We start from the raw sequence: 62,807 nt of genomic DNA, 5'->3' as shown, positions 1-62,807 counted from the left end.
GTGTGATATGATGTGGGCACCGTTCTCTTTGCAGAGCACAAAGAGGAGCTCGGCAGCACAGTGCTTGATGTCCGTGTCCACGTCCCCTCACTGTGGCCCCCTGCTCCGGCCTCGGTGCCACGTCCCTCAGAGGGGGGAGGATCTGTAGCGGTGGACAGGCAGAGGCAACTGTTACTGCTGGGTGGGAGCAAAGACCTGCTCAACCAGTTAGCTGCTATCCAGAACTCATGTAGGGAGGGGACAGACAGAGGCCCCAATATCACAAGTTGAAGCAGGCTTCTCCAACAATGTGAACTGAACATCAGACTAACATTATCATTCTGTATTAGAACCACAATAATCAGTTGGAGTTTCAGCCCAACGGGAGAGAACAGTACCTGTTGTCTGAGGTAGTGACATGTCTCACGGTGCGCACGGCAGCTCTCAGTCAACTGATTCAGGACTGAAGTCAGTTTCTCCTTCAACTTCTGACCCTTGATAATAAATTCATAGGAGATTTTGTCAACTTATGACCCTTTATACACACCCAGTATGCTTCCATAGCTATTCTCTATTGAGATGCAACCCTCCACTGCACACCATGGGGGGTTATAGGTTAAAGGTCAAGGGTTAAAGGTCAGGGATCAGAGGTAAGGAGACATGGGGAAAACCTGAAATGGCACCCATTTCGAAATGATTCAGAACATATCTTTTCCACTTTGCCACAAAAAAAGGAAACATTTAGACAACACCTAGAATGGCCACCATTACTTTCAAAAGAAAGAAGCAAATACAAATACATGGATAGACAACAGAAGAGGAGACAGCAGAAGCCCTCGTACATACCCCTGTAACTAACTCCTCAGTGAGTTCTTATCCATCACTGGTCAGCAGCAGGCAGTGTCGTAGCACTGCAGCCAGGCGGCGATAGAGAGCTGGATCCTCCTGAGAGGGACATAAAGAGAAGAGATGTTAAAAAGGCCTCCTGACCACAGATCTAGGATCAGTTTAAACTAACCCCCATTCTTAGCTTTAAAAATACTGGCGACAGCACCTAGCTACCTATACAAACTAAAAGCCAGCGATGCCCCATAGAAGGCGGACAAGGTACAGATTCAATAATTCAATGGAACTCTCCTCCACCCACCTCATCTGGCTTCTGTCTGTTGAAGCTGTATGTGATGTTGAACAGGGTCTTGAGGATCTCCACAGCCCTCAGTGACACCTCCTTAGAGACAGTTGGCGCACTGTGGTCGCTCAGCACCTCGTACTCTTCCCCCCACTGCACAGACAGACACAGCATTGACACCCCTCGCTCCTGACAAAGGGAGACAGGGGGATATGGAGAGAGAGAGAAAAGAAAGAGAAATGTAGAGATGGCAGGAGAGAGGGGCATACAGTAGGCCTACCCATCCCAAATCATACGCCTAACCATTATCAGGGAAACCACAACTCCATCCTCCTCTAGGCTGTTACCTGCTGCAGTTGCACCCTGAGCTCTGGCCTCAGAGCCGTCAGCAGGAAGAGCAGCCATTGTTCATAAAACTGACCACTTGGAAGAGCTTTGGCACTGATCCCCTGCTTCAGCCTGTCTGATAGACCAGAGAGCAGTCAGAGAGAGAGAGAGAGAGATGAGGGAAGTGATGCCATACTATAAATAGTTTTTGCTGTACTCCAACAGTTGCTCTCTCTCACCTCAGAGCGCTGACCCTCTCTTGCGCCCTCTGACTGTTTTAGATTATATTACAAAGGGCTTTCAGGGCCTCCCTCCTCCCCAACTGGTCATCTTCCTCTTTCTCTTCTTTGTCCTCCTCTTCATCCCTCTCTACCCAGACATCCCTCTTTCCGTGCACCAGCGCTCCATGACCCAGAGAGCAGTGGTGCTTGGCATTGCAGGTTTCCGTGGAGACAGAGAGCAGGTTGCCATGGCAGGGTTCGGTGCTGAGGGTGCCGCAGTGGTCCCTGGTCACCGATGGCAATGCCGTTGCTCCACCTTGGCTGTTGTTGGCCGTAACCAGGGCTGGACAGGTCTGAGTGGAAGCCTGGGACAAGGGGTGCTGGGTCGGGCTATCACCGACAACGTTAGCATCCACGTTGCTAACCACTAACAAGCTAGCATTAGCGCCCCTACTGCACCCACTGACCTCCGTGTCGCTCTGTTTACAGGCATCCGAACTGACATCAGAGGACACAATTAGCTTTGGAGTACACACACACACACTTACGTAGGCCACACATACGCACACACACATGGGCACGCACTTACACACACATGCACACACCCACTAATGAAACACTGCGCTGAATGGAGATTGGTGTAATGTAGTGTAAGGACCTGTCAGCTCAACTCTCACCCTCCCCCTCTCTCCTTCCCTCTCTGTCTCTCTTCCTTTTTCTCTCTATTCCTTTCTCTCTGTATCTCTATCTCTCTCTCTTTCTCCTTCTCTTTCTGACGGTGTAATGAGTTTATCTTTTTACCTCATCCAGCTCTTTTTGCTGCAGTCATTTGCACAGCCATTATAGGTGGAAGAAAGAAGACAGAAATAGTGAATAATGACGTCATTAACATTATGAAGAGATACGACAGAGAGAGAAGAGAGGAAGTGAAGGGGGTGACAGAAGAGAGGGAGAAGAGGGGATGAGAGGGAGAAGGTCACTGTAGGGGAGGGAGGTGGAAAAGAACCATCCCACTGGACATTGTTCCTACGTCATTTCAGCAACAAAAAGTATATGCGATAACGTTGAATCAACTTGGAAAACTGATTGGATTTGCAAGAAGTCATCAATATAAGGGAATTTTGTATTTTCTTTTACCCAACTTTTAACCTAAATTCAATGACATGGTAACCTTTTTTGTTGATGTCACATTCAATTCACGTTATTTGAGGGGGGAGGAAATAGAAATTAAGGGATGACAGAAGAATGAAAAAGAGAGGCAAAGGAGAAACGATGCAAAGGAATGACAGAAATAAAGAATAGTTCAAGTCTTTTCTTCGTCCTCAACTTGCTTCTTTCCCTCTCCTCAATATTGAAGAAGCAGCATTCAGCATACTGTGGAGAAGATGGGGGGATATGTGGGAGGGAGGGATAAAGATAATTGGAAAGAGAAAGAGGAGGAGAGGGTATAACAATACAGTCAAGGATACATGGTGCAGTCATGGAGTATTGTAGTTATGGAAACAGACAACCCCATGGTATGGTAGTCATGGTTACGGACAGTTGTTTACAGTAGTGTGGTAGTCATAGTAACACAGGCAGTGTAGTACCTGAGTGTTGTAGTGGTCCAGGTGTATCTGGACACTGTCCTGGTCTCCTTGTTTGATGCACTGGAATGATCCTCTCCAAATCCATATGCATGATTACACACACACACACACCACACACACACACACACACACAAACACACACACACACACACACACACACAACCACAACACACACACCCACACACACACACACACACACACACACACACACACACACACACACACACACACACACACAGCACAATTACACATGCCTGACAACCAGAACAGCAGTGTGATCAAGCATTACTTTATTTTTATCCTAGCGTACAAGACTCAATACTATCATCTTAAGTCATGCAATAGCAGCACACATTCTACCTACATCTACAACCAACAAACCAGGTGTCCCTTCAATGGCAGGATACAGGTAGCAACCTTGGTCTTGTCTCTTTGTCTCTCTGCGTTTCTCTGTGCAGTTTCTCTCTCCTAAACCCTGTATGTAGTCTAATCTAATCTCCCTCACCTCTTTCTCTCTCTCCCTCTTTTCACAGTACAATAGGCCATGGATTATATTGTGAACTTTGACTAGTAAATGGACAGAGACAGACAGCAAAATAAGGAATGTTTCACAGATTAGAAATTGGAACAATACAGAGAAGATAGCCTGGTAGTGAGACATGTGTCCCTCAGTCTTCTCCTCTTGGCCATTCGGCACAGAGTAATATTGCGCCTCTTCGACAAAAAAGCCAAAGCTTGGCTTCTTCTCTTGGCCTTTCGGCCCCTATTTCCCCACAGGATGAAGTCGACCCTCTCCCCCCGCTTGGCACGGAACGCCTTGACAAACTCGTGAAAAACTTCCCCACCTTTGACCCCGTTCCAGGTCAGCCAAACAATACTGACACGTTCCTAGAGGATAGAGGATGCTTTGGATAGCTACCCAAACACTACGGGTTCTGACAGGTTTAACCTGTTGAAGCTAACGTCGAATAGACACACGTATACAGCAGCAACACATGCAAAACGACTACGCTGAACTTGCCACAGCGTTGAAAGTAGAATTCAAAGCTGTTTGGGAAAGTTTTTTAAACTTTCCCAAACAAATGCCGTTTTGACCCCTTTCCCAACATTTTACAGAAAAAAATGTCTGCTATATGAAATCTTCCCCTACTTGTCTGCTTTTCAAGTACGAAGTCGGATTTCAAATCGGGGCTACCAATCTGTAAATAGAGCTATTTTCGTAACCCATTGCATGTCTTTCTGGCTTCGGTAAAACATGTAAGAAGTTAGCAGATTCATTCAATTCAAAACAACTATTATTTTGACCACTAAACCAAAGAGTTTGACAAAAATATATTGGATTAAAACTTCCTCTACTTCTCTGCTTGTCAAATGCGGAGAAGGTTTGTTCAGTATGCAACTTACGTTACAGCAGTTTTACTAAATGAACTACCATGTGTTTTTTAGAACTTAGCAGATTCATTCATGGGGCGGCAGGGTAGCCTAGTGGTTAGAGCGTTGGACTAGTAACCGAAAGGTTGCAAGTTCAAATCCCCGAGCAGACAAGGTACAAATCTGTCGTTCTGCCCCTGAACAGGCAGTTAACCCACTGTTCCTAGGCCGTCATTGAAAATAAGAATTTGTTCTTAACTGACTTGCCTAGTTAAATAAAGGTAAAATAAAAATGCAATACCATGTGTTTTTTAAACTTTCCCAAACAAATGCCGTTTTGACCCCTTTCCCAACATTTTACAGAAAAAACCCATTGCATATCTTTCTGGCTTCGGTAAAACACGTAAGAAGTTAGCAGATTCATTCAATTCAAAACAACTATTATTTTGACCACTAAACCAAAGAGTTTGACAAAAATATATTGGATTAAAACTTCCTCAGAGAAGGTTAATTCAGCGTATAGGAGGTCTCCTCCTTGGGTTTTTTGTCTGCCGAAACGTACAAGTGTGACAGACTGACATGGCGGGTATGGGCACATGGTAATCAACTGAGACACCGGATCCTCATACGTTACGAGACTCGAGGAGTTTGCCTGATCCTAACCCACTATGTATCTACAAGGACGCTGGACGGAACTCCAAGGGCGGATGCATGACAACCGTAGAGGGCTTGCCTTCTGGGTTGGGAGCTAGGATCCTGGAAGGGAATAACTCTTAATTATACTCATGATTGAAAACATCCAGGACAAAAAGACAGACGGACACGGAAGTAAATACATAGACAACATGGAGCCAAAAAAGAAGGATACGATGGGGAGTAACTCCTAGGTTGAACTATGCTTTCAACTTCCGTTTACAAACAGACCTTGAAAAACCTACCTAAACCTAACTCTAATCCTAACCTTAACCCTAACATTAACCATTCTAACCCTAACCTCAACCATCCCTTAACCCTACGGACGGACGGTTTTAAGCCCAACCAACCAGGGCATTTCTACAAGTGGGCAACCATGGGGTCTACAACTTTGGCCGGGTGCGCCCGGACCCCCGTGGCCCGCGCGTCAATGCTGTGGAGTGCACCCATTCCCCTACTTCGGCTTCCAAGTGTCAGAGATGGAAGTGGTTAAAGAGGGGCTACTGAAACTACTATGACCTGGAAAACTACTGCAATACTTAGGAACGCTGTTGCTGTACTAGTTTGAAGCCCAAAGGCCAACAAGCAAGGAGAACCACAGAACACTTTGAGACACATTTAGCATGGGTTTACACCAGTGCAAAGTATATACAGTAAAATGATATGGGGGTCAAAAATGTTTGAAAGTCAATTCACATGTGAACAATAAAATAGTGTGTAGTCCTAATTATTTGTTAAACATAAATGCATGATATTCAATCATCGAAACGGGAAAAATTATAATCTTCAGGAATAAATACACATGTAGATTTATTGTCGGGAAAAGTATTTATTTTGAGCAGGATCTTTCAAATAGCATTTGGAAGGTTGTCATCCCCAAAAGGTTGTTACTTCCTGGCTTTGCTAGTGGGAGATTTCCGAGGAAGTGGACTGGTGTGAATTGTATTGGAAGGTTGGAAGGCCCAGCTGCGTTGTTGTAGGCACGTTATTGGGGACATGAGCAGAACTCGACAAGGGAAAATGGAGTCCTTAGAGAAAGCAAGTACAAGATGGGTGTCAGGGATGGAGCGGCCGTATTATCATAAGGAGACGTGTACTTGGAAAACGGAGAAGGAATGGAGGGAAAAAGAGAGGGAGAAAATATCTAAGAGAGTGAGGGAAGAAGAGGGTGAGCTTGAGTCGGATAAAAATAGTGGGAAAAAGGGAGATGGTTTGTCAAAGAAGAATGGTAGAAAGTGTAAGCAGAGGAAGCTGAAGACAGGAGGAGAAATGGAAGTGAATGAGGGTGAAGTATCGGAGGTGGTAGGTGCGGTAAAGTTATCAGAGACTGAGGTATGCACCGAGGATAAGGATGAAGAAGAGTCTGTGACAGTAGGAGTGAAGTTTATAGAAAAAGTGGACTCTTGCCTTTTGGCTGATCCATTTGTGGTTTCACGGTGGGTGAAAAAAAGAGTTGGGTCATGTGGAATCGGTGAGGGTAACTAGAAGTCATCTAGTGATAATTGTTTGTGTCTGTTGGGCAGAGGAAGAATGCGCTCGAAGTAAAACGAATGGGCGCAAGAAAAGTGAATTGTTTCGTTCTCAAGAAAAGGGCACGAATGAAAGGCGTGATAACTGGGGTAGCAGTAGATATAAATGTTTGGGGGCAAAGATTCCCGGTGTATGTGATGCTTGTCATTTGATGCGACACAGATAGGGTGCCGAGAGTGGGGAAACAGAAGAGTCATTGTCTGTTATTTTGAGTTTTGAAGTTGAGTCTTTGCCTGACAAAGTGAAGTTAGAATATTTTTTATTTTAATTTTATTTTACCGTTATTTTACCAGGTAAGTTGACTGAGAACACGTTCTCATTTGCAGCAACGACCTGGGGAATAGTTACAGGGGAGAGGAGGGGGATGAATGAGCCAATTGTAAACTGGGGATTATTAGGTGACCGTGATGGTTGAGGGCCAGATTGGGAATTTAGCCAGGACACCGGGGTTAACACCCCTACTCTTACGATAAGTGCCATGGGATCTTTAATGACCTCAGAGAGTCAGGACACCCGTTTAACGTCCCATCCGAAAGACTGCACCTTACACAGAGCAGTGTCCCCAATCACTGCCCTGGGGCATTGGAATCTTTGTTTAGACTAGAGGAAAGAGTGCCTCCTACTGGCCCTCCAACACCACTTCCAGCAGCATCTGGTCTCCCATCCAGGGACTGACCAGGTCCAACCCTGCTTAGCTTCAGAAGCAGGCCAGCAGTGGTATGCAGGGTGGTATATATAAGTTATCCTGTACGAGCGTATGTGCCGAATACATTAAGATGTTACAGGTGTCAAGCTTATGGGCATGTGGCAGCAGTGTGTAGAAGGAAGGGTCCAAGGTGTGAAAAATGTGCAGAAGGGCATGAGACAAAGGAATGTGTAGTATTGGGGAAAGTAGTGGAATGTGTTAATTGTCAGTAAGATTGGATTTTTAGCATTTATAGCAATGGTTATTAATTGTACTGCAGGGATGGATCAGAAGTGTCAGAAAATTGAGGTTGTGGTGGCAGCTGCAGAGAGGTATTTCGGTGTGCGAGACTTGACAGCAGAAGAGTTACAGGATGTGTTAAGTGGTGATGTCCCATCCTTTCAGTGTGATGACATGAGGTAGGAATAAATACATTCAATTAGTGGAGTAGGAGGGGTGTTAATTTGATTTAATATAATTTTGAAATTTGTGAGTATAGTGTTAGATGGTAGGGTACTTATTTAGTACATTTTTCTTTTTCAAGTAAAGTATAAGGGAGTTGTACTCCAGTCTAGTAGGTGGCGGTAATGAAACAAATTGGATGCCAACCGCCGTTAAACCTCATAGAAGAAGAAGAAGAAGTCATCCCCAAAATTAACCCGATCAACGAAAAACGTCAATTCCCATCGGCCCTTGTTTCAAGTGAAGGGAAGTAAAATGTCGGCGATGGATGGGATGGGCCTCTTATTGTGCTTTTAACAATATCTCAACCTTTAATAGTGTATTTTAAACGTACATTTCACGTTTTAGAAAATAAAGGTTATTTGAAGATTGTGGATTTAAACGGACAAAACATATAACTGGATCTAAGGTATGTATTTGACTGGTGTAGCTAGGAGGAGAGCTAACGTTATCAAACCTGGCTAGCTAGCTAACGTTACTGCTATTTCTGGCAGGTCTCGCTAGCTAGCGACGAATCTGATTCCAGTGAAAACGTGACGATTATAACTAGTTTTCAGTGATCAAGTGTATTTGCTAGTTAAGTTAGTTTATGTAGTTTACCAGCCAGGTCAACTGGTGTTGCAAGCAACAGACGAGAGTGCGGCATGATCCAGGTATTTTGCAACAGCTAACGTTAGCTTGCCTCTGCCAGTTAATGCAATGGCTAATTAGATAGCTAGCTAACATCGCAATACACGACACTGCAAGATTCTTCAAAATTTGATTTGACTTAAGTTATGTATCATCAGACAAAGACTCCAGAGAAGGATGAAGAAAGGAGTAGGACGAGGTTGACGTGTTACCAAGGTGATAGGGAGAACCCAGATGACGAGCCTAGCGAACTGGTGAGTGTTATAGTGTGTGTGTGTGTGTGTGTGTGTGTGTTTTTTTTTAAAGCTCTTCCATTGACTGTAGCAGCTATTAATGTGTGTGTTTGTTTGTCTGTCTGTCCCCTTCATATAGGGAGCTGGCATTACTGCAACCCCCGCCGAAACAACGAAGTGGCAGAGACGGGGGTCACACACTATAAAATTCTTCCCTTGGTCGTGAGGATTCGCGATACCACACTGTCTCTCGAAAAAGATGTAATTAGATTAGCTAGAACGAACTGTTGCTCAAAGCCGCCTCATAAACGTTTTCAGTCAGACATTCACGCTTGCCATACAGAGTTGAAATGTCAAGCCAATACATTTTGAATTGAGTAACATTGCTTGTCAACTTCAGAGCTGTAATGATTTGACGCTTTGGTTAAAGGCAAGTACAAATGCATGCTAGTAGTAGTCATCGCTCTTGTACACATTCTAGCTGATGCGAAATGTCATCACTGGTAGGATCTCATTGGCTATTGCTGATCACCGTTCTCAACTTGTCTTTAAACATCTCACTCTACAAGAGCAGTGCAGATTTTATGACAATAAAATCCAAAATTTTAGAACATATCGGGATGTCTCAAAGACGGATCGGTAGCCCTCAGATTTATTTTCTGACTCGCTCACATTAAACGAGCATCGGTGACAGCTGCGAGCTTCGAGTAGGCAACACCATGGGTATTTTGTCTCCGATTTCAAACTTGTCTGGGACAGCTAAATTGGGGTCAAAATCACATGCCTGGCTAAAGAGAGGATGTCAGAGTGAAAAGTAAGCTGAAATGTATGGAGAGTGAGACACCCTATATAATGAATTACATAACGGAATTTAGATGTGCCAGTTCCACTGTGCGTGGTTTCATGAGTGATGTATTTGTATTCCAGTTCTGACCTTGTAGTGGAGTTGACAGCTGAGGTGAGAGTGGAAGGCTCGTCACTGCTCAGTCTCCTGTCCACTGTCACCCCTGGTATAGGCAGCAGGAAGACAGGTAAATACTTTGTACCAACTCTAATACACACATACAGTACTCTACTTCCCCCAAACACACACACACACTTGACAGATTGTGGGCCCCAGGTAGTTGATAAAGGCCTAACATTTCTTGTCTCATCTTTCAGGGTTACTCTTTGATCCCCGGCCCTCAGTATCCCTCCTCCACCCACAACCCCAGGCTCCAGGGAGTTCTGGATTACAGCTTACCCCAGGACCAGCTCCCATCCTGGCCATGGACTTAACTCAAATCCCAGGCCTTAAAGGGATGCCTGCTGTCCCTCCTCCTCACGGGATCACAGAGACTGCCAAGAGCCCCCTGCCCTCCTCCACATCTTCCTCCTCTCCCGCCTCCCCACCTTCCTCTTCATCCTCCTCTCCTGGTGCCGTGGCAACCAGCTACCACAACGATATCCAGGAGGGAAGGGCCAACAGCATGATGATGGGTGACGTGGTGTCTTCCACTTCCGCCTCCCTGGCTCCCCCCTCCTCTCACTCTGATCCCTCTTTCTCCTCCTCAGATCCCTTGTTATGCCTCTCACCCCTTGTGGGCACCGACGGACAAAAAGAGCTCGAGACGGAGATCTACGACCCATTTCACCCCACGGAAGGAGAGAGGGAGGAAGGAGCGGCGGAGGAGGAAGGGGAAAAGTACGACCCCTTTGATCCGACCGGCTCTCCCCCCTCAGAGAGAGAGGAAGAGGAGCGAGAGACGGGGGGAGGGAGGGAGAGAGGGAACAGCGTGAGCAGCAAGGGGAGCGATGCCAGAGGGAAGAGAAGGAAGGCAGAGATGGGGAGGACAGGAGGAGAGGAGAAAGACAATGCTCCTCCAGACTCCACGGACGCTTTCTCTGTTCCCCCGCTCTCACCACGCTCCCTCCCTCTCCCCCTTCGGAGGAGGCTGGACCGAACCAAAGAGCCCCGGGTGAAAGTACGGGACAGGAGAGAGAAGGCGAACCACTCGGACCACTCTGAGATTGAGGAGGGTGAGATCGTTGGGGCCACCGAGAGGGATGGAGGAAAGAGGGAGGAGAGAGGCCGGGAAGGAGTTCTTCCTCTCGTCCTCCCCATCTCCTCTGGCAGTCCTTTCCTCCACAGGGGAGCCAAGCCGGAGAGGATCCTGAGGGTGTTGGACGGGGATAGCTTTGTGTCGGTGCGGGCTGAGGGGGACTGGGCGGGGCCGGTGATGCCTGGCAGGGAGGATGGGGAGCCCATGGAGGAGGAGGAGGAGGAAGAAGAAGAAGAAGAGGTGGTGGTGGTCGGGGCGGGAGATCTGAGGAGGAAGCTGGTCAGCCGGCGTAAGGCGAGATACCGCTCCTCCTTCCCCTCTTCCCTCTCGCCTCAGCACCTCCCACCGTCTCCTCACACCGTCCCTCTGGCCCCCTCCCCGCTCACTGCCGAGAAGGACAAGAGCCGCAAGTCCTCCAAGAGCTCCAAGGAGAGGGAGCGGCGCAAGCGAAAGGAGTGCAAGGTAGAGGAGGAGGAGGAGAGGAGGAGGAAGAAAAGGAAAGAAAAGGATGGTGGTGGTGGTGAGAGGAAGGAAAGACACAGGGAGAGGGGGCGGCGGAGTGAGAAAGCGAAGAAAACAAAAGTGGAGGAGGAGAGAGGGAGGAGCAGCAGAAGCGACAGCAGGAAGAGGAAGAAGAGACGACGGAGCACCCCGGAATCTTCAGCACGCCCCCGCTCACAAAACACCTCAGTGCAGCAGGCCCATGGTGGCCGCTCCTGGTCAAACACTTCAGAGGACCGACACAGAGAGAGAGACAGGGACAGAGACAGAGAGAATAACAGAGACCGGTACAGACACAGAGATGGGGAACGAGACGGCGATCGAGACGGCGATCGAGACAAGGACAGAAAGAAAGACGACACCCGGAGAAGGGAGAGGGATGGACACTCTAGCCGGATAAAGAGGGAAAGAGAGCGAGACGGCGTCCGCAAATCGACCAGCCGAGAAAGAGGCAGCTCCAAGAGGTCCAAAGGAAGCATAGAACCAAGGCACCGGGAAAGGGACAGGCACCAGGACAGAGAAAGGCACAGTGAAAGGCACCAGGACAGAGAAAGGGACAGGGAGAGACGTCGAGATGGTCGACCCGTGGTGCCGCCATCCATCCAGGATCTCAATGGCTCTGACCTGTTCGCAATCAAGCGCACCATCACGGTCACCACCACCACCACCACCACTCTCCCCGGATCCCCCCCACTGGCTCCATCCTCCCCCCGCAGCCCCTCCCAGGGCTCCGAAAAGCCCCACAAGAGGAAGAAGAAGAGCCGTCGGCGCTCGGACGAAGAGTTAGACGACAGGATTGGCCGGCGTGGGAGCCTTTCCCTCTCGCCGCCGTCACATTACCATGGCTATGACTCGGACCACTTCTCAGACAAACTGGAGATAGACATGCGCTCTCTGGACGGGGAGGCTCTGGATTCAGACTACCCTTCTATAGAAGACTCCCCTCCCCAGCTTCTGGAACCCGCTGCCCTCAGCGCCAAACCCAAGACCGCTACCAAACCTGGACGCCACCACTTCAAGAAGAAATCACGAACGGGCAAGAAAGCTGGTCAGTCCAAGTCGTCCTCTTCCTCCTCGGTTCGACCCAAAGGCAAGGGGCTCTCCACCTCCTCACTATCCCCAACCCAGGCCACCCCCGGCCTGGCCTCCGCCCCAGCCACCCTCCCCTCGGCCAAACGAGGGCGGAAGATAGGGAAGGAGAAAGAGCGTGGGGAAAAAGGAGGGAAGAAAGAGTCTGGTCGCTCTGGCAGGTCCAAGAAATTAAGTGGGGGTGGGAGGAAAGCCAAGCTGCAGTCAAAAGTGTCAGTGCTGGTGCGCGAGGGCGTGAGCAGCACCACGGGGGGCCCGGTGGGCTCGGGGAAGGTGGGCATGGAGCTCCTCGGTGTGGGCGGGCCAGTAGGGGGCTCTGGGTTGCCAGTGGTGGGAGGCTCCATTGCCGTGGTCTTTAGGAGGGACAATGAGAGCAGGTCTCCGTTCCTCAAGCCCTGCTCTGAGCCTCTATTGCTAAGTGGACGCAACAAGGACCTGGGGAAGGTGGGCAAAAGCAGTTCCCTGGCCGTTCCACCTTCCTCCTTGCTGGCTAATCCCACGGTGGCAGCGCTGAAGTCCAAGAAGGCCAAGCCCAGCTCTACCACCTCCACATCCTCCTCGGCGTCTTCGCCCTCATTGTCCCTAGCAAACAAGCGTAGGAGGCGGCTGGCGAAGAAGACGCGGGGAGAGAAAGGCTTAGCCAGCGGTTTGACGGACGTGGATGGCGCTATGGCCAACTGTAGCTCTGAGGGCGGCGGCTGGGGTGGGTCTTCCTCCGACATCCAATTAGGAGTGGGGGCTAAACCCTCCAGTCCGCACTCTGGTCCAGCTGGTCCAACCCCTTCCTCATCCTCTTCATCATCCTCTTCCACCAGTGTCCTCCCCCCGTCCTCCTCACCCCCCCACACCCCTCCGCCCTCCCTCACCGCCTCACGTGATGTTCGGGAGTCGTCTCCCGACTCTCAGACAGTGGACAGCAGCTGTAAGACCCCTGAGCCCTCTTTCCTACCCGAGGACTGCCCCGCTCAGACCCAGAGCACCCTCAACCTGTCCCCACCCAGTCCCTCGTCCCTACCCTCCTCCCAGGGGGGAGGCCTCTCACAGTACGGCCCCTCCAACATGAAGCCCCTCCCTCTAGACGAAGGCCCCAAATCCCTGGCCTCACCCCCTTGTTCCTCCTCATCTGGCTCTGCCCTCGCCTCGCTTTCCCTTCCTCCTTTCTCCACAGACCCCTCCTCCTCTTCCTCCTCTTCTGTTTCTTCCTCCTCGGCCAACAAGCTGCCACCGCCGCCTCCTCCCCCTCCTGCTGCCCCTACCCTCCCCTGGAGTCTGCAGACAGGAGTGGACTGCACGGCCGGAGGAGTTTTAGCATGTAAGTCTCTGTCAGTAGCATTCATTATAATAATGTCAACAAGTGGAGTTTTGGTATGTTTTTGTGTATTCCTGTTGCTACTATGAAGTGTATATAATATGTATAAGGTTTTACTAACCCCATGCTCTCTGTATTTCAGTGACAGCTCTGCTGTTTAAGATGGAAGAGGCCAATATCGCAAGTAGAGCCAAAGCCCAGGAGTTCATCCATGCTACCAGCCAGGTGTGTGTGTCTGAGTAATTATATTCCGTTATCTGTGTGTGTGTGTGTATATATACAGTACTAGTCAAAAGTTTGGACACACCTACTCATTCTGGGGTTTTTCTTTTCTTTTTACTCTTTTCTACATTGTAGAATAATAGTGAAGACATCTAAACTATGGAATAACACATATGGAATCATGTAGTAACCAAAGAAGTGTTAATCAAAATATATTTTATGTTTGATATTCTTCAAAGTAGCCACCCTTTGCTTTGGTGACAGCTTTGCACACTTTTAGCTTTTAGCATTCTCTCAACCAGCTTCATGACCTAGTCACCTGGAATGCATTTCAATTAACTTATTTATGATAGGGGGCAGCATTTTCACTTTTGGATGAATTGCGTGCCCATAGTGAACTGCCTCCTACTCTGTCCCAGATGCTAATACATGCATATTATTATTACTATTGGATATAAAACACTGAGGTTTCTAAAACGGTTTGAATGATGTCTGTGAGTATAACAGAACTCATATGGCAGGCAAAAACCTAAGAAATAATCCAAACAGGAAGTGAGAATTCTGAGACTGGTCAATGTTCAACTCATCGCCGATTCAATTCCCTGTGAGATATGGATCTGTTTGCACTTCCTACGCCTTCCACTAGATGTCAACCGTCTGTAGAACGTGGAATGAAGCCTCTAGTGTGATGTGGGGCCGGATGGGAGGWGTTTCAGTCATTGGTCTGGCAGAATGCCAGTTCCTGGTCACGCGCTTTCCTCATGATATCGCCTTGCATTCCATAACTTCTACAGACATGAAGGAATGCTCCGGTTGGAACGTTATTGGATATATATGATAACAACATCCTGAAGATTGATTCTCTACTTAGTTTGACCAGTTTWTTCGACCTGTTATATAACTTTTTGAYGTTTTCGTCCGAGTTRGCCTGRATRTGCGCGAGRGTTTGMACAWGTGCACTAAACATGCTAMCAAAAGTAGCTACTTAGACATAAGTAATGGACATTATTGAACAAAACAACAATTTATTGTGGAACTAGGATTCCTGGGAGTGCATTCTGATGAAGATAATCAAAGGTAAGGGAATATTTATGATGTAATTTCGTATTTCTGTTGACTCCAACATGGCGGAGAAATGTTATGTTTGAGCGCCGTCTCAGATTATTGCATGGTGTGCTTATTACGTAAAGTCTTTTTGAAATCTGACACAGCGGTTGCATTAAGCACAAGTGTAGATTTAATTATATGTCAAACATGTATCTTTCATTAAAGTTTATGATGAGTATTTCGGTTATTTGACGTGGCTCTGCAATTTCTCCGGATATTTTGGAGGCATTTCTGAACATGGCGCCAATGTAAACCGAGATTTGTGGGTATAAATATGCACATTATCGAACAAAACATAAATGTATTGTGTAACATGATGTACTATGAGTGTCATCTGATGAAGATCATCAAAGGTTAGTGATTCATTTTATCTCTATTTCTGCTTTTTGTGACTATCTTTTGCTGGGAAAATGGCTGTGTTTTTCTGTGACTATGTACTGAGCTAACATAATTGTTTGGTGTGCTTTCCACATAAATCCTTTTTGAAATCAGACATGTTGGCTGGATTCACAACATGTGTAGCTTTAATTTGGTGTCTTTCATGTGTGATTTCATGAAAGATAGATTTTTATAGTAATATATTTGAATTTGGCGCGCTACATTTTGTCTGGCTTTTGGCCAAGTGGGACGCTACCGTCCCACATATCCCAGCGAAGTTAACAGGTGTGCCTTGATAAAAGTTTATTTGTTTTTTTTAAGGATCCACCCCCGTTTTTTTCTCAATTTTCGCCTAAAATGACATACCCAAATCTAACTGCATGTAGCTCAGGAAGCAAGGATATGCATATTATTGGTACCATTTGAAAGGAAACACTTTGAAGTTTGTGGAAATGTGAAAGGAATGTAGGAGAATATAACACAATAGATCTGGGAAAAGATAATACAAAGAAAAAAACAACCGTTCTTTTGTATTTTTTTTGTTCCATCTTTGAAATGCAAGAGATAATGTATTATTATTATTCCAGCCCAGGTGCAATCTACATTTTGGCCACTAGATGGCAGCAGTGTATTTGCAAAGTTTTAGACTGATCCAATGCACCATTGCAATTCGGTTCAAAAATTTGTATGAAGACTGTCCAAATGTGCCTAATTTGTTAATAACTTCATGTTCAAAATTGTGCACTCTCCTCAAACAATAGCATGGTTTTCTTTCACTGTAATAGCTACTGTAAATTGGACAGTGCAGTTAGATTAACAAGAATTAATCAGACATGTCTATGTCCTGGGAAATGTTCTTGTTAGTTACAACCTCATGCTAATCGCATTAGCCTTCGTTAGCTCAACCATCCCATGGAAGGGACACCGATCCCGAAGAAGTTTTAAGAAGTTAATGCGTTTGAGCCAATCAATTGTTGTGACAAGATAGCCCTATTTGGTAACCCGCCTCTACCATCTGTTCTATTGGCCAACATGAAATCACCTGGAGAATAAACTGGATGAGCTCCGTTCAAGACTATCCTACCAACGAGACATTTAAAACCTGTGAAATCATATGTTTCACCGAGTCGTGGCTGAACGACGACACGGATAATAAACAGTTGGCTGGGTTTTCCGTGCATCGGCAGGACAGAACAGCTACGTCCGGTAAGAAGAGGGGTGGTGGTGTGTCTATTTGTCAATAACAGCGGGTGCACGATGTCTAATATTAAGGAAGTCGAGGTATTTCTCACCTGAGGTTGAGTACCTTATGATAAGCTGTAGACCACACATTTTTTTTGGTAAATTTTTTTTCTCCCTTTATTTAACTAAGCAAGTCAACCAAGTTTTCATCTATATTTTTCATAGCTGTCTATTTACCATCACAATCCGATACTGGTACTAAGATCGCACAAGAAAATGCTCATCCAGAAGCGGCGATCCTAGTGTCCGGGGACTTTAATGTAGGCAAACTTAAATCCATTTACCGTAATTTTTACAAGCATGTCACATGTGCAACCAAAGGGGGAGAAACTCTAGACCACCTTTACTCCACACATGGAGACACACACGTACAAAGCCCTCCCTCGCCCTCCATTTGGCAAATCTGACCATAATTCTATCCTCCTGATTCCTGCTTACAAGCAAAAACTAAAGCAGGAAGTACCAGTGACACGCTCAATACGGAAGGGGTCAGATGATGCGTATTAGAGGTCGACCAATTAATCGGAATGGCCGATTTAATTGGGGCCGATTTCAAGTTTTCATAACAATTGGTAATCAGCATTTTTGGACACCGATCATGACCGATTACATTGCACTCCACGAGGAGACTGCGTGGCAGGCTGACTACCTGTTATGAGAGTGCAGCAAAGAGCCAAGGTAAGGTGATAGCTAGCATTAAACATATCTTATAAAAAACAATCAATCTTAACATAATTACTAGTTAACTACACATGGTTGATGATATTACTAGTTTATCTAGCTTGTCCTGCGTTGCATATAATCGATGCGGTGCCTGTTAATTTATCATTGAATCATAGCCTACTTCGCCAAACGGGTGGTTTAACAAGCGCATTCGCGAAAAGTCGTTGCACCAATGTGTACCTAACTGTAAACATCAACGCCTTTCTTAAAATCAATACACAAGTATATATTTTTAATCTGCATATTTAGATAATATTGCCTGCTAACATGAATTTCTTTTAACTAGGAAAATTGTGTCACTTCTCTTGCGTTCTGTGCGACGCAGTCAGGGTATATGCAGCAATTCCTAACAAAGACAGCCAACTTCGCCAAACGGGGGAGGATTTAACAAAAGTGCATTTGTGAAAAAAGCACAATCGTTGTACGAATGTACCTAACCATAAACACCAATGCCTTTCTTAAAATCAATACACAGAAGTGTATTTTTTTTTAAACCTGCATATTTAGTTAAAAGAAATCCAGGTTAGCAGGCAATATTAAACTAGGGAAATTGTGTCACTTCTCTTGCGTTCTTTGCACGCATAGTCAGGGTATATGCAACAGTTTGGCCGCCTGGCTCGTTGCGAGAATTTTACGTAATTATGGCAAAACATTGAAGGTTGTGCAATGTAACAGGAATATTTAGACTTATGGATGCCACCCGTGAGATAAAATACGGAACGGTTCCGCAATTCACTGAAAGAATAAACGTTTTGTTTTCGAAATGATAGTTTCTGGATTTGACCATATTAATGACCTAAGGCTCGTATTTCTGTGTGTTATTATGTTATAATTAAGTCTATGATTTGATAGAGCAGTCTGACTGAGCGGTGGTAGGCAGCAGCAGGCTCGTAAGCGTTAATTCAAACAGCACTTTCGTGCGTTTGCCAGCAGCTCTTCCCTGTGCTTCAAGCACTGAGCTGAGCTTATCAACTCCCGAGATTAGGCTGGTGTAACCGATGTGAAATGGCTAGTTAGTTAGCGGGGTGCGCGCTAATAGCGTTTCAATCGGTGACGTCACTCGCTCTGAGACCTTGAAGTAGTTGTTCCCCTTGCTCTGCAAGGGCCACGGCTTTTATGGAGCGATGGATATCGATGCTTCGAGGGTGGCTGTTGTCGATGTGTTCCTGGTTCGAGCCCAGGTAGGGGCGAGGAGAGGGACGGAAGCTATACTGTTACACTGGCAATACTAAAGTGCCTATAAGTACATCCAATAGTCAAAAGTATATGAAATACAAATGGTATAGAGAGAAATAGTCCTATAATTCCTATAATTATACAACCTATAACTTCTTACCTGGGAATATTGAAGACTCATGTTAAAAGGAACCACCAGCCTTCATTATGTTCTCATGTTCTGAGCAAGGAACTGAAACTTTAGCATTTTTACATGGCACATATTGCACTTTTACTTTCTTCTCCAACACTTTGTTTTTGCATTATTTAAACCAAATTGAACATGTTTCATTATTTATTTGAGGCTAAATTGATTTTATTGATGTATTATATTAAGTTAAAATAAGTGTTCATTCAGTATTGTTGTAATTGTCATTATTACAAATAAATAAATACATTTAAAATTGGCTGATTAATCGGTATTGGCTTTTTTTGGTCCTCCTATAATCGGTATCGGCGTTGAAAAAATCATAATCGGTCGACCTCTAATTCGGATGCTACGCTACAGGACTGTTTTGCTAGCACAGTCTGGAATATGTTCCGGGATTCATCCAATGGCATTGAGGAGAAAACCACATCAGTCATCGGCCTCTTCAATAAGTGCATCGACGACGCCGTCCCCACAGTGATTGTACGTACATATCCCAAACAGAAGCCATGGATTACAGGCAACATCTGTACCGAGCTAAAGGCTAGAGCTGCCGCTTTCAAGGAGCGGGACACTAATCCAGACGCTTATACGAACCACTATGCCCTCAGATTAACCATCAAACAAGCAAGCGTCAATACAGGACTGAGATTGAATCTTACTACGCCGGCTCTGACATTTGTCGGATGTGGCAGAGTTTGCAAACTATTACGGACTACAAAGGGAAACCCAGCCGCACGCTGCCCAGTGACGCAAGCATACCATATGGGCGAAATGCCTTATGACGCTCGCTTCGAGGCAAGCAACTGACGCATGCATGAGAGCACCAGCTGTTCCGGACATCTGTGGGATCACGCTCTCCGTAGCCGATGTGTGCAAGACCTTTTAAACAGGTCAACATTCACAAGGCTGCGGGGCCAGACGGATTACCTGGACATGTACTCAAAGCATGTGTGGACCAACTGGCAAGCGTCTTCACTGACATTTTCAACCTCTCCCTGACTGAGTCTGTAATTCCTACATGTTTCAAGCAGACCACTATTGTCCCTGTGCCGAAGAAAGCGAAGTTAACCTGCCTAAATGACTACCGCCCCGTAGCACTCATATTGGTAGCCATGAAGTGGTTTGAAAGGCTGATCATGGTTCACATCAACACCATTATCCCATAAACCCTAGATCCACTCCAATTCGCATACCGCCCTAACAGATCCTCAGATGACTTAATCTCAATCGCACTCCACACTGGCCGTTCCCACCTGGACAAAAGGAACACCTATGTGAGAATATTTTTCATTGACCACAGCTCAGCGTTTAACACCATCGTGCCCACAAAGCTTATCCCTAAGCTAAGGACCTTGGGACTTAAACACCTCCCTCTGCAACTGGATCCTGGACTTCCTGACTGGCCGCCCCCAGGTGGTAAGGGTAGGCAACAACACATCCGCTATGCTGATCCTAAACAGGGGGCCCCTTAGGTGCATGCTAATTCCCCTCCTGTACTCCCTGTTCACCCATGACTGTGTGGCCAGGCACAACTCCAACACCATTAAGTTTGCTGATGACACAACAGTGGTAGGCCTGATCACCGACAACGATGAGACAGTCAATAGGGAAGAGGTCGGAGACCTGGCAGTGTAGTGCCAGGACAACAACCTCCCCCTCAACATGATCAAGACAAAGGAGCTGATCGTGGACTACACGAAAAGGAGGGCTGGACGCGCCCCCATTCACATCAACAGGGCTGTTATGGAGCGGGTCGAGAGTTTCAAGTTCCTTGGTGTCCACATCACCAAGAAACTATCTTGGTCCAAAACACACCAAGACAGTCGTGAGGAGAGCATGATAACAAATTTCCCCCTCTCAGGAGACTGAAAAGATTTGGCATGGGTCCCCAGATACTCAAAGTTCTACAGCTGCACTATTGAGATCATCCTGACTGGTTCAAATCAAATTTTATTGCGAACATAGACATGGTTAGCAGATGTTATTGCGAGTGTAGCGAAATGCTTTTGCTTCTAGATCCGACAGTGCAGCAGTATCTAAGGGGTAATATCTAACAAATTCCACAACAAAACCTAATACACACAATCTAGTACATTTACATTTAAGTCATTTAGCAGACGCTCTTATCCAGAGCGACTTACAAATTGGTGCATTCACCTTATGACATCCAGTGGAACGGCCACTTTACAATAGTGCATCTAAATCTTTTAAGGGGGGGGGGGGTGAGAAATGGGATGTAAAGGAATGGGATGAGACTATATAAGTATAAAATATATAGATGAGCAGTGACCGAGCGGCTAAGATGCAATAGATAGTTAAGGATACAGTATATATACATATGAGATCAGTAATGCGAGATATGTAAACATTCTTTAAGTGGCATTATTAAAGTGACTAGTTCCTTTTATTAAAGTGCCCAATGATATCAAGTCTGTAAGTAGGCAGGCGCTTCTGTGCTAATGGTGGCTGTTTAACAATCTGATGGCCTTGAGATTGAAAAACAGCTACTAGGGGGTGCTCCCTTTGCTGTTTCCTGAAGTCCACAATCATCTCTTTTGTTTTGCTGACATTGAGAGAGATGTTATTTTCCTGACACTACACTCTGAGGGCCCTCACCTCCTCCCTGGAGGCTGTCTTGTTGTTGTTGGTAATCAAGCCTACCACTAGTGTCGTCTGCGAAATTTATGATCGAGTTGGAGCCGTGCATGGCCACGCAGTCGTGGGTGAACAGAGAGTACAGGAGAGGGCTGAGAACACACCCTTGTGGGGCCCCAGTGTTAAGGATCAGCGGAGTGGAGATGTTGTTTCCTACCTTCACCACCTGGGGCAGCCCGTCAGGAAGTCCAGGACCCAGTTGCACAGGGTGGGGTCGAGATCCAGGGTCTCAAGCTTAATGATGAGTTTGGAGGGTACTATGGTGTTGAATGCTGTGCGGTAGTCAATGATCAGCATTCTTACATAGGCATTCCTCTTGTCCAGATGGGATAGGGCAGTGTGCAGCGTGATGGCGATTGCATCGTCTGTGGACCTATTGGGGCGGTAAGCAAATTGGAGTGAGTCTAGGGTAACAGGGTGGAGGTGATAAGATCCTTGAGAGAAGTGAGTGCTACTGGGCAGTAGTCATTTAGTTCAGTTAGCTTTCTTGGCAACAGGAACAATGGTGGTCATCTTGAAGCATGTGGGGACAGCGGTCTGGGATGGGGTTGATTTGAATATGTCCGGTTGAATCAGCGCCTGGTATGGCAACTGCTTGGCATCCAACCGTAAGGCGCTACAGAGGGTTGTGCGTACGGCTTAGTACATCACTGGGGCCAAGCTTCCTTTCATCCAGGACCTATATACTAGGTGGTGTCAGAGGAAGTCCCAAACAATTGTCAGACTCCAGTCACCCAAGTCATGGACTGTTCTCTGTGCTACCGCACGGCACCGGAGCGCCTAATCTGGGTCCAAAAGGCTCCATAACAGCTTCTACCCCCAAGCCATAAGACTGCTGAACAATTAATCAAATGGCCAACTACACTATTTGCGTTGACTCCCCCCATAGCCACCTTACCCCTGCCTACATTTACAAATTACCCCTTGTATATAGCCTCATTGTTGTTATTTTATTATGTTACTTTGTATTTAGTAAATATTTTCGCAACTCTATTTCTTGAACTGCATTGTTGATTAAGGTCTTGTAAGTAAGCATTTCACAATAATGTCTCTACACCATTGTATTCAGGTCAGTATTCAGGTCGTGACAAATAATATTTGATTTTCAAGCAGATTTAAGTCAAAACTGTAACTAGGCCACTTAGGAACATTCAATGTTGTCTTGTTAAGCAACTCCCGTGTACATTTGCCTGGTGTTCTAGATTATTGTCCTGCTGAAAGGTGAATTTGTCTCTAAGTGTCTGTTGGAACGCAGACTGAACCACGTTATCCTCTAGGATTTTGCCTCTGCTTAGCTCTATTCCGTTTCTTTTTATACAAAGAAAATCCCTAGTCCTTTCCGATGACCAGCATACCCATAACATGATGCAGCCATCACCATGCTTGAAAATATGAAGAGGGGTACTCTGAGGTGTTGTTAGTACCAACATAATGCTTTGTATTCAGGACAAAGTTAATTTCTTTGCCACATTTTTTGCTGTTTTACTTTAGTGCCTTGTTGCAAACAGGATGCATGTTTTGGAATATTTTTTTGTACAGGATTCCTTTTCACTGTCATTTAGGTTAGTATTGTGGCGTAACTACAATGTTTTTGGTCCATCCTCAGTTTTCTCCTATCACAGCCTGCAAATGTTTTAAATTCACCGTTGGTCGAGCCTCCCGAGTGGCGCACCTGTCTAAGGCACTGGCGTCACTAATGGTTCGATCTCGGGCTGTATCACAACCGGCTGTGATCGGGAGTCCCATAGGGCTGCGCACAATTGGCCCAGCGTCGTCCGGGTTAGGGGAGGGAGACTTTACTTGGCTCATTGTGCTCTAGTGACTCCTTGTGGCGGGCCGGGCGCCTGCAGACTGATCTCGGTCGTCAGGTGAAAGGTGTTTCCTTCCACACATTGGTGCTTCTGAGTTAAGCGGGCGGGTCATGTTTTGGAGGATGCATGACTCGACCTTCGCCTCCCGAAAGCGTTGGGGAGTTGCAGCAATGAGACAAGATCGAAATTGGAGGGGATTCAAAATATTCTTTTAGCACCATTGGCCTCATGGTGAAATCCCTGAGGGGTTTTCTTCCTCTCCGGCAACTGAGTTCGGAAGGACTCCTGTATCTTTTTAGTGATTGGGTGTATTGCTGCACCATTCAAAGTGTAATTAATAACTTCACCATGCACAAAGGGATATTCAATGTCTGCAAGGCATTGGAAAACCTCCTGGTCTTTGTGGTTGAATCTGTGTTTGAAATGCACTACTTGACTGAGGGACCTTTTCAGATAATTGTATGTGTGGGTTACAGAGATGATGATGTCATTCAAAAATAATGTTAAATGCTATTATCAGCCGGGCTAGACAATCTGGACCCTCTCGTTCTAAAATGATCTGCCTGAAATTGTTGCAACCCCTATCACTAGCCTGTTCAACCTCTCTTTCGTATCGTCTGAGATTCCAAAAGATTGGAAATCTGCCGCTGTCATCCCCCTCTTCAAAGGGGGAGACACTCTAGACGCAAACTGCTACAGACCTATATCTATCCTACCCTGCCTTTCTAAGGTCTTCGAAAGCCAAGTTAACAAACAGATTACCGAACATTTCGAATCCCACCGTACCTTCTCCGCTATGCAATCTGGTTTCAGAAATGGTCATGGGTGCACCTCAGCCACGCTCAAGGTCCTAAACGATATCATAACCGCCATCGATAAAATACATTACTGTGCAGCCGTCTTTATCGGCCTGGCCAAGGCTTTCGACTCTGTCAATCACCACATTCTTATCGGCAGACTCAACAGCCTTGGTTTCTCAAATGATGCCTCGCCTGGTTCACCAACTACTTCTCTGATAGAGTTCAGTGTGTCAAATCGGAGGGCCTGTTGTCCGGACCTCTGGCAGTCTCTATGGGGGTGCCACAGGGTTCAATTCTCGGGCCGACTCTCTTCTCTGTATACATCAATGATGTCGCTCTTGCTGCTGGTGATTCTCTGATCCACCTCTGTGCAGACGACACCATTCTGTATACCTCTGGCCCTTCTTTGGACACTGTGTTAACTAACATCCAGACGAGCTTCAATACCATACAACTCTCCTTCCGTGGCCTCCAACTGCTCTTAAATGCAAGTAAAGCTAAATGCATGCTCTTCAACCGATCGCTGCCCACACCTGCCCGCCCGTCCAGCATCACTACTCTGGACTGTTCTGACTTAGAATATGTGGACAACTACAAATACCTAGGTGTCTGGTTAGACTGTAAACTCTCCTTCCAGACTCATATTAAGCATCTCCAATCCAAAATTAAATCTAGAATCGGCTTCCTATTTCGCAACAAAGCATCCTTCACTCATGCTGCCAACCATACCCTCGTGAAACTGACCATCCTACCGATCCTCGACTTCGGCGATGTCTTTTACAAAATAGCCTCCAACACTCTACTCAATAAATTGGATGCAGTCTATCACAGTGCCACCCATTTTGTCACCAAAATACTACCACCACTGCGACCTGTACGCTCTCGTTGACTGGCCCTCGCTTCATACTCGTTGCCAAACCCACGGGCTCCAGGTCATCTACAAGTCTCTGCTAGGTAAAGCCCCGCCTTATCTCAGCTCACTGTCACCATAGCAGCACACCCACCCGTAGCACGCGCTCCAGCAGGTATATCTCACTGGTCAAAGCCAATTCTTCCTTTGGCCGCCTTTCCTTCCAGTTCTCTGCTGTCAATGACTGGAACAAACTGCAAAAATCACTGAAGCTGGAGACTCATATCTCCCTCACTAGCTTTTAAGAACCAGCTGTCAGCAGCTCACAGATCACTGCACCTGTACATAGCCCATCTGTAAATAGCCCATCCAACTACCTCATCCCCAACTGTATTTATTTATCTTGCTCCTTTACACCCCAATATCTCTACTTCACATTCATATATATATATATATATATATAATATATATATATATATATATATATATATATATATATATATATATATATATATATATATATATATATTCTGCACATCTGCCATTCCAGTGTTTTAATTGCTATATTGTAATTACTTAGCCACCATGGCCTATTTATTGCCTTACCTCCCTTATCCTACCTCATTTGCACATACTGTATATAGACTTTTTCTACTGTATTATTGACTATATGTTTGTTTATTCCATGTGTAACTCTGTGTTGTATGTGCCGAACTGCTTTGCTTTATCTTGGCCAGGTTGCAAATGTGAACTTGTTCTCAACTAGCCTACCTGGTTAAATAAAGGTGAAATCCATGCAACGTATGTGACTTGTTAAGCACATTTTTGTACCTGAACCCCCTGAAGAGGTTGAATACTTATTGACTAAAGACACTTCAGCCTTTAATTTCTAAAAACATAATTCCACTTTGACATTGTGGGGTATTGTGTGTAGGCCAGTGACACTAGGTCTCAATTGAATCCATTTTAAATTCAGGCTGTAACGCAACAAAATGTGGAAAAAGTCAAAGGAGGTAAATACTTTCTGAAGGCACTGTATACGTGTTACATATTTGTCTTGGATTGTTTTGAAGGTGTTCGATATCTGACCAACCGTTTCTCATCATACCTTCCATCTCTCTCTCTTGCAGATTCTCTCCCAAACCAATCAGAACCATTCATCGCAGCATGCCCCTTCCTCTTCTTCCTCCTCCCATGTTCTTCCTTCCCCTGGCCCCACCCCTGCCCAGTTCATCCTGCACAGCGCTCTCCCATTGGTGGGCTGCACCAAAACCCCGCCCAGCCACCTGCACCATGGCATGTCTTTGGGTGGTGGCTGTGCCCAGACCCCGCCCCCTCCCATGCCCTCTGGGTTCTCGGGAGGGTCCGGAGACTTCAGTGATATAGGCTGGGACAACGACAGCAAGGACCCTGACAAGGTAGCACCATTAAAAAACATGTCTTTCTACCGCTCCCATATCTTCCATTTACTGATGTGTGTGTGTGTAAAGGAATAAGGTCATGTGACTATCAGTACAGTACTGCATAGTGTTGGCACAATACCAGAATGTTGACTTCATTACTGATACTAGGTTTAGTATCACGATGCTCGATACCAAAACAATAACGCGGCAAAAAAAGCCAAAGTTACAGAATGGCACATGATCCAGACAGATATGCTCAGCTACTGCTCTGTTCAAACGTTGGGCATCTTTTGAGTTCAATATCAACACATTTGTTTACAAACATTTTTTTCAGAGACAGCCATGTATGCATTAATTAATCAATTATGCAATCAGTTTGACTTAGGTAAAAACAATCTAACTACATAATGGTAATAATTTATTTCAATGGTAAATACATCTGTAGCATATCCACAATACAGGTGAATGCATATTCAATAGGAGTGTGTGCATGCATTGAGTTATTGAGCTTGTTTTTGGGTGATTCCATGGGGCTACAGATGACAAACCATTTCCCTTCCATTTTGGCACATTTTATTGTATTCATTAACAGCATTTGCATAGAAGTAGCTTTTTTCATAAAAATGTTTGTCTCTTTAATGAGTAATGATGTCATTCACGAGGCAGTCAGTTCGGTGAAGCAATAGATCATCTTTTGGAGAGATGAGAAAGAGACCAAATAAGTGAATCCATAAAGTTTTTATTGGCAATCAGCTATGAAATCAATATATTATGCCTTAGACTTTGTTTGTGATGATATGCAAACTAGGGTAGTGAATTGATGTTAGCTTTAGCTGTCACCTAGCAAGGAAAGTTAGCCTACGAAGCTGGACACTATCGGTATATTCTTCCATTGTAAAGGGTTCTAGCCTGTATCGACTTTGTTTTGCGAACAGTAATTAACAGTTTCAACATCTACATGCCTTGTCGCATTATTCAAGTCTGTTAACTTCTGTGCAGTATGAGTGGGAGCTTATATGATGCAGCCCAGACTCCCAGTGCAGGCTAGCAAGTGGAGCAGGCACTGTGCGCTCTTTAATAAGGGGTCGACTGTGCTGATAAGAACGGCTTGATCCGTGAGACACATTTGACAGAAGTACCGAAAGTAACAAATTCTACTGCAAAACAGTTTTTCATGTTCTGGTATCTAAAAAGTACTGACGTTTCGGTATACCATGCAACACTGGTACTGCACCTCTTATTTTATTTATCTCACTCTTAGTACCTGAAGAAGCTCCACACTCAGGAGCGTGCGGTGGAGGAGGTGAAGCTGGCCATTAAGCCTTACTACCAGCGTAAAGACATCAACAAGGACGACTACAAGGACATCCTGAGGAAGGCAGTGCACAAGGTAACCCAGCCCTCTAACCATAAACCTGCTTTAGCTGCATTACTTTGTTATTACATGGCTTAGCACAATGTTATTAGTATTATTACATGGTTTAAGTACGCTGTTATTACATGGCTTAGCACAGTGTTGTTACGTGGCTTAGCACAGTGTTATGTGGCTTAGCACAGTGTTAACTTTGTTATTCGATGGTGTAAAACAACTTATTCTATGAATGACTTGATAAATGGTTGGATAAGCAGTTGAATCAGGTGTGTTAGTGCTGGGCTGGAACAAAAAAGTCTGCTCAGCAATGGTCAGGCTTTTGGGTTTAGGCTGTAGTGTCACTCCGTAACGGAGTGTAGGTGCATTTTGTTCCATAGGAATAACAACCTGTTTGACATTTTAAGATTGGCTAACACAATGTTAAAAGATTGGCGTAATTACTAGACTGAGTGGTGTGGTGTCGATACAATTACTTTTGACTTGTTTGTGAATGTTTTATAGAATTTCCACAAACAGGTGTGGGCAGTTGTTGGAAGTAGACTTCATAAATAAGGCCAGAGTAAGTGTAGTATATTTAAGCAGTAAGGCCCGAGGGGGTGTGATATATTGGCCAATACACTGAAGAAAAATATAAACACAACAGGTTAAGTGTTGGTCCCATGTTTCATGAGCTGTAATATAATATTTAAAGAAATAACATATGCACAAAAAGCTTATTTCTCTCAATTTTGTGCCCAAATTTGTTTACATCTCTGTTAGTGAGCATTTCTCCTTTGCCAAGATAATCCATCCACCTGACAGGTGTGGCATATCAAGAAGCTTATTAAACAGCATGATAATTACACAGTTGCACCCTGTGCTGGGAACGCTAAAAGGTCACTCTAAAATGTGCAGTTTTGTCACTGCCACAGATGTCTCAAGTTGATGGAGCATGCAATTGGCATGCTGACTGCAGGTATGTCCACCAGAGCTGTTGCCAGAGAATGTAATGTTCATAAGAACCATAGACCATGTGTAACCACGCCAGCCCGGGACTTCCACATCCGGCTTCTTCACCTGCGGGATCGTCTGAGACCAGCCACCCGGACAGCTGATGAAACTGTGGGTATGCACAACCGAAGAATTTCTGCACAAACTGTCTCAGGGAAAGCTCATCTGCATGGTCGTAGTCCTCACCAGGGTCTTGACCTGACTACAGTTTTGGCATCGTAACTGACTTCAGTGGGCAAATGCTCACCATCGATGGCCACTGGCAAGCTGGAGAAGTGTGCTCTTCACAGATGAATCCCAGTTTCAATTGTACTGGGCAGATGGCAGACACCGTGTGTGACATTGTGTGGGGGAGCGGTATGCTGATGTCAATGTTGTGAACGGAGTGCCCAATGGTACGGGCAGGCATAAGCTACGGACAACTAACACGATTGCATTTTCTCGAAGGCAATTTGAATGAACAGAGATACTGTGATGAGATCCTGAGGCCCATTGTCGTGCCATTCATCTGCCGCCGTCACCTCATGTTTCTGCATAATAACGCATGGCCCCATGTCGCAAGGATATGTACACAATTCCTGGAGGCTGAAAATGTCCCAGTTCTTCCATGGCCTGCACACTCACCAGATATGTCACCCATTGAGCATGTTTGGGATGCTCTGGATCGACGTTTACGATAGCGTGTTCCAGTTCCCGCCAATATCCATCAACTTCTCACAGCCAATGAAGAGTGACAACATTCCACAGGCCACAATCAACAGCCTGATCAACTCTATGCGACGGAGATGTCTTGCGCTGCATGAGGCAGATGGTGGTCGCACGAAATACTGACTGGTTTTGTAATCCACGCCCATACCTTTTTTTGAAGGTATCTGTGACCAATAGATGCATATCTGTATTTCCAGTCATGTGAAATCCATAGATTACGGCCTAAATAATTTATTTAATTGATTTCCTTATATGATCTGTGACTAAATTGTTGTATGTTGTGTTTATGTTTTTGTTCAGTGTGAGGCCAGTTAGACATACTGCCAAATTCTCTAAAACGGCATTGGCCTAGGGCTGTTCTTATGCACGATGCGAAACTATATATTGGCCATATACCACAAACCTTAGAGGTGCCTTATTGCTATTATAAACTGGTTTCCAACATGAAAACAGGACAGTAAACAAGTATTTTTGCATCATACCCGTGGTATATTGTCTAATATACACAAGGCTGGAATACTGTTTCAGCCATTAAGCATCCAGGATACAAACTACCCGGTTTATAATGCAGAATATGTAACTATGTTCCAACACAGTAACAATTGGAAGTTGTAATTACGTTGCATTGTAAGTAATTACAGCCTAGAGTAATTACTGTGTAGTTAGTTTAACAGCAATTTGATATAGTGTGTTTATGACTAATACCGATCTGTGTGTGTGTGTGGTTGTCTCTGCTTCTCAGATCTGCCACAGTCGAAAGGGAGAGATCAACCCGGTCAAGGTGAGCAACCTGGTCAAGCTTTATGTTCAGAGGTACAAGTACTTCAGGAAGCACGGTCGAAAGATGGATGAGGAAGTGAGGGAGGACAGAGAGATGGATTCCTCCTATTGATTGGACAAGTGGGCGCTCTCACCCTACTCCCATTTGTTCTGCTGCCCACTCTTTGCACGTGACTGGGCCCACTGAGGCTGTAGAGTGACATTTGTTTTATTCATCTCCCTATTTGCTGTCCCCATGTAAACTCGTAACCCCCTGCTCCCTCTCTCGTGTCCTGTGTGTCTTGCTGTACAGAAATATTGAGTAGATATCCGCAAAATATACACACGCACTATATGAATAAATAAAAAGTGACAATGTTATGGGAGCGATGCAGAACACACATGCATACACACTTACACGTGCGCACACACACATACTGTACATACTGTAAGTACACTACACTGACTCTCCTTTCTCTCTGTGTGGTATAAACCTGTCAAATAGTCAGGTTGTTGGTCGGCTGGTTTAAATATAGAAATTTGACACTTGATTTTCTGTTCCTGTCTTTTATTTGAAGTCTGTACTCTGAGGGGCGGTTTCCTGAGCACAAGCGAGTTCGCTTTTAAGTCTAAGATCAGGCTTAATCTGTGTCCGGGAAACCAACCCTGAAGGTTTTTGTACTCTGATCAGTGCTTAGGCAGAGAGCGAAATAAATGAACGCAAGGTGTCACTGTCCTACAAGCTATGGATTTACAGGCTTGCAGCATACCTGTCACTGACTGAGTGAACTGTTTGTAATAGATTCTTTATAAGTGCTGTTTCTGAACCAGGCTTAAATACTGTAGGTAATGTAAGAATGTAAACACTTTAGTTAAAAGAAGAGCCGCTTTGCAGCCTAAAGTAATTATACGCATCTGTGTATCTCTGTGTGTCCCTCTCTGTCATACACAGAGGCAGATCTAGGATCAGTTTTATCCACACAATCCTTACGCTACCCATTTAAAGTAGGGAACTGCAAAACTGACCATAGTTAGATTTCAGGTGCAATTTGACACTTACTCTGTGCTTAGTCTATTTGAGTCTCCATTGGTTTCTATTAGTGTTAGTGAGTAATTTTTCTAGTCCATGGCCACAAATGTGATATCCGTCAATAAACGGGCATCAAATTAAACATTGAAAGCATATGCCTTGTGACGTCAGAGCTGACTGTTAAAAGCAACCATGAAAATGAAGTACCCCTGCGACTTGATGAGTTTACACATTGGAAGTTGAAGCTATGTGGTGAGTCAACGCGTGTTGGGTGCCTGGGATGTGTGTACTATGTTGGATGTATCATCGCGCTTGTTCCTTTCATTGTCAGGTCTCTGTTAGTGGGTGAACACTCCTGTCAGTTTATCTCTACAACTGTTTGACCAGTCAGGCAGTCAGAATTGGAACCAATGGAATAGTCCCAAAAGAGTCGACTCCAACCAACATCAAGAGCACCTCAAAACTATGTAAGTATGTAATTATTAAGGCTGTCAGAGTTGATCAGTTTTCATCAACTTTGACTAAGGCCCAGTTCCTTCCCTTATCAACCAAAAGCATGAAACCCTAGGCCCACACTGAGTTCACCAAACATTATTCCTAATATTGAGTTGTACTTGCACATCCCCTTATGCCTTCAGAACAGCCTCAATTCGTTGCGGCATGGAATTTACAAGGTGTCCAAAGCGTTCCACAGGGATGTTGGCACATGTTGACTCCAATCCTTCCCACAGTTGTCAAATTGGCTGGATGTCCTTTGAGGGGTGGAGCATTGATACACACGGGAAATTGTTGCACGTGGAAAAACCCAGTAGTGTTGCAGTTCTTGACACAAACCGGTGCGCCTGGCACCTAATACCATACCCAGTTCAAAGGCACTTAAATATTTTGTCTTGCCCATTCACCCTCTGAATGGCACACATACACAATCCTTGTCTCAAGGCTTAAAAATCCTTCTTTAACCTGTCCTCCCCTAATCAGTTTAATACACTTTTTGACATTTTAATGCACCATTTTATTTTTCTAACGATTAATCACATTATCTGAAAGTGTTGGAAATACATTGAAAACATCCAAAATACATGAACACTATACAGCAAAAATCTACAAGTTGGCATTGAGGTTAAATAAAGTGAGCTTTCTCAATTTACCTAATTTGCTAACCGTTACTTTAGACAAAATCAAGACCTCACTATACGTGTAATGTTTTTTTGTATGAACTTGGACACTTTTCAACCAATCCTATTCATCTCCAGCACTAAACCAGTGTCTACATATGTGAAAACGGCACATTTCTATCAGGGGCAGTCGCCATACCCTAGCTCAAGGCCAAAAATGTAAAGTAAGCAACAACAAAGTAGGTTAAAATAATTCCAATCCTGATTAAATGCCTTTAGGACCATGCAAAGCATCACTCGGAGAGCAGCTGTCAGCCTGCAGCCTTTTTTCTCACTTTTAGAAATTGTAGACCGTGCCAGTTTGTTTTGCAAGTCAGCCGTTTAGGCAGTGCGCAAATTGCTTTGAATTTGATGTCTCCATTTGAACTCTGATAGCCAGGGGTTAATTGAATTGGGAGGAGGGCAATGTTCCCTCTTTCTTTCGGTACTGAGCAAATTTAAGGTCGGCTGAGCACAAACCTGAACGTTGTAAAAATGATGTGCAACTTCCAGCAGACTTTTACTGAGAACACTGAGGCTGTACCCTTTTTAAGGTACAGTTTTAACAATGGCCACGTAGGCTACTGTGGCTATTTGATCATAATGTAGGCCTACCAGTGGCATACCATCAAAAACAATTGAGAGAATGCATCCTAAAACATTTTGACATGAAAATAGCTGTTCTATCATTCAGCCTACAGTAGTAGCTAATGTGTGGTGCTCAATGTAGGCCTACATTCCATGAGACTTTTGAAAAAAACAACCTGTTTTTCACTTTTTCTTCAGACAAGGAGATGACTGAAAATGTTGTGTTTGATGCAAGAAACCACTTTACAAAATAAAATGCATTATTATTCCCATACCATTATTACAAAACAATCTGACAAATTATGCTACCCTCTGCCTAATCAAGCATATCTCAAAATACAACACTGCCCCTTTAAGACAAAATACTGTCTTTTCAAAGATGTCTAGAGATCTTTTGATCACGTTTTCTGCTCTTGTAGGAAGCAATCACTCCCCTATTGCATTTGCACAAGCCGGGGAAACATTTGCACAAGCTGCCCCCTTGTTGGCTACTATGTTGCAATATCTACAGTCAAAGTCGGAAGTTTACGTACACCTTAGCCAAATACATAGAAACTCAGTTTTTCACAATTCCTGACATTCAATCCTAGTAACAATTCCCTGTCTTAGGTCAGTTAGGATCGCCACTTTATTTTAAGAATGTGAAATGTCAGAATAATAGTAGTAGAGAGAATTATTTATTTCAGCTTTTATTTATTTCATCACATGCCCAGTGGGTCAGAAGTTTACATACACTCAATTAGTATTTGGTAGCATTGCCTTTTAAATTGTTTAACTTGGGTCAAATATTTTGGGCAGCCATCCACAAGCTTCCCACAATAAGTTGGGTGAATTTTGGCCCATTCTTCCTGCCAGAGCTGGTGTAACTGAGTCAGGTTTGTAGGCCTCCTTGCTCGCACACGCTTTTTCAGTTCTGCCCACAAATCTTCTATGGGATTGAGGTCAGGGCTTTGTGATGGCCACTCTAATAACGTGACTTTGTTGTCCTTACGCCATTTTGCCACAACTTTGGAAGTATGCTTGGGGTCATTGTCCATTTGGAAGACCCATTTGCGACCAAGCTTTAACTTCCTGACTGATGTCTTGAGATGTTGCTTCAATATATCCACATAATTGTCCTTCCCCATGTAGCCATCTATTTTGTGAAGTGCACCGGCCCTCCTGCAGCAAAGCACCCCCACAACATGATGTTGCCACCCCCGTGCTTCACGGTTGTAAAGGTGTTCTTCGGCTTGCAAGCCTCCCCCTTTTTACTCCAAACAAAACAATGGTCATTAATTATCATCAGACCAGAGGATATTTCTCCAAAAAGTACGATCTTTGTCCCCATGTGCAGTTGCAAACCTTAGTCTGGCTTTTTTATGGCGGTTTTGGAGCAGTGGCTTCTTCATTGCTGAGTGGCCTTTCAGGTTATGTCGATATAGGACTCGTTTTACTGTGGATATAGATACTTTTGTACCTGTTTCCTCCAGCATCTTCACAAGGTCCTTTGCTGTTGTTCTGGGATTGATTTGCACTTTTCGCACCAAATTACATTCATCTCTAGGAGACAGAACGCGTCTCCTTCCTGAGCGGTATGACGGCTGCGTGGTCCCATGGTGTTTATACTACTATACGTACTATTGTTTGTACAGATGAATGTGGTACCTTCAGGCGTTTGGAAATTGCTCCCAAGAGTGAACCAGACCTGTGGAGGTCTACAATTGTTTTTCTGAGGTCTTGGCTGATTTCTTTTGTTTTTCCCATGATGTCAAACAAAGAGGCACTGAGATCGAAGGTAGGCCTTGAAATACATCCACAAATGCACCTCCAATTGACTCAAATGATGTCAATTAGCCTATCAGAAGCTTCTAAAGCCATGACATCATTTTCTGGAATTTTCCAAGCTGTTTAAAGGCACAGTCAACTTAGTGTATGTAAACTTCTGACCCACTGAAATTGTGATACAGTTCATTATAAGTGAAATAATCTGTCTGTAAACAATTATTTGTCATGCACAAAGTAGATGTCCTAACCGACTTGCCAAAACTATAGTTTGTTGACAAGACATTTGTGGAGTGGTTGAAAAATGAGTTTTAATGACTCCAACCTAAGTGTATGTAAACTTCCGACTTCAACTGTATATTGATTACAAGATTCTCCTTCTGACCTGCTAAGCCCTTCACCTCTCAGACCCTCTTCTCCCCTACCAACCTACACAAGCACTCCATTCCACCACAGAAGGCCACCTTGTCAACCCCAGGTCCAAGCTCCCTCTCTCCAGCCATCCATGACTCTGACTCCTTCAGTTCTTCCTAAAGCCCCACCCTTTTGACAAGGCCTACCCATAAGCACCCCTCATACATACATACATACATACATACATACATACATACATACATACAAGCAAAACAATACACTACAAAGACATTCCCCTCTGCACCATCTAACCCAAACCGTTACCCTACCCCTTACCCTAAATCGGGTTTGTATCCAAACCCCTACCCTCCCCATACACAGATACATCACACTCTTTCCCTTCTTTGAGCCCACAATTCTTTGTTCATGTTTTTGTTTAGTCTGCTGCTGTTTTGTTTGAAATGCACTGCAATGTCGAATGAAAAACAAGTTTGAAGTGCTATGGAAGAATAGCTGGGAATTTTTTTATTTATTAATTCCTGGTGATTTAGCTTTCTTTTTTTTTTTAATTATTATTATTTATTTTTTTACAGAATGGACTTTATTTGTGGGTATAAAAAAAAGGTAAAATCACCAGGAATTCATAAAACAATTAGTTCCCAGCTATTCCCACAACTAAAAAACCTTTTAATATTTTTCAGCCCTGAATCGAACTCTGTGTGTACCCCCCTTCAGCCTGTAGAGAGGGGTACATTTTTTACATTTACATTTAAGTCATTTAGCAGACGCTCTTATCCAGAGCGACTTACAAATTGGTGCATTCACCTTATGATATCCAGTGGAACAACCACTTTACAATAGTGCATCTAACTCTTTTAAGGGGGGGGGGGGTTAGAAGGATTACTTTATCCTATCCTAGGTATTCCTTAAAGAGGTGGGTTTCAGGTGTCTCTGGAAGGTGGTGATTGACTCCGCTGACCTGGCGTCGTGGGGATTTGTTCCACCATTGGGGTGCCAGAGCAGCGAACAGTTTTGACTGGGCTGAGCGGGAACTGTACTTCCTCAGAGGTAGGGAGGCGAGCAGGCCAGAGGTGGATGAACGCAGTGCCCTTGTTTGGGGTAGGCCTGATCAGAGCCTGAAGTGTACGGCGGTGCCGTTCCCCTCACAGCTCCGTAGGCAAGCACCATGGTCTTGTAGCGGATGCGAGCTTCAACTGGAAGCCAGTGGAGAGAGCGGAGGAGCGGGGTGACGTGAGAGACTTGGGAAGGTTGAACACCAGACGGGCTGCGGCGTTCTGGATGAGTTGTAGGGGTTTAATGGCACAGGCAGGGAGCCCAGCCAACAGCGAGTTGCAGTAATCCAGACGGGAGATGACAAGTGCCTGGATTAGGACCTGCGCCGCTTCCTGTGTGAGGCAGGGTCGTACTCTGCGAATGTTGTAGAGCATGAACCTACAGGAACGGGTCACCGCCTTGATGTTAGTTGAGAACGACAGGGTGTTGTCCAGGATCACGCCAAGGTTCTTAGCACTCTGGGAGGAGGACACAATGGAGTTGTCGACCGTGATGGCGAGATCATGGAACGGGCAGTCCTTCCCCGGGAGGAAGAGCAGCTCCGTCTTGCCGAGGTTCAGCTTGAGGTGGTGATCCGTCATCCACACTAATATGTCTGCCAGACATGCAGAGATGCGATTCGCCACCTGGTTATCAGAAGGGGGAAAGGAGAAGATTAATTGTGTGTCGTCTGCATAGCAATGATAGGAGAGACCATGTGAGGATATGACAGAGCCAAGTGACTTGGTGTATAGCGAGAATAGGAGAGGGCCTAGAACAGAGCCCTGGGGGACACCAGTGGTGAGAGCACGTGGTGCGGAGACAGATTCTCGCCACGCCACATGGTAGGAGCGACCTGTCAGGTAGGACGCAATCCAAGCGTGGGCCGCGCCGAAGATGCCCAACTCGGAGAGGGTGGAGAGGAGGATCTGATGGTTCACAGTATCAAAGGCAGCCGATAGGTCTAGAAGGATGAGAGCAGAGGAGAGAGAGTTAGCTTTAGCAGTGCGGAGCGCCTCCGTGACACAGAGAAGAGCAGTCTCAGTTGAATGACTAGTCTTGAAACCTGACTGATTTGGATCAAGAAGGTCATTCTGAGAGAGATAGCAGGAGAGCTGGCCAAGGACGGCACGTTCAAGAGTTTTGAGAGAAAAGAAAGAAGGGATACTGGTCTGTAGTTGTTGACATCGGAGCGATCGAGTGTAGGTTTTTTCAGAAGGTGCAACTCTCGCTCTCTTGAAGACGGAAGGGACGTAGCCAGCGGTCAAGGATGAGTTGATGAGCGAGGTGAGGTAAGGGAGAAGGTCTCCGGAAATGGTCTGGAGAAGAGAGGAGGGATAGGGTCAAGCGGGCAGGTTGTTTGGCGGCCGGCCGTCACAAGACGCGAGATTTCATCTGGAGAGAGAGGGAGAAAGAGGTCAAAGCACAGGGTAGGGCAGTGTGAGCAGAACCAGCGGTGTCGTTTGACTTAGCAAACGAGGATCGGATGTCGTCGACCTCTTTTCAAAATGGTTGACGAAGTCATCCGCAGAGAGGGAGGAGAGGGGGGGGGGGGGGGGGGGGGAGGATTCAGGAGGGAGAAGGTGGCAAAGAGCTTTCTAGGGTTAGAGGCAGATGCTTGGAATTTAGAGTGGTAGAAAGTGGCTTTAGCAGCAGAGACAGAAGAGGAGAATATAGAGAGGCGGGAGTGAAAGGATGCCAGGTCCGCAGGGAGGCGAGTTTTCCTCCATTTCCGCTCGGCTGCCCGGAGCCCTGTTCTGTGAGCTCGCAATGAGTCGTCGAGCCACGGAGCAGGAGGGAGGACCGAGCCGGCCTGGAGGATAGGGACATAGAGAGTCAAAGGATGCAGAAAGGGAGGAGAGGGGGTTGAGAGGCAGAATCAGGAGATAGGTTGGAAGAGGTTTGAGCAGAGGGAAGAGATGATAGGATGGAAGAGGAGAGAGTAGCGGGGAGAGAGAGCGAAGGTTGGGACGGCGCGATACCATCCGATAGGGGCAGTGTGGAAGTGTTGGATGAGAGCGAGAGGGAAAAGGATACAAGGTAGTGGTCAGAGACTTGGAGGGAGTTGCAATGAGATTAGTGGGAAGAACAGCATCTAGTAAAGATGAGGTCAAGCGGATCGCTGCCTTGTGAGTAGGGGGGGAAGGTGAGAGGGTGAGGTCAAAGAGGAGAGGAGTGGAGAAAGAAGAGGCAGAGAGGAATGAGTCAAAGGTAGACGTGGGAGGTTAAAGTCACCCAGAACTGTGAGAGGTGAGCCATCCTCAGGAAAAACTTATCAAGGCGTCAAGCTCATTGATGAACTCTCCAAGGAACCTGGAGGGCGATAAATGATAAGAATGTTAAGCTTGAAAGGGCTGGTAACTGTGACAGCATGGAATTCAAAGGAGCATAGACAGATGGGTCAGGGGAAAACAGAGAATGTGCCACTTGGGAGAGATGAGGATCCCAGTGCCACCACCCCGCTGACCAGAAGCTTTGGGGTGTGCGAAAACACGTGAGCAGACGAGGAGAGAGCAGTAGGAGTACAGTGTTATCTGTGGTAACCATGTTTCCGTCAGTGCCAAGAAGTCGAGTGACTGGAGGGAAGCATAGGCTGAGATGAACTCTGCCTTGTTGGCCGCAGATCGGCAGTTCCAGAGGCTGCGGAGACCTGGAACTCCACGGGTTCGTGCGCGCTGGGACCACCAGGTTAGAGTGGCAGCGGCCACCGGTGTGAAGCGTTTGTATGGTCTGTGCAGAGAGGAGAGAAGAGGGATAGACAGACACATAGTGACAGGCTACAGAAGAGGCTACGCTAATGCAAAGGAGATTGGAATGACAAGTGGACTACACGTCTCGAATGTCCAGAAAGTTAAGCTTACGTTTGAAAAAAATCTTATTGACTAAAATGATACAGTACTGCTGGCTGGTGAAGTAGGCTAGCTAGCAGTGGCTGCTGTTGTTGACTTTGTTTGAAATGTAGCTGGCTAGTAACCTCGATAACTGGCTAGTAACCTCGATAATTACTCTAAACTACACATTATCTTGGATACAAAGACAGCAAAGACAACTATGTAGCTAGCTAACACTACACTAATCAAGTGCTTCGTTGTAATGTAATAGTTTCTACAGTGCTGCTATTCGGTAAAAGTTGGCTAGCTAGCAGTGTTGACTAGGTAGGAGAACGCGGCGGCACGGCGGACGAAAATAGCTGGCTAGCTAACCTCGATAATTACTCTAAACTACACAATTAGTTTGTTCCCAGCTATTTCCACAGCTAAAAACATATAATATTTTTCAACTTGAATTGAACTCTGGACATTGGATTTGTATGCTTCAAGACTAACATTTCACCACTCTCCATTGTGGCTAAAGGATTATGATTTAAAAAAATATTAGGACAATTTATATTGGAAAATTTAGCCACTACAGCCGTTATCCTCGCAAGGGAGGGTGCACAAAGTATTGAAAACAGGGACCTGTGCCAATCATTTTCACACCTTTGTATCTTTTTGAGATATTGTTGTGTTACTTGTTAAACAAAATCTCTTTCTCTAAGCAATTGTATTAGTATAATATTCCTATTTTGTTAGCATACAATATAGCTCAGTATTTGTATTGTGTTATGTCATATTTTATGTTTTGTGTGTGGACCCGAGGACGAGTAGCAGCTGCATCAGAAAAAGCTAATGGGTATCCTAATAAATAAATATATGGATTTTGTGTGTTGTCCATCCCTGTGACCAAGGCGTTTGTTGTGTGTTATAGAGTGGTCCTACGAGTTTGGCCCTGCTGTATTGGCTGTGGTGTTTACCCTCTGTCTCATCTACATATTCACCATCCACAAACAGCTGGGACCCAAGATCATTGTTGAAAAAATTGTGAGGGCTTTCTAAGAAGAAAGAGAACACTGTGCACTGCAGTGTGTCTAAGTAATATACTTAGATAGACATTGGGTTGTTGTATCTGTCTCATTATGGCGACTGTGAGAGCATAGACCGTGCCATTGACGCCATCTTCATTTTGAAGCGGTCAATTTTCTTCTTCTACTACTTCTAAGAGTTGGCAAACAAACTGAAAGGGTGCCAAAAATTGTGGATAAATTAAGATGAATGACTCAAGCCATACACCATTGACATTTTCAAGGTTCCTGTCTGTGTAAGTAGGTGTTCCCTCTCTCACGTGAGAATGCTTTCCCGCGAGAGCGAACTGCTGACTTTGGTCTACTTATTGTCCTCTCCCCACTCGGCTCGCCCCACCTGCCCTGCCCCGACATCTTACAGGCTAAAAAAAATGGCTCCTTTCTCTACCGTCTCTGGGGCACCGCCTCCGCGGGGTGGGGGCAATAAGTAGGCCCCACCCGGTCAGATAAAATAAGGGAGAAGGATGTCTCGCTGTATCTGTCTCTAAGGGTTGCTTACAGCCACCTAGAGTGTGTTGTTTGAACAGGTATAAAGCCAATGTTTGCGAGTTACTGCCACCTGCATTTATGAAAGTTATGCTCACGAGTATAATTAATTGGCTGATCTCTTCTGATGACCTGCATGGTCCAAGTGATCCTTCCTTAACCCATAGGAAGTCTCACCCAATTGACTACTTAACATTGGTGAAAGTCCTTAATGGCGCTGGCCATGCTGAAATGGGATTTTGGGCACTAGAGTCTATCTATATGGTCTAGATTGAAGTGCTGGTTTAGGCAGGAACAACTAGTATTCAAAGAAAAGTGTAAAAACTGCACACAAAAACTGTGATATTCCCGAATGTAATATTCTGTTCCCCTCCTGATTGGCAGATGAAAGACATCTTCTTTTTCCTCTTCTTCCTGGCGGTGTGGCTCATAGCCTACAGCGTAGCCAATTAGGAGCTGCTCTACTCCTACGACCTTCGTCCTTGTTGGATATTTATCAGAGTGTTCTACAGGCCATACCTCCACATATTTGGATAGATCCCCATAAACAAAATTGATGTTTTTTTAGGAATGTGGTTTGCATGTGTATGTAACATAGTATATTCTCACTTAGTGCATTCATTTTAAGATAGCTAACTGTAAATCACTCTCGATTAGAGAGTCTGGTAAAGGAAACTATTTGTATATACAGTACCAGTTAAAATTTGGACACCTACTCATTCAAGGGGTTTTCTTAATTTTTTATTATTTTCTACATTGTAGAACAATAGTGAAGACATCAAAACTATGAAATAACACATGGAATCATGTATGAACCAAAAAAGGGTTAAACAAATCATAATACATTTGAGATTCTTCAAAGTAGCAACCCTTTGCCTTGATGACAGCTTTACACACTCTTGGCATTCTCTCAACCAGCTTCACCTTGAATGCTTTTCCAACAGTCTTGAAGGAGTTCCCACATATGCTGTGCACTTGTGTGCTGCATTTCCTACACTCTGCGGTCCAACTCATCCCAAACCATCTCAATTGGGTTGAGGTCGGGTGATTGTGGAGGCCAGGTCATCTGATGCAGCATTCCATCACTCTCCTTCTTGGTCAAATAGCCCTTACACAGCCTGGAGGTATGTTGTGTCATTGTCCTTTTGAAAAATAAATGATAGTCCCACTAAGCACAAACCAGATAGATGGCGTATCGCCGCAGAATGCTGTGGTAGACATGCTGGTTAAGTGTGCCTTGAATTCTAAATAAATCACAGACCGTGTCACCAGCAAAGCACCATCACATCTCCATGCTTCACGGTGGGAACCACACATGCAGAGATCCATTCACCTACTCTGCATCTCACAAAGACAGTGGTTGGAACCAAAAATCTCAAATTTGGGCTCATCAGACCAAAAAACAGATTTCCACCGGTCTAATGTCCATTGCTCGTGTTTCTTGGCCCAAGCAAGTCTCTTCTTCTTATTGGTGTCCTTTAGTAGTGGTTTCTTTGCAGCAATTTGACCATGAAGGCCTGATTCACCCAGTCTCCTCCAAACAGTTGATGTTGAGATGTGTCTGTTACTTGAACTCTCTGAAGCATTTATTTGGGTTGCGGCTGGTAACTAATGAAATGATCCTCTGCAGCAGAGGTAACTCTGGGTTTTCCTTTCCTGTGGCGGTCCTCATGAGAGCCAGTTTCATCATACTGCTTGATGGTTTTTGCAACTGCACTTGAAGGAACGTTCAAAGTTCTTGACATTTTCCGGATTGACTGACCTTCATGGCTTAAAGTAATGATGGACTGTTGTTTCTGTTTGCTTATTTGAGCTGTTCTTGCCATAATATGGACTTAGACCTATTTGGTAAAATACCATCTTCTGTATACCACCCCTACCTTGTCACAACACAACAGATTGGCTCAAACGCATTAAGAAGGAAAGAAATTCCACAAATTAACTTTTAATAAGGCACACCTTTTAATTGAAATGCATTCCAGGTGACTACCTCATGAAGCTGGTTGAGAGAATGCCAAGAGTGTGCAAAACTGTCAAGGCAACGGGTGGCTACTTTGAAGAATCTCAATAATAAAATATGTTTTGATTTGTTTAACACTTTTTTGGTTACTACATGATTCCATATGTGCTATTTCGTAGTTTTGATGTCTTCACTATTATTCTACAATGTAGAAAATAGCAAAAATAAAGAAACTCTTGAATGAGTAGGTGTGTCCAAAACTTTCAATATCTTACATTGTCAATAGATATCGCTTTACTACCCCCTCCTCCAGGTTTGGTGAATGGACCAACCAGACCCTCAAGACTGCCATTGGCAAGTCCCTTGATTGGTACCAGGAAGGGTGGGAGAACAACCTGAAAGTAATTATCTTTGCACACAACAGCAACATTCAGGCCTCCACTGAGTACGGACGGGAGCCGCAGCTGTTGACTGAAGTAAACAATGCAATTGTATATACAATTAATGCATATACTCTAGTCTTTCAAATTTGTGATTGACTTAGTGTTGTTTTTAAAAAAGTATGTTTTAATTATGTTTATTTAGAATACATTGTATGCTAACTGTTCAACTGGAGTTAGCATGCTAGAATCCCTGCTATTTATGACCAAACACGGTAAAGATGTAATTCCCACCACACGTCATTACCACCACATAATGAACTGTGATGGTAAGGACAGAATGTGGTGGTAATGACAAAATGGATTAGTTCATACATTTGTACTTACCTTAAGACCTGAAAAGAAAAACAAATTACATATATGATCATGGTTAAGTTGAAATTGAACAGTAATTTGCTAAATTACATGTGTTATGTTAGGATGATTGAGTGATTTTGATGTCTATTTATGTGACCTACTATGGTTATTACTGACTTTATTTTTTTATTTTTTATGTTTCTATAAGATGCCCCCTAAATCAACCAAGGAGAGGACAAGGACATACAGTTGAAGTCGGAAGTTTACATACACCTTAGCCAAATACATTTCAACTCAGTGTTTCACAATTCCTGACATTTAATCCTAGTAAAAATTCCCTGTCTTAGGTCAGTTAGGATCACCACTTTATTTTAAGAAAGTGACATTTCAGAATAATAGTAGAGAGAGTGATTTATTTCAGCTTTTATTTCTTTCATCACATTCCCAGTGGGTCAGAAGTTGACATACACTGAATTAGTATTTGGTAGTATTGCCTTTAAGTTGTTTAACTTGGGTCAAACGTTTCGGGTAGCCTTCCACAAGCTTCCCACAATAAATTGGCTGAATTTTGGCCCATTCCTCCTGATAGACCTGGTGTAACTGAGTCAGGTTTGTAGGCCTCCTTGCTCGCACACGCTTTTTCAGTTCTGCACAAAACATTTCTGTAGGATTGAGGTCAGGGCTTTGTGATTGCCACTCCAATACCTTGACTTTGTTGTCCTTAAGCCATTTTGCCACAACTTTAGAAGTATGCTTGGGTTCATTGTCCATTTGAAAGACCCATTTGCAACCAAGCTTTAACTTCCTGACTGATGTCTTGAGATGTTGCTTCAATATATCCACATAATTTTCCTTCCTCATGTAGCCATCTATTTTGTGAAGTGCACCAGTCCCTCCTGCAGCAAAGCAKCCCCACAACATGATGCTGCCACCCCCATGCTTCACGGTTGGGATGATGTTCTTTGACTTGCAAGCCTTCCCCTTTTTCCTCCAAACATAACGATGGTCATTATGGCCAAACAGTTATATTTTTGTTTCATCAGACTAGAGGACATTTCTCAAAAGTACGATCCTTGTCCCCATGTGCAGTTGCAAACCGTAGTCTTGCTTTTTTATGGCAGTTTTAGAGCAGAGGCTTCTTCCTTGCTGAGCGGCCTTTCAGGTTATGTCGATATAGGACTCGTTTAACTATGGATATAGATACTTTTGTACCTGTTTCCTCCAGCATCTTCACAATGTCCTTTGCTGTTCTGGGAATGATTTACACTTTTCGCACTAAAGTATGTTATCTCTAGGAAGACAGAACGCGTCTCCTTCCTGAGCAGTATGACGGCTGCGTGGTCCCATGGTGTTTATACTTGCGCACTATTGTTTGTACAGATGACGTGGTACCTTCAGGCATTTGGAAATTGCTCCCAAGGATGAACCAGACTTGTGGAGGTCTACAAAAAAAATTCAGAGGTCTTGGCTGATTTCTTTAGATTTTCCTTTGATGTCAAGCAAAGAGGCCTTGAATTTGAAGGTAGGCCTTGAAATACATCCAAAGGTACACCTCCAATTGACTCAAATGATGTCAATTAGCCTGTCAGAAGCTTCTAAAGCCCTGACATCATTTTCTGGAATTTTCCAAGCTGTTTAAAGGCACAGTCAATTTAGTGTATATTAACTTCTGACCCACTGGAATTATGATAAAGTAAATTATAGGTGAAATAATCTGTCTGTAAACAATTGTTGGAAAAATTACTTGTGTCATGTACAAAATAGACGTCCTAACCGACTTGCCAAAACTATAGTTTGTTAACAAGAAATGTGTAGAGTGGTTGAAAATCGAGTTTTAGTGACTCCAACCTAAGTGTATGTAAACTTCCGACTTCAACTGTACTCTCTATATTAAAAGTATGTGGACACCCCTTCAAATTAGTGGATTTGGCCATTTCTGCCACACCCATTGCTGAAAAGTGTATAAAATCGAGCACATAGCCATGCAATCTCTATAGACAAACATTGGCAGTAGAATGGTCCATACTGAAGAGCTCAGTGACTTTCAACATGGCACCGTCATAGGATGCCACCTTTCCAACAAGCCAGTTCATCAAATTTCTGCCCTGCTAGAGCTGCCAAGGTCAACTGTAAGTGTTGTTATTGTGAAGTGGTAACATCAAGGAGCAACAACAGCTCATCCACGAAGTGGTAGGCCACACAAGCTTACAGAACGGAGTCACCAAGTGCTGAAGCGTGTAAAAATTGTCTGTCCTGTCACGTAACACTCACTACTGAGTTCCAAATGGTATTTAAATATCAGTTTTATATGAAATGTCATTTCCACCACTCTGTCATTACCACAACACTAAGTCATTACCGTCAAGGTACATATTTTAGAAGTAAAGGTGCATTAAATTACAACTGATATTGATGATTTTTCCCATATGTGAACCTTAAATGCTTGTTCTCAATATTTTACATTAGTTTAGAAATGATCTTAAGATTTTTATGTGGTAAATACATGTTTCTGAGTATCATCAAGGCAAATATGGACATTTGGACATGACAATGATTAATACACTGCTCAAAAAAATAAAGGGAACACTTAAACAACACAATGTAACTCCAAGTCAATCACACTTCTGTGAAATCAAACTGTCCACTTAGGAAGCAACACTGATTGACAATAAATTTCACATGCTGTTGTGCAAATGGAATAGACAACAGGTGGAAATTATAGGCAATTAGCAAGACACCCCCAATAAAGGAGTGGTTCTGCAGGTGGTGACCACAGACCACTTCTCAGTTCCTATGCTTCCTGGCTGATGTTTTGGTCACTTTTGAATGCTGGCGGTGCTTTCACTCTAGTGGTAGCATATGAGACGGAGTCTACAACCCACACAAGTGGCTCAGGTAGTGCAGCTCATCCAGGATGGCACATCAATGCGAGCTGTGGCAAGAAGGTTTGCTGTGTCTGTCAGCGTAGTGTCCAGAGCATGGAGGCGCTACCAGGAGACAGGCCAGTACATCAGGAGACGTGGAGGAGGCCGTAGGAGGGCAATAACCCAGCAGCAGGACCGCTACCTCGCCTTTGTGCAAGGAGGAGCACTGCCAGATCCCTGCAAAATGATCTCCAGCAGCCACAAATGTGCATAGTTATGAACTTTCATGTGTTTTATCACCACATATACTGGTGAAATTCCTGTGCACCCTGACACCTCCTGTCTCAGCCTCCAGTATTTATGCGCTGCAGTAGTTTATGTGTCGGGGGCTAGAGTCAGTTTGTTATATCTGGAGTACTTCTCCTGTCTTATCCGGTGTCCTGTGTGAATTTAAGTATGCTCTCTCTAATTCTCTCTTTCTTTCTCTCTCTCGGAGGACCTGAGCCCTAGGATCATGCCTCAGGACTACCTGGCATGATGACTCCTTGCTGTCCCCAGTCCACCTGGCCGTGCTGCTGCTCCAGTTTCAACTGTTCTGCCTGCGGCTATGGAACCCTGACCTGTTCACCGGACGTGCTACCTGTCCCAGACCTGCTGTTTTCAACTCTCTAGAGACTGCAGGAGCGGTAGAGATACTCTTAATGATCAGCTATGAAAAGCCAACTGACATTTACTCCTGAGGTGCTGACTTGCTGCACCCTCGACAACTACTGTGATTATTATTATTTGACCATGCTGGTAATTTATGAACATTTGAACATCTTGGCCATGTTCTGTTATAATCTCCAACCGGCACAGCCAGAAGAGGACTGGCCACCCCTCATAGCCTGGTTCCTCTCTAGGTTTCTTCCTAGGTTTTGGCCTTTCTAGGGAGTTTTTCCTAGCCACCGTGCTTCTACACCTGCATTGCTTGCTGTTTGGGGTTTTAGGCTGGGTTTCTGTACAGCACTTTGAGATATCAGCTTATGTAAGAAGGGCTATATAAATACATTTGATTTGATTTGAATCCCATTCTGACGAAGAGGACGACACTATTTGCCCTGGGGACATTATTTGGCATGACAGGCCCAATGTGCCTCCTCTGGTTTCTCTCTCTGCATTTGGATTGCTGCTGTTGTATCTGCCTGCTGAGCACTGTACAGAGCCAATCTGTCATGGTCACCCCTCTTACCCCCTCTCTCTCTCTCTCATTCCCAGTTGTAGTTCTGTTCTAGTGCCCTCTCCTGGATGACAGAGGCTCTCTTTCAGAGTAACTTGATAAAGCCCACATGTCCTCCACCCGCTCTGAGGTAAGGTTGCATACAGATATATTTAATACATACAGTATATATGATATAGGTTACATATGTTATATTTCTATGCAAGGTTGCCTCCTACCTCAGAGACCTTTCCAGTCAAAATGTAAATGAACTTTATTGATCCCCAGTCAATTTTATTACTTCGTTTTATGTACTAATTTCAGTTTCTGTTCTGTTTTCTCGTTCAGATCTGACCCATGTCTGATGGAGAACAGTGAAATCTAGACACTCGCACACACACCTCTTAGCAATCCATCGATGTCGACGATGACGAATGTTCCTCTTGTGTTCCTCCTGTGGTTCGGGGAAATGCCAAAGATGGACTCGATGCTCATTCAGCCATCCTTTCAATGTTGTTTTTCAACTTTGATTATTGGAACTGCTGCCATTTTGTATGTGGACTATTGTTGCTCTTCTATGTTACTTTGTTGTTCCTATGTTGGTCTAGAAATCTTGTTCCTGTGGCTTATAGAATGGATGGGAAATCTGTTCTCAATGTAATATGTACAAACATTTTTAAAGGTGCAATTCAAATATCTCTACCCCCATAATGACATGACCAAGTACAAACACATTCAACCTGACACAAATACAAAAACATAGATTGTATGTTGGTTTTACACTTGAAAAAATGCTCCACTAAGCGAGATTCAGCCTTAACCCATGATAACCGACAACATTGTTTTTATTAAGGCAATGTTGGAGGTGTAACTGCATTGGAGCTGTCCGGCATTATAGCTATCACGGACATTGCCATTGGATGTGCAGACACAGTAGTAGTAATCGCATGCAGCCTTGTTACAAGCCGTCAAATCGGTGAGCAGCTGCTCTTGTGATCATTGTCAAAAAGCCACACCTGCCCATCTCGCATTATAAGTTCAGAACAAGAAAGTGTAGGCTATATAGAAACAATTACTCTCAATTTGAAAAATCAATAACTAAATCATGAGGATTTCTATCATCCTAATCGAGGTGTAGATTACGTCTCAAATTCCAGTGATTGAACTTGTAAACAAAGCTGCAAGGGGATTTCTTAACGCTCCACTCCATGCAGCCAATGGCAATGTGGGCTTTAGGTACAATTTGATATTGAGAAAAAAAATGGCTGCATTAGACCTTTAAATGTAGCTATCTGGAGTCTTTGGACCCTTTTACTCCCTTTGTATAGCAGAATATTTGCTTGCTAAATAACCTTTTAAGTACCTCCTGTAAATTCTTACATTTTCCAATGGTGGATTGCTGTATACAGTTTAAGCACAGGAATTTCACCAGTATATGTGGTGATAAAACACATGAAAGTTCAGACTGTTACAACTGCTGCAACCGTTAGTGCTCTATTTGGAAACTCGGAAGTGATTTTCCGCTAGTGGTGTAAAGTAGTTAAGTAAAAATACATGAAAGTACTACTTAAGTAGTTTTTGGGATACCTGTACTTTACTATTTATATTTTTTACTTCACTACATTCCTAAAGAAAATTCTATACTTTTTACTCAATATGTTTTCCCTGACACCCAAAAGTACTCGTTACATTTGTAATACATAGCAGGACAGGAAAATTGTCAAATTCACACACTTATCAAGAGAACATCCCTGGTCATCCCTACTGCCTCTGTTCTGATGGACTCACTTAACACATGCTTTGATTGTAAATTATGTCTGAGTGTTGGAGTGTGCCCCTGGCTATGTGTAAATTAAAATAAACAAGAATATTATGCTGTCTGGTTTGCTTAATATAAGGAATTTGAAATGATTTATACTTTTACTTTTCATACTTAAGTATTTTTTAGCAATTACATTTACTTTTGATACTTCAGTATATTTCAAACCAAATACTTTTAGACTTTTGCTCAAGTAGAATTTTACTGGGTGACTTTCACGTTTACTTGAGTCATTTTCTATTAAGGTATCTTTACTTTTACTCAAGTATGTTATTTGGGTACTTTTTCCACCACTGTTTTCCGCTTCAGCCAATCCTTACAGGGAAAGAGCTTGGTTCATGTTGTTGGAGGTGAATGAATGGAGTTCTTTACATATGTTGGATCGTTACTTGATCACCCTGTTGCAGGAGAACTTTCCTGCAATTCAGAAAACGTAAAACTTGTATATTTGAGGTTTAAAAAGGTTTCTGAGGTTTGTTATTTCCACTTTGAAATTTCAGACTTGATTTTCCCGAAAAATGTATCAACCCCTACAAAAATGCCCATTAATTATAATCCACATAATACTTCACATTTAATGTTGCTGCAGGAATATTTTCCTGCTGTAGCAAACTGGCTCAAATTAAGATCCTACATCTGTAGCGTCAGATCTTTCTAACCGACCAAAGCCTAAATGTGTACTTTAGAACTGGGTTTTACCGACTCTTACTGCCTTTTCACCCCACAACAACCATATTTCTACAACGGGTATTAATAACCAGCTATTTTAAAATATCAGTTTGGAGTTATTAGCACCTTTTGTCCGAGTAGACGTGCTGTTAACTGAGTTGAGGAAGGCTGCGGAGGGCTAGTGTCCACATTTGCCCTCAGCTGTGGCCTTTTCCCAGGGAGCACCTGGTAACCTGAAGGACGGTTAGGTGACATTCACTAATTTCAGAGATAGAGCTCAAATTTTCATGGAACGTTGTACATTGAAGATGTTATTAAAGATGCCAAGTGTTAAATATTTGGGTCAAGCGTTTCTAACCCAGCTTGATGTAGGTCATGCATACTGCAGCTCATCCAAATGGAGAGAGAAATATGTCTTAGGCATGTCTGCATACATCTCCACTTTCAGCTACATTGCAGTCCTCGCCATGCAGTCTTCGGTGTTGCATATCTCTCCTCTTGTTCATCTGCATCTCGTATCACTCTCTTTCTCTACTTTGGTGGTCTCAATCGTAACTGTTTCACACAGTAATGTAGAAGTCTGGGTTGGTAGCAGTGAGAAATGGGGTGGGGACCATAGGGCCAGATTCACTAATCATTGCAGAAAGTTTGCACCTTTTATTTTCCAATCGGAATATAACAGAGTGTTGAACAAAAGATTAAATAAAGGGAGGTGCAACAAGTGCAAAAGCTTTGGTTCAACTTGGCCCTGATTGGTTGGGTTTGGCTTCATTTTGGAGGCTTTGCAGATATAGTTTGCAGAGGCTCCTCTTGCTGATATCTCATGGGGAGCAGCTGGAGATGTGGAAGAGGGGATTATGAAAGGAGGGGGATAGAGAAAGAGAGAGTGAAAAAGAGGGGTAGAGAGAGTGTGGTATAGAGTGTCAGAAGGGAGGGGAAGAAAGAGGAGAGAGAGAGAGAGAGAGAGAGAGGGAGAGGGAGAGAGAGAGAGATGGTGGTATCTTCAGTGTCAGTCAACTCACAGTGCCAGGGAAGGTCACATTACACTGACTCTGGGAGTGCAGGGTTTTAAATAGAGTGGCTATTTTGGGGGCTACATGTTCAGGAGGGGCTGAGGGGTACCGGGGAGAGGGTGTACTCAGAAGGAAGGTAGTGGAAAGGCTATATGGGTTGAGTGTGAAGACCAGGCCATTCATTGTTGATCATTGTGCCTGCAATGCTTGGTAATGTGTGTGAGTAGCCAAGGGCTGGCTCATTGCTTGTTCCTACAGTGCTGGAATTGTGAGAGTGGTGGGTTGGTGGGCATATAAAAATGGTGGGTAAAAACTGAGTGGAACATTTGGTACAAAGCTAATTGGCATAGGCATTGACATTGGCAAATAGTTCCCAATTGGGGCAGCAGGGTAGTGTAGTGGTTAGAGCATTGGGCTAGTAACTGAAAGGTTGCAAGTTCAAATCCCCCAGTTGACAAGGTACAAATCTGTTGTTCTGCACCTGAACACCACTGTTCCTAGGCCATCATTGAAAATAAGAATTTGTTCTTAACTGACTTTCCTAGTTAAATAAAAAAATTGATTGCTGATATGTCTTCTCTCAACACTGTTTGCTTGTCTCACCATCGTGCTCTTTTCTCTCGTTCCACTGATATAGTTCTGATATCACCCTTCTCCCTCTCTCCTTAGCTATTTCAACTCTTCCTCCTTCCACCTCCCTTCTTTCACGATATATGGTCATCCTGGCCTGAGCCTCCTTCTCCCACCGTCCTCTCTAAAGTTAAACTTGAACATTTGATGACGGCAAAAAAGCAAGCAATATCTGCCCCTCTCTCTCCCTCCCTCTCGCTATCTGCCACTCTTCCCTGTTCATTCCATTTTAGACGGTGCAAGCATGGTCAACGGTGGAGCATTTGCCCCTGTCACTCAGCCTAATTGCCCCCCTTCCTTCTCATCTTACCCCCCGGGTTGGTCTCTCTCTTCTCCTGCCCGTCCCACATTAGTGCCGTCTGTGTCAGGTCTGCAACGGGGTCTCTTCAAACTGTGCCATTTTACTGCATGCTTAAACTTTAAAGGGTGGAGTAAACAAGCACTATTTAAGGAGGACAAGAGGGTTACTTTTTTTTCTTCCAACGGAGGACACCTACCTTTTCCAGGAGGGATTTGGTTTATCGTTGTGTTGTGAGGAGTTGAGAACAAGTGTCTGGATTTCTACTTGGAATATCCCCGTTCAACTGGGCATTACATAGGCCTATTGTGTGCACTTCTTTATAACTGGTGCCCGTTCCCCATTGCTCTCCTTAGGGTTTGTGTGTGTGTGTGGGTGTATTGTGTGTGTGTGGGACAGAAAGGCAACAAACTCTGGGGGTGTCAGTGTGCACGTGCTAAACCATTGCACTGCAAAGGGAGTGATCCCTCYTTTATCTGGTATCATCCCTCACTCTCCTTGTTTATCTATCGTCCCTCACTCGCAACCCTTTGTTCTGAGATTAATCATGGCCTCCTTTAAGACGTGGCTCTTGGGACTGTTCCTAGCCCTGCTCTGCACCTTCCAGACCCCTCTTGCTCCTGGCGTCAAGGCTCAAGACCTGCCGCTGGCCCCCCAACAGGATGTAGTAGCTGATGACGAGGGGGAGCATGCAGCGGATGTAGGGGGAGATGATGACGACGACGATGATGATGATGATGATGATGATGGGGACAGTAAAGAGGACGACGAGGATGATGACGATGATGACGACGACGACGATGATGATGACGACAACGATGATGACGACGACGATGATGATAACGACGATGATGACGACGACAATGACGACGATGATGATGACGACGATGACGACGACGATGATGACAACGATGATGACGACGACGATGACGACAACGATGATGACGACGATGATGACGACGATGATGATGATGATGATGACGACGATGACGACGATGACGATGACGACGATGATGACGACGATGATGATGACGACGATGATGATGACGATGATGATGATGCTTCTGCCGCAGCTGATGATGACGATGACGACGATGACCACACGGGTAAGTTACGTCTTTTCACTTAAATTATGCTGCATTCTTTACCCACCTTCCCTCGCCATCATCTCTGTGTGACCCTAACCCCACTCCGCTCTGCCTGTCTGAAACTATATCAGAAGAGAAAGGGAGAGGGGAGGGGCTTAGCCACACCTTGGCCACTCCCCTCTCCTTACCTCTCCATGCCCTGCAGAACCTCTCCTTGTCAGTTAGTTCTCAGCTCAGCCTGTCATTCAGTTCAGCTGTCCAATCAGAGTAGATATAGGAAAAGAGACTAGTACAGAAGTCCCTCCTTCACCCCTTTACAGCTGTCCATTACCTTTGCTGTGTCTGTCTGACTCTCTCTGTGTTCTCTTCCCTGCTTAAATAGAGTTATGAACACTCTGGGGAAATTGAACTGGCCCGCCTGGAGTCCCAACTGTGTGTCGTCCTTCGTACAGTACACTAGATATGAACCTGGGGACTACAGAAGCATTGTAATGATGAGTTAAAGGAGATTTTTTTTAAATTTTATTTAAAAGTAACACAGAGACTTGATAGAATCAGTCATCGGATCATAGTATAATTCAGATCTTTTGATTTGTGTCTTGTTTGAAATAATGGTTTCTTCTTTTTCACTCCGTCCTTCCTTTCTCACGGTTATGGATTGGATTGACCTGTATTTGTGTCTCCTCCATGTTAACCTACAGAGAAAGAAAGAGAGACAGTGATGTAGAAAGAGGAGGCTTGATAGAGATAGACAGACAGACAGGAGGAGGAGGAGGTGGAAGGGGTGAGGGGTGAGGGGAGGCACATGAGGACTAAAGAATTCATTAATTTTACTAGATAAGAGTAGTAAGGAGTGGTAAAAGTAATAGTGTCAATAGAGTTTCTCTCTTTCTCCACATCTCTCAATCTCTCTCTTTCCCTGTAGAGCTTCCTTCTTTGTCACTATGTTGAATAGTTCCAATGAAACTGTATATACAACCCTGGTCTATGTTTTTACGTCATCTTTGAATGCATATTAATAACACATCTGTGAATGTATCCATTAATATTTTGTAATACTCACTCAAGCGGTTCTCAGACTATTATATTTGTACAAAGATAATCATTCACATACTGAGAACAGAAACTTCCGTTATTTTATTAAACTAATTTAAAATATTTATATGGCCATTCGTCATTTGTCACTTTAGAGAGGATAATTGGAATATGAATTATTCTTATAATACATTAATTTGTATAATTGCATATGATACCACTTTAGTTAGATTACATGTCAGATATCAGAGATTTTACACCAGATCAAGCAATGTTTGTGTGGGCTACCTCTAGCCTGGTACTCGACGTAGATGTTGAGGTTTTTCATATTTTGGAGAAAAAAATTGTATTTGGAAAAAGAGAGAAATACATCTGTTTTATGTAGCTAACTGACAAGACATGACAATTACTCCAGGTGTTGCATGAGTAGAAGTGTTTGACTCTGCTCTTATTTTTATGTGGATTTTTTTTGTTTTTGTTTTTTGACTGTGAAACAACCCCTTTCTGTGAAAACAGTGACAAAATATCACCTCTGATCATGTCTCTCTAACCCTACTTTCAATCATAGAATAAATCAATTGATCATGAAGAGTTGCATGGATGTACTTCTGTTGTTGCCTGGAGTCATGGGTTTGGTGACTGACTACACGCATGGAGTAAATCTGTGTAATATAAAAAAAAGTGGGAGATAGTACTGAAACAAAGTCTGTTTGAGTCAAATGAACAGGAAAAGTTAAAATGTTAATCTTACTGTGGAATGGTTTATTGTATGGTCATACTGAGTGTGAACCTATATATATTTAAAATAACTAGACTTTTCTTTATGGGCATTTGTGATTATAATCTACCTATGTGTATTTGTGTGTACAAAGCATGTTCTGTGAGGTAGTCTGTACATTGTAATGGTTTGTGTATGTGGTTAGAATTTGTGTGCGTCTACAGAATATGAGCGTGTAGAACTAGTGTATGCATGCGGGACTGTATGTTGGAAATGAGTTTTTGTACAGTATGAATGAACTCTACACTGCCATTCTGTTACACTACTACCTTGCTACACAAACAAAAATACATTCATGAACACCATCACAGAAAATGTACAGATACACACATACGTGTTAGGATGGGAAAGAACAACTTATTTTACAGAGGCTGACGGTAATGATGATGATGATGATGATGATGATGATGTACCGGCTGCAGCTGATGACGACGATGATGATGATGACGACAATGATGATGATGATGCAGCTGATGATGATAATGACGATGATGATGACGATGAGGAAGAGGAGGAGGACGATGACGGTCAACTGTATCACAAAGGATCCCTATGTTCATACTGTGAATACTGTGAGGTAGGTTTCACCATCTAGATAGAAACACCAGTTTGGTTACATTTATTGGTAAAACAATTTGCACCCTTTTAATATGTTTTCCCCATCCTTGTGTAACGGATGTGAAATGGCTAGCTAGTTAGTGGGTACGCGCTAATAGCGTTTCAATCAGTTACGTCACTTGCTCTGAAACCTAGAAGTAGTGTTTCCCCTTGCTCTGTGGAGCGATGGGTAACGATGCTTCGTGGGCGACCGTTGTTGATGTGTGCAGAGGGTCCCCGGTTCGCGCCTGTGTCGGGGCGAGGGGACGCCGTAAAGTTATACTGTTACACTTGTTAAAAATGTAAAAAATTCTCTCTCCCTCGCTTCCCTCACATTTTCCCTCTCTCTCTCTCTCTTGCCCTCCCCCATATCTTTATCTCTTTCTCTCCTTCTCAGCACTGTGACACCTGCAACAAGTGCCCATGTGCAGAGGGAGATAAGTCTGCCCACTGTGACACCTGCCAGGTAAAATTACCTTCCCATTCAACCACTAGTAACCTACACCCTCAGAAAGAAGGGTTCCAAAAATGTTCTTAAGCTGTCCGTGTAGGAGAACACTTTTTTGGTTCCAGGGAGTACCCTTTTTTGGTTCTAGGTAGAACCGTTTTGGGTTCCAATTGTAGAACCCCACAGAGGGTTCTACATGGAATCCAAAATGGTTCTACCTGGAACCAAAAATGGTTCTCCCTGGAACCCCAAAAAATATATAGTATGAAAATGAGACGCACTGGATATTGAACCCAGGTCATCTGTGCACCATAAGACTTTGCAATATAATTAGCTTGGGAAGTTAACACAAGTCTTCAGGTCCTAGGCAACGTTACAACAGAGCCAGTCAAAACCTAGTCTCTCAAATCTCTGGGACCTCTCTACACTTCGCATGCTCCATACAGTGGTTGTGAGAAGAAAGACTAGTCAAAATCAAGCTGACCAAATCATTATCAAACCTCACTGTTACCCTTGAACTAAGCAGAAATCAGATAATGATCTAGATATGGTGACTTAGGCAGAGCCTTCCTTTGGCATGCAGAATTCTATGCAGTGCAGCTGTCTACACTTAAAGACATCATGACAACCACATAACTCAGTTATAATTACTACAGCATAATAAATCAGGACTATGGCTGTAATCGGGAACGTGGCTGGTGAGCGGGTTGTAAAAAATGACGACGCCTGTGACTGTAGTACTGGGTGACTCTCGAAAGATAATTTGATAGTGGGGTTCACTTTTTTATCATAACGATGAGTTGACTCTAATTTTGCATTTGCATGCTCCTCGGACGTAGGAAGCTGATCTTAATATGATGATTTTTTTTTACATCAAGAGGGCTGGTTATGATGCAATGACAAAGTCAGATCGGAGAAGCTCCTCCCTCCAATTATGTCCTATGATGTTATATCCTCCTTTATTTCTTATCCTTCTCTAATGCCTTACCCGTTTCCTGCTTATTTCTTTAGATGTGCAACTTCTGCTACGTGTGTCCCATTTGCAGCACACTTTGCCAACCAGGTAAGACAGGGGTGTGGGACTGTTTGATAAAGAATGATTGTATGAACTGCTTGCAAAAAACAGTTGACATGTCATTAGCCACCATTAGAGGAATGTTTGAGGTTGAAAGCCAGGCAGCAGAAACATCAGCTTCACTGTATGTTTTTAATCCCCAAGGTGGTTTTCTGGACGAGCTGACTGGATCAATCTATAAGTAAGACACAGTTACACGTTCACAGTGACATAACACCCTTTTGAATGCCTCAGCTATCAACATTCCATTTGACACAGAATTACGTTTATTCTCAAAATTACAAATAATGTCTATCTGCGGAATGCAGTTACTACAAGGAGCGCCCCACCTGAATCTTCCATTAGCATTGAGTCACTACATGCCGTGCCCACTGCCATTGAGGCTGCTTCTAACAGTACGGCTCGTATCGAATGGATGGAGAAACAATGATGCACACAATGTGGAAAGATGTCTTCGGCTACACACATATAAAAACAGACATTAAATGCCAGCCATTTGTTAAAAATAGTTATGTTTATTTCACAGTGACATGCCAATTAGCTAACATTACTGCATCTGAAAGCACCAGGACAAGCCAGTGCAAATGACCAGTGCACACTGGTGTTGTACCGAGGTGCCTGCCGACCTGAGGGGCTTCCCACTGGGCAGCTGTATCCTGTTGAGCACTGCTTCTCACAGTTAACGTTACGGCGAGGGAAGTAGCTAGCTACAGTGTCTTTTGAAAGTATTCCTACCCCTTGACTTATTCCACATTTAGTTGTGTTAGAGCCTGAATTCAAAATGGATTAAATGGATTGTTTTTCTCACCCTCATCTACACAACATACCCCATAATGAGAAACTGAAAACATGGTTTCAGAAATATTTGCAATTGTATTACCATGAAGTCTAAGGAACTGTCCTTAGATCTCTCAGATATAATTGTGATGAGGCATATATCTAGGGAAGGGTAAAAAACAATTTCTAGAGTGTTGAAAGTTTCCAAGAGCCCAGTGGTCTCTATCATATGGAAATGTAAAAAAATGGAACTGCTTAGAGGTGGCCGTCTGACCAAACTGAGCAACTGAGCAAGAACGACCTAGGTCAGGGAGGTGGCCAAGAACACAATGACCACTCTGACAGAACTACAGAGTTCCTTGGCTGAGATGGGAGAACCTACCAGAAGGACAAGACTCTCTACAGCACTACACCAATCTGGGCTTTATGGGAGAGTGGCCAGACGGAAGCCACTACTGAGAAATAGGCACATGACAGCATGCTTGGAGTTTGCAAAAAGGAATGTGAAAGACTGGGATCATAAGGCAAAATATTCTGTGGTCTGATGAGACAAAAATGTAACTCTTTGGCCTGAATGCAAAGCGCTATGTCTGGAGAAAACCAGGCACAGCTCATCACCTGTCTAACACCATACCTACCGTAAAGCATGGTAGTGGCAGCACCATGCTATGGAGATGCTTTTCAGCAGCAGGTACTGAGACTGGTACGAATAAAGAGGAACAATGAATTGAGCCAAATGCAGGCAAATCCTTGACGAGAACCTGCTTCAGATTGCAAACTACATTAGACTGGGGTGAAGATTCATGTTCCAACAGGAATGTTAACTTAACCAAGTTTGAGAAAAGCTGCATGGAAGAATGGTAGAAAATCCCCAATCCAGATGTGCAAAGCTGATACAGACATACCCAAGACGACTGAAAGCTGTTATCGCCACCTAAGGTGCTTCTACAAAATATTGACTGTGTGAATACTTATGTAAATGAGATATTTCTGTATTTCCTTTTCAATACATTTGCAAAAATTTCTAAAAACATCTTTTCACTTTGCCATTATGGGTTATTGTGTGTAGATTGGTGAGAAAAAATATATAGTTAGCAAATCCAAATGGCAAGCTATTGTAACCGATGTGAAATGGCTAGCTAGTTAGCGGTGGTGCGCGCTAATAGCGTTTCAATCGGTGACGTCACTCGCTTTAAGACCTTGAAGTAGTGGTTCCCCTTGCTCTGCAAAGGCCGCAGCCTTTGTGGAGCGATGGGTAACGATGCTTCGTGGGTGACTGTTGTTGATGTGTGCAGAGGGTCCCTGGTTCGTGGTCGGGGCGAGGGGACGGACTAAAGTTAAACTGGTACATTGATGCTGTTGACCCGGATCACTGGTTGCTGCGGAAAAGGAGGAGGTCGAAAGGGGGGTGAGTGTAACCGATGTGAAATGGCTAGCTAGTTAGCGGTGGTGTGCGCTAATAGCATTTCAATCGGTGACGTCACTCGCTTTGAGACCTTGAAGTAGTGGTTCCCCTTGCTCTGCAAAGGCCGCGGCCTTTGTGGAGTGATGGGTAACGATCCTTCGTGGGTGACTGTTATTGATGTGTGCAGAGGGTCCCTGGTTCGCGTCGGGGCGAGGGGACGGACTAAAGTTAAACTGGTACACTATCACACCCAAATGCACATGCACCTCACCCTGTGATTCTTTCAATAGGCCTACCCGTGTGAGTAGAAATGTGAAGACTGATGCGCAGTAAAATCAATAAACCAACCACTTGTCTCCCTTCATCCGTTAGGACTGTAGCCGATGTCTTCGAAGCTGACAAATAAGCCCCTGTCGCCACCATGTGGCCAAGGAAGATGCTGCAGCCAAGGGATTGTATTATCTCTTAGATTCACTGTCATTATTTTCACTTTTAATAAGTTATAAATAATTTTTCTGTCATTTTTGTTGTTGACTGAGAACACCACAAACATGCAAACTGGATATAGAGATATTGGATAGATTGGATACACATATTGGATATAATGGATAGCCTATAGAAGTTGTAATGAGAATAACTTTAATTTAGCTACTTGTGTATTATTGTTAGATGACAGATTTATGGTATTCTTCTCAGGAACATGCATTCGTATTTTAAAGTCATATCTGTGTTTCTTAAACACAGTGGGGTTGTATGAAATAAACTAAAGGGGAAGTTTTAAACATTTGTGCTGTACTGTTTTTATGTGCACTGTTATATCAAATGGAAAATGCATCTAGAATTAGGCTATAATAGAACAAAATATGTTGGCAGATATGCGCAAACATTGGGTATTTTATCATTTCAGCTTCAATTGGAAGATTCATATTTTGTAATGGGGAATATAAGCGTAGAGTGTAAATTGTTGACTGCCATTGAGTAGAATGTACAGTATATACTAAACAAAATATAAACGCAACATGTTGGTCCCATGTTTCATGAGCTAAAATAAATTGTCCCAGAAATTATACATCTCTCTCAAATTTTGCACACAAGTTTGTTTACATCCATGTTAGTTAGCATTTCTCCTTTGCCAAGATAAACCATCCAGCTGACAGGTGTGGCATACCAAGAAGCTGATTAAACAGCATGATCATTACACAGGTGCACCTTGTGCTCGGGACAATAAAAGGCCACTTTAAAATGTGCAGCTTTGTTACACATCACAATGCCACAGAAGTCTCAAGTTTTGAGGGAGCATGCAATTGGCATGCTGACTGCAGGAATGTCAACCAGAGCTGTTGCCAGATAATTTAATGTTCATTTCTCTACCATAAGCCACCTCCAACATAGTTTTAGAGAATTTGTGTATGGCGTCATGTGGGCACGCATAAACTACAGACAATGAACACAATTGCATTTTATCAATGGCAATTTGAATGCACAAAAATACTGTGACAAAATCCTGAGGCCCATTGTGAGGCCCATTTTTTATAGGTATCTGTGACCAACAAATGCATATCTGTATTCCCGGTCATGTTAAATCCATAGATTTTTTTCAATAGACTGATTTCCTCATATGAACTGTTAACTGAAATTGTTGCATGTTGCGCTTATATTTCTGTTCAGTATATGTCTTTGGTCTTCACAGGTCAACATAATTGGGGTAAAATACTATTACTGCATAACATTTGAACATCCCTCTAATATACACTGCTCAAAAAAATAAAGGGAACACTAAAATAACACATCCTAGATCTGAATGAAGGAAATATTCTTATTAAATACTTTTTTCTTTACATAGTTGAATGTGCTGACAACAAAATCACACAAAAATGATCAGTGGAAATCAAATTTATCAACCCATGGAGGTCTGGATTTGGTGTCACACTCAAAATTAAAGTGGAAAACCACACTACAGGCTGATCCAACTTTGATGTAATGTCCTTAAAACAAGTCAAAATGAGGCTGGTGTGTGTTGCCTCCACGTGCCTGTATGACCTCCCTACAARGCCTGGGCATGCTCCTGATGAGGTGGCGGATGGTCTCCTGAGGGATCTCCTCCCAGACCTGGACTAAAGCATCCGCCAACTCCTGGACAGTCTGTGGTGCAACGTCGTTGGTGGATGGAGCGAGACATGATGTCCCAGATGTGCTCAATTGGATTCAAGGTCTGGGAACGGGGGCCAGGCCATAGCATCAATGCCTTCCTCTTGCAGGAACTGCTGACACACTCCAGCCACATGAGGTCTAGCATTGTCTTGGTATTAGGAGGAACCCAGGGCCAACCGCACCAGCATATGGTCTCACAAGGGTCTGAGGATCTCATCTCGGTACCTAATGGCAGTCAGGCTACCTCTGGCAGCACATGGAGGCTGTGCGGCCCCCAAAGAAATGCCACCCCACACCATGACTGACCACCGCCAAACCGGTCATGCTGGAGGATGTTGCAGGCAGCAGAACGTTCTCCACGCGTCTCCAGACTCTGTCATGTTGTCACATGTGCTCAGTGTGAACCTGCTTTCATCTGTGAAGAGCACAGGCGCCAGTGCGAATTTGCCAATCTTGGTGTTCTCTGGCAAATGCCAAACGTCCTGCACCGGTGTTGGCCCTCATACCACCCTCATGGAGTCTGTTTCTGACCGTTTGAGCAGACACATGCACATTTGTGCCTGCTGGAGGTCATTTTGCAGGCTCGGCAGTGCTCCTCCTGCTCCCCTTGCACAAAGGCGGAGGTAGCGGTCCTGCTGCTGGGTGTTGCCCTCCTACGGCCTCCTCCACTTCTCCTGATGTACTGCTGTCTCCTGGTAGCGCTCCATGCTCTGGACACTACGCTGACAGACACAGCAAACCTTCTTGCCACAGCTCGCATTGATGTGCCATCCTGGATGAGCTCACTGCCTGAGCCATTTGTGTGGGTTGTAGACTCCGTCTCATGCTACCACTAGAGTGAAAGCACCGCCAGCATTCAAAAGTGACCAAAACATCAGCCAGAAGCATAGGAACTGAGAAGTGGTCTGTGGTCACCACCTGCAGAACCACTCCTTTATTGGGGTGTCTTGCTAATTGCCTATAATTTCCACCTGTTGTCTATTCCATTTGCACAACAGCATGTGAAATTTATTGTCAATCAGTGTTGCTTCCTAAGTGGACAGTTTGATTTCACAAGAAGTGTGATTGACTTGGAGTTACATTGTGTTGTTAAGTGTTCCCTTTATTTTTTTGAGCAGTATATTTTTTGGGCAAATCACTATTTTTACGTCAAGTAGTATTCACATAGGCAAGGTTGTGTAGTAACGGATTACATGTAATGGGGATTTGTAATCCGATTACAAAAATCAAAATCAAATCAAATTTTATTTGTCACATACACATGGTTAGCAGATGTTAATGCGAGTGTAGCGAAATGCTTGTGCTTCTAGTTCCGACAATGCAGTAATAACCAACAAGTACTCTAACCTAACAATTCCACAACTACTACCTTATACACACAAGTGTAAAGGGATAAAGAATATGTACATAAAGATATATGAATGAGTGAGGTAGAACGGCATAGCCAGATCAGTAGATGGTATAGTGTACAGTATATACATATACCTATGAGATGAGTAATGTAGGGTATGTAAACATTATATTAAGTAGCATTGTTTAAAGTGGCTAGTGATACATTTTTACATAATTTCCATCAATTCCATTATTTAAAGTGGCTGGAGTTGACAGTATGTTGGCAGCGGCCACTAAATGTTAGTGGTGGCTGTTTAACAGTCTGATGGCCTTGAGATAGAAGTTGTTTTTCAGTCTCTCGGTCCCTGCTTTGATGCACCTGTACTGACCTCGCTTTCTGGATGATAGCGGGGTGAACAGGCAGTGG

The 62,807-nt window shown here is 44.1% G+C and overlaps 2 protein-coding genes across 3 annotated transcripts; both read left to right on the top strand.

Annotated features, from left to right (window-relative positions):
- The first annotated feature begins 9,123 nt into the window (after positions 1-9,123).
- On the top strand, positions 9,124-30,727 carry LOC111971476 (splicing factor, arginine/serine-rich 19). Its single transcript, XM_023998270.2, has 7 exons — positions 9,124-9,663; positions 9,777-9,880; positions 10,011-13,793; positions 13,933-14,015; positions 26,075-26,362; positions 27,609-27,737; positions 30,160-30,727. The coding sequence occupies exons 1-7, from the start codon at positions 9,569-9,571 to the stop codon at positions 30,307-30,309; spliced, it is 4,632 nt and encodes a 1,543-aa protein (XP_023854038.1). The 5' UTR covers positions 9,124-9,568; the 3' UTR covers positions 30,310-30,727.
- A 21,023-nt stretch (positions 30,728-51,750) lies between these two features.
- LOC111971475 (uncharacterized) lies at positions 51,751-59,683 on the top strand. 2 transcript variants are annotated; one of them, XM_070446278.1, is made up of 6 exons: positions 51,751-52,800; positions 55,018-55,172; positions 55,590-55,658; positions 56,652-56,703; positions 56,860-56,896; positions 59,270-59,683. In XM_070446278.1, the coding sequence occupies exons 1-6, from the start codon at positions 52,242-52,244 to the stop codon at positions 59,301-59,303; spliced, it is 906 nt and encodes a 301-aa protein (XP_070302379.1). In that variant the 5' UTR covers positions 51,751-52,241; the 3' UTR covers positions 59,304-59,683. The 2 variants fall into 2 exon arrangements, with proteins under 2 accessions (XP_070302379.1, XP_023854037.1); XM_023998269.2 differs by having other exon boundaries at positions 54,964-55,172.
- Positions 59,684-62,807: the final 3,124 nt, after the last annotated feature.

The sequence above is a fragment of the Salvelinus sp. IW2-2015 genome, linkage group LG13 (assembly GCF_002910315.2).
Source record: "Salvelinus sp. IW2-2015 linkage group LG13, ASM291031v2, whole genome shotgun sequence".
NCBI lineage: Eukaryota > Metazoa > Chordata > Actinopteri > Salmoniformes > Salmonidae > Salvelinus > Salvelinus sp. IW2-2015.
Note: the sequence above shows the minus strand (reverse complement) of the source record. Positions and strands in the feature narration are given on the sequence as shown.

Coding starts and splice junctions, on each gene's coding strand:
- LOC111971475 (XM_023998269.2), top strand. CDS start 52,242: ATGGCCTCCTTTAAGACGTGGCTCTTGGGACTGTTCCTAGCCCTGCTC. Junction 55,173..55,589: donor CATACTGTGAATACTGTGAG/GTAGGTTTCACC, acceptor TCTCCTTCTCAG/CACTGTGACACCTGCAACAA. Junction 56,897..59,269: donor CTGACTGGATCAATCTATAA/GTAAGACACAGT, acceptor TTCATCCGTTAG/GACTGTAGCCGATGTCTTCG.
- LOC111971476 (XM_023998270.2), top strand. CDS start 9,569: ATGGGTATTTTGTCTCCGATTTCAAACTTGTCTGGGACAGCTAAATTG. Junction 9,881..10,010: donor TATAGGCAGCAGGAAGACAG/GTAAATACTTTG, acceptor CTCATCTTTCAG/GGTTACTCTTTGATCCCCGG. Junction 26,363..27,608: donor ACAGCAAGGACCCTGACAAG/GTAGCACCATTA, acceptor TCTCACTCTTAG/TACCTGAAGAAGCTCCACAC.